The 72,089-nt window shown below is 37.8% G+C and overlaps 3 protein-coding genes across 23 annotated transcripts; 2 read left to right on the top strand and 1 right to left on the bottom strand.

The window, feature by feature from the left end:
• The first annotated feature begins 17,394 nt into the window (after positions 1-17,394).
• LOC127437431 (tropomyosin alpha-1 chain-like) lies at positions 17,395-47,208 on the top strand. 21 transcript variants are annotated; one of them, XM_051692342.1, is made up of 10 exons: positions 17,395-17,678; positions 18,199-18,324; positions 18,482-18,607; positions 25,522-25,655; positions 33,681-33,798; positions 34,051-34,121; positions 35,941-36,016; positions 37,924-37,986; positions 38,091-38,160; positions 39,868-43,671. In XM_051692342.1, the coding sequence occupies exons 1-10, from the start codon at positions 17,565-17,567 to the stop codon at positions 39,948-39,950; spliced, it is 981 nt and encodes a 326-aa protein (XP_051548302.1). In that variant the 5' UTR covers positions 17,395-17,564; the 3' UTR covers positions 39,951-43,671. The 21 variants fall into 21 exon arrangements, with proteins under 21 accessions (XP_051548302.1, XP_051548295.1, XP_051548307.1 ...); XM_051692343.1 differs by lacking the exon at positions 35,941-36,016 and adding an exon at positions 37,327-37,402 and having other exon boundaries at positions 17,409-17,678; XM_051692336.1 differs by lacking the exons at positions 18,482-18,607; positions 35,941-36,016 and adding an exon at positions 37,327-37,402 and having other exon boundaries at positions 17,429-17,678; positions 39,868-39,946; positions 42,760-43,671.
• Positions 47,209-54,225: 7,017 nt separating this feature from the next.
• On the top strand, positions 54,226-61,313 carry LOC127437414 (serine beta-lactamase-like protein LACTB, mitochondrial). The gene is made up of 6 exons (XM_051692301.1): positions 54,226-54,695; positions 55,322-55,395; positions 55,520-55,710; positions 55,947-56,274; positions 57,734-57,899; positions 60,564-61,313. The coding sequence occupies exons 1-6, from the start codon at positions 54,364-54,366 to the stop codon at positions 61,099-61,101; spliced, it is 1,629 nt and encodes a 542-aa protein (XP_051548261.1). The 5' UTR covers positions 54,226-54,363; the 3' UTR covers positions 61,102-61,313.
• Positions 61,314-62,966: 1,653 nt separating this feature from the next.
• On the bottom strand, positions 62,967-69,396 carry LOC127437434 (pro-neuregulin-4, membrane-bound isoform-like). Its single transcript, XM_051692352.1, has 5 exons — positions 69,283-69,396; positions 66,957-67,032; positions 66,612-66,705; positions 65,923-66,075; positions 62,967-64,454 (listed from the first exon to the last, which is right to left on the bottom strand). Exons 2-5 carry the CDS (start codon positions 66,964-66,966, stop codon positions 64,385-64,387), a joined length of 327 nt encoding a protein of 108 aa, XP_051548312.1. The 5' UTR covers positions 66,967-67,032; positions 69,283-69,396; the 3' UTR covers positions 62,967-64,384.
• Between the last annotated feature and the right edge of the window lie 2,693 nt (positions 69,397-72,089).

Here is a 72,089-nt window from a genome sequence, read left to right as displayed (position 1 = left end):
GAAAGCACCTCACAGCTGGCACTGGGCTGAAGAACACTTTCAATCATCCAAGCCCATCCCTCTTTCCACCCCTCCGTCTTCATGACACAACCTTTGCTGAGGGTGGTATGTCAGACTTTCCTCACGTCTCATGTTCGAAGAGTTTCTAGAACAGAATTCTTGCCTTTCAACACCTCACCATCAAAATCCAAACAAACAAGTACAAAAATGAGCACTATGCTGCTGAAAAAACAGTACCAGAGACAAATGCCTTGATTTGCCAATGGTAGACCGTTGTTTCTTCATGTGTGCTAGTCTAGAACAGTGCCATCCAACCTTCAAAATCAGTCTTTGGCGTAATGCAACACCTTGCTGTCTCATTCTCAGAAAGGAAACCTCTCGATCCAGCAGTAAGTGTTTTCACTCTTTTTCTGTCTCACAGCTGTGGCTTTCCCCACCCAGACGGTACTAAAGCTGAATAAACAGCAGTGAACAAGGGCTTGCTGAGTTTCTGGAAATATGCAGAGGAAATAGGTCTCTCTCGTTTCGACAAATGGCCCACTTTTGTGAGGTGTTGAATGAGCCTGAATGAACCGAACAGTAGGATATAGAAAATGTTACTTTTCAGTCCAGGGGCAAATTTGAAATTGTTGCCGTTGAAGCCTAGAATACACTGTATGAACTTTAAAACATTTATTGACACCCTAGAGCTTCAATCCTTCATGTTTTAACAGCAGTTAATTGCTTACTGCATACTATGCCATATACAGTATAGTGTATACACAGCTTACTATTATTAAGTAAAGAAAATGCATTATGCAGTGTTAAGAAACAGTAGTATGTTACATTGTTGTGCTACATGATCTCTGGGGTTGCCAACTTTTCACCACGCAAATAAGGGATGTTTGATTATTTTGACCGCTTTAGCATGAGACGGGGGCCCCCTCATTTCACCAACAGGAGCATTTTCCAGATTTTTGGAAAGGGGTCTTTCCACAAAATTATGGGACGATAGGCATCCCATATGGGATTTGTTAATATCGGCCAAATTACAGGATGCCTGAGGTAATACAGAACACTTGGAAACCCTAGTTACCCCACCAAGTTGCCTGTTTAATTTAGCAGGTGGAATCCATCCTGGAAATAAAAAAAAGGTTATTTTGCATTTCTTTTTTTTACTCTTGACAGCACAACTAAATATTAATGAGATGTAACATTGTGGGATATATAGTATTCCATACTGTGTACTGTATATTGTACATTTTGGCAAATCTAGCAGGTCATCCGGATAATCAAAGGATATGGATAATGTGCACACAGCGATAAGCAGACATGGTATGGTACCACAGTATAGTAGTATGCTATTCTGAACACAGCAAATACAGTTGCATTGGATAAAGGAACCCGCTAAATAGCATACTAGTGACAAGATCGGTGATATTATAGAGGGCAAACACATCAGCCAATCACATAAGCTATGTTGTATGTTTGGAATATACTACTCATACTATTTCAGCAGTATATAAATATTGCCCGAAGCATACTCTATGCAAGTATGTGAACGCAGGCACTTCTAACTACACAAGCTCGATTTTGTGCATCATTGCAATTCGAAATGTGTCAGACCGCAATTTATAATGCAACGCAAGTACACGCTGCATTTTCAGCATCACCCCTAGGGGCACTATAGTGAACATTAGAGTGAACTGACTGCTTCTGTGGTGAGTTGTCTCTTTCAAGTCAACTACTGTCATGGCGGTGCAGTAGTTTGAAGAGAATATTGCTAAGAAAGTAAGTTAAAGTCAATATATTTACTTCAACTTACCTGAATAATAACACATCTGGTTTTATGGCACACATTTTTAAAGGTACGGTAACTCTATCACCCCCCTTGAGTACTTAAGTTTGTTACCAACAAGACGCAAGAGCACACGTTAAGTATGTTGCAAATATGCATAATGCTCTAGCAAATCACAGTTCTCCTTTTGGTGTTTTCTTAAGTACCTTTTTTTTTTCCTCCCCTTTTCTCCCCAGTTTGGAATGCCCAATTCCCAATGCGCTCCAAGTCCTCATGGTGGCGTAGTGACTCGCCTCAGTCCGGGTGGCGGAGGATGAATCTCAGTTGCCTCCGCGTCCGAGACTTTCAATCCACGAATCTTATCACATGGCTTGTTGAACACGTTACCGTGGAGACATAGTGAGGCTTCACGCTATTCTCCGTGGCATCCACACACAACTCACCACGCGCCCCACCAAGAGCGAGAACCACACATTATAGTGACCATGAGGAGGTTACCCCATGTGACTCTACCCTCCCTAGCAACCGGGCCAATTTGGTTGCTTAGGAGACCTGGCTGGAGTCACTCAGCACTCCCTGGATTTGAACTCGCGACTCCAGGGGTGGTAGTCTGCGTCAATACTCGCTGAGCTACCCAGGCCCTCTTAAGTACCTTTTAAAAAAGTGACTCTATTTCATACTGTATGTTTGACTTTCTTATATTCTGTTTTTATTAAATTCAGTTCTTTTATTTTAGAAAAGGGGCTTCTAATGTTACCCATGTTCCTGTCATCTGATTGAAGATCTTTCAAAGAATCTGACCCTTGACGTGCCGAGACTTTTATCAGACAAAGTCTTTGAGCTCTTCAGATCCTGAGCCACGAGAGGTTTCCTCCTCAAAGCTTTGACAAGATATTGGAATCCCCCACTGTTGACTGTAATCTCCCTCCCTCAGAATGCCAGTTTTCATAAAACATCACAAGCAAGGTAACTGACACCATATCAGATTTTATGACTAAGTTTGTTAAAGTTCAGCAGAACGGTTCATTTTAGAGTTTCTCTGACCCAGGCCTCAATTTCATTACCTTCATTGAACCCCACACTGAGACTGACATGAAAACAGTCATAACATCTGCACAAATATGGACCGGGTCAGATGGGGCTGACAGCTTGTCAAGAGGTGTGGGTTCCTTTGGTATGTCTCATTCAAAACAAGCTGCAGTTGTGACGCAGAGTCACAGTTAACACAGTTTGTGTCGATGCATATGTCTCACACAGATAACTCAAAACCACATTGGAATGCAAGGGGCTTGGGGTTCCCACGCAAGCCTCTAAATGTCATAGACAAAGTTAATGGTTTGAGTCTAAAACCTTTTGGCCTCTATCACACTTTGGTACCTTTACATAAATAACAAAAATAAATGTTCAATATATGGAATATTTTCCATCCCACAATAGTACATTAAAGGAAGAGTTCACCATCATCAATCACTCACCTGAAGTCTGCAGCCATATACAGTAACAACATTTTGAGTTACTTTTGCTTGGGGTTCCTACACAAGCCTCAACATCTCAGAAAGTGCCATACAAAGTTTATGGTTTGAAGCTTAAATATTTTTGGCACATATTACCCATGTACTTTTACCGAACCCTCAGAGATCGTTTAAACAGTTGTTTGAAGCAATAAAATAATAACTTAATGAAACTTTAGAGGGTGTAAGAGAAGTGCTCTGAGATTAATATACTGACACACAGTCAGAGAAACTGTGCTATAGGCATCTGTATTAACATGCATGTTTAGGTGTTTTACCAGGGGTAGGAGTATCCCAGGACTGAAACTTGAGAGAGTGTCAAAAAGCTGGTGTGATGTGAACATAGTGAAGTTTAAGCCTTTATGCCTAATGGGAGAACCTGCTTCAGGCCTCTGTCTAAATATGAATGAATGAATGAACGTTACATTTATATAGGGCATTTCTGACACTACACTCAATGCGCTTTACACAATGAACAGGGGATTCTCCTCAACCACCACCAGTGTGCAATATGCATGGTCAGACACTTGAGTGAGGTGTGCAAATATCATGAAACTTTAGGATCACAAAACTTTAGAAAGTGTTAGAGGACTTCTTCCCAACTTCCCAGGAAAGAAAACCCATTGTTGCCATTTTGCAACATTTTCAAAAGTCACCCTAAAACAAAACCATAAGCTTAAACGTCATTTTTTTTTTTTTTTTACCAGTGATTTCCTAAAAACACTCACGAAGTGGAAAAAAGAAAGGGCATATATCATATGTATCAATACTTGGGTCTCTGACGGCTAAATAAACAAAATAAATGTTTTTTTTTTTGTTTGTTTGTTTTTTTTATTTCGAATAATATAAAATTCATTAAATGGACTAAATTACACCAGTTATTACATGCTTTTGCTTTTAAATCACACAGTGCTACAGACAAGCCAACAAAAATTACTTTAAAAAATGATGAAGTGTAAACTGTTCTGTATCCTCATTTAGCCCTATTTGATTAGTCTTGTCTGCAAATGCATATGACATATGCACAGTCAATAATGCATACGAGCACATACCTAGAAGTTTAATAGCACAGTGAAATGGAAACAAAACCATTTAGGAAGCTGTAATCTCAACATAACAGCTCATCACGACAGCTCTCTCAGCATCCAGCTCCATATATGGGAAGATTTGCTCCAAGTGCTACCATGGTTTTCACATACTGACATTCAGGAATGGAAAAACTAGGCAAATATTGATGGAGTCCTGTCAACGTCGAACTACACACACTAACACACATGCTAAACTGCCGAAATATCAAGATATCAATTTCACAAGAGGATCCAGATGAGTGAAACCTCACTGTTTTTCTGTTTCTGTTTCAGGAAAAGACTGTGGTCTGTCTGTGCTGTAGACTGGTTGCATAGTTCATGGTTTTCAAGGATGTGGGCATGTCACACAGCCTTTCCATGATGACATGTGACTAATTTAGTTAGCTTCTATCAAGTGATAAGCTGAATTTGTGCTAAAATACAATGAAGTTTGATTGGGTGCACGGCCTCTGACGTTGACAGCAAATGATATGAGAAGCATTTTTGCCTTTAAAAAAGCATTTTAAAAAAGTTAATAAGCCTAGTTATTTTGCTATCTTGAACATATAATAATATGGTTAGTTGCATTATATTATTTGCATTTGGGTCAATAACATGAAGCTCTCTTTTTTTTTTTTTTTCTGGATCTATTAAAAATCCAATTCACACCAAACAATTAATTTAATAAACCAACATGTAGGTAGCAATTGTGTTGTCATGTGAAAAAAAAAAAGAAAGAAAAAAAGAAAATCCACTAAAACAGAGAAAACCCATTTTGACCCTCATGACTGTGTGTGAAGTTTAATAAAAAATAAAATAAAATTCATGATATTTGTTCAAAAAAATTTTACCTTGAAAAATATGTTTGAAAACTTTAATTATTATTATTATTATTATTATTATTAGTAATGATTTATTTTTTTAATATTTCTCTTTTTTTAAGGAAAATACTATAAATGTTTTAGAAAATGTATGATATCAACATGGACACTTATTTTTATCACCTCAGACAACCTTATTTGTCAATGACCCATTTAACACTGTCTATGACCCAATCAGGACAAACCAGCATCCATGGCTGTATTGCATGGATGGCTGGATGGATGGGAGTAATTTTAAAGGAATATTCCAGGTTCAATGGTTCAAAAACTGATCTTACCTCAGTTTCAGTGAACTTGTTTACATTCAGCTGATCTGTTCGCTGATGAAGTTTGTTAGAGATGGATACTGTTTGATATAGATACACAGAACTCGCTCGGGATTTCCAGAAACAGGAAAAATTCCTGACTTTAAATAAATAAATAATTACATGTGTAGGACATTTGCGTTGTAGGGATGTACATGCATATTTCAGATATAAAATCGGTGATTGAATGACTAATGTTTACTCGCTGAAATGAGGTGATTTCCTATTAAGTCATTAGAGACATTGGGATGTTTGGGCATAGCAACATGGCGGCGCAGTGTCTTCACTGACATGACGTCATGTGCAATCCAGTTTTATATATATATATATATATATATATATATATATATATATATATATATATATTAGTGGTGTAAACATGATTTTAGTGTGATAAAATCGCTTACTAACCTTTTCTGTGTAAAGTTATAGCCAGTTTTACAACTTCGTTGTCATGACGATATAATGTCAACAAACCCTAAAATGACTGTAAAAATTACAATTTAAACAACTTTACAGCTCAAATAATACATTATTTATTTATTATGAATTAATGTAAGTTATTTTATTAAATTATAAGCTTCATTTTAAGCTGCCATTAAACCCTCCAAAAATTGGCCCCATTCACTTCCATTATAAGTGCCTCACTGTATCCACGATCTTTGCTTTTTTTTTTAAAGTCATGTATTATGCTGATTGTATTCATCAACATAATACAACAGTGGTGTCGATTGAGCTTAACCTTTACTGAACCCGGAATATTCCTTTAAGAATAATAATGCACCGAGATATTTTATTTTCTCTGAAGGTGAAGAGAGTTCAGAAGTGGGTTTATCAACAGAACAGCTTGAAGCCTTTGTCTTGTATCAGCAACCTCTCAAATGTGGCCAGTCAGTGCAGAAGAATTCCTGGCCTGCATCTGGCCCTGATGCTGTTAAGGAATCTCTTATCTTGAGGATGTAGAGCATAACACACTGCCGGGAACTGCTTGTTGACTCTTTCCCAAAAGCCTTGCTTCTTACTTCACACCAACCAAACAGAAGTGTTTAACACTAAGGTACTTGAACTTCAAGCATTACTGTGTTGATCAAATAGCTAGAGGGGTTTCTGATTGACATCAACGAGCAACGGTTGTTTTTTTAATCATTATTAGATTGTTTTCCACTCATTTCGAGGTGAAGAAGGGATTTCAGTCCATTTCGTAGAGAATAATCAATGTCATCTATTGCCACATATAAATTCACCCTTTTGGCCCATTTGTGGCGTTTCCTCATATATGGACACGAACCTTCCTGTATGAGATATAGGTCTGCGTTTTCTCCAGCTGTGTCAGTGAAACATGAAAAAAATGCTTCTTAGGGAGAAACTCCCTTTCCAGCCCACAACTCTTCTATTATGGCTGCCACCTGCAGCAAACATACATCAAATGAATCACATTCCTCTGCCAAAGCTGCTTGTTTTTCATATTATCATGAATGGCATGAATTGCAGAGGAGTTTGTCTGCTTACTCTCCTCTCAATTATTTATGATCAAGGAGTTTAACTTCTTATTCTGACAGATAACAACTTGGCCAACAGCTTAAAATGCATGTAGGAGGAATGCAGTTCCTAAAGTGACAGTTTAGTAATTTGTGTGAAAATAATGTCTGGCCACATCACAGTTAAGGCCATGATGAAAGCAATGATAGATGCATTGTGGTCAGAGGGAGGGGAGGACCATTTTGGGGTGTCATCTCATTTTGCATAATCATCTCTTGGCAGCAGATCTGAGACCAGATGTTTAGTTTTTCCCATAATTGTTAAGAAAATCCTTTCATGGTGTTTCTTTGCCCTTTGTAGAGCTCGGCAGACACTATAAACGGTTGTTGATTCATAACTGTGTGAAATTATTCATAATGTGTACAAAACTGTACAAAAATTTTTTGGATGAACTATTCTTTTAAGGTAAGACTTTAGGGAGACTCCTTACAACATTGTTAGCTTACCCAGATAGCACACGTACGTCTCCGAGATGTCTGTTTTAGATCTTTTCATCTGAAAAGCGTCACAATCTAATGAACATCTGCTAAACATCTTAAAAAGATCAGATTTACAAAACATTCTTGATCATATACATCTCGAAGACATCTACTGAATGTCTTATTGACATCCGAGAGGAAATGTCTTTAGACCTATTGCAGATGAGCAAACAACCTAAAAAATATATCTTCCAGATGTATACACGCACATTAAATAGACGCCTAGGTGATGTACATGTGCTATATGGGTAGCATCTAGTTAAGCTAACGTCAGACTCCATTTAAATGAACTATGCAGGGTGTTCACATTACAATTTGCAGCAACAAAATCATTGGAAGTCTTTCATTTTCAACAAGTGTTTGCGATTTGCTAAACCAGCAGGACTTACTAATAACCAGTCAGTACGTTTGCATGCACAGTTATAATCAAGCTACAGTGGGTTTTTGTGCAGTCAAGCTACCCATATAGCACACGTACATCACCTAGACGTCAGTTTGATGTGTGTGTTTACATCTAGAAGATATATTTTTTAGGTTGTTTGCTCATCTGCGATACGTCTAAAAGGCGTTTCCTCTCGGATGTCAATAAGACATTCAGTAGATGTCTTCGAGATTTTTATGATCAAGAATGTTTTGTAAATCTGATCTTTTTAAGATGCTTTCCAGATGAAAAGATCTAAAACAGACATTTTGGAGGCGTACGTGTGCTATTTGGGTACCGTCTTCATCTGTCTGTCCATGTATACATGATACAATGCGTAATCGAATATTTAAAGGATTGACATCAACTGTGGAAGTGACGTAGACATTTCTGGGTGCGTCATATTAGCATGCAAAACCAAACAAAAAAGACTCAGACAGCCAACACAACATGGAAAACTTTACAGCTCTGTACCTTTCTTAGGTTCTTATATTTTGGTACAAATTAGATGTATTTTATCCGTTCTGCCTCACCTTTGTCTTTCGGTGCATGCACACAATGCAGGGGCATTAAAATGTATACCTGCTGGACAAAGTCAAGCTACAATCGTGTTTTTGCGCTAAAATAGCTACAGTAGATGCAACACAACAAATAGAGCAGAACACAGACGTGACATGTTTCGAAACGTGTTTTTAAAAGTTTGTTTTCAATTGACGTGCTCATGCATGATGAAGCATAATGGTCAAAGGCTAGTGCATGTTTACAAAGATAAACAATTGAAAAACATCACAGATGACCTCGTAGAAGGTAGCTGTCTTGAAGATAGCATTTCACTAGGTTTTAAAACAGAGCTTTTATTGCCATAGGACTGGCATTAAATCAGTACCAAATAAAAGAAACAAAGGAATCCTCTCCTAACATCATTATTTCTGCCCTGAGGGGGCTGCGGTCACATAGGCCTTACAGTAGAAATACCCTGGTGTTCAAAAATCTGCCTGTCCCTGTGCTGAGAGACCACCTCCATCAGCCCTGATCTCTCAATGCAAAAAGCTTGCAGCAGTGGAATGCTTCACATCTATGTACTGGGTACCAAATGCCCAATCATGAGACCCCTTATCCCAGGGCATATTAAGTTCACAATCCAGAAGGAAGCTTGATCGCCATTGCAAGGCTAACTTCCTCCAAGTCCATCTGTGTGACTGTTATACCCTCAGTGTGGTTTGAAGGGCCTGTCTGATTTGGTATTGCAAACCTGGAATTTCTGGTTGATGTCTGCTGTGAAGAGTTTGTAAGCGATAATGTCAGACGATCATTATCACAATCTGAAGATGCTTCATAAGATGGATTTTTGTTGTTGTTGTTGTTGTTGTTGTTTTTTGTGATGTGACCGTATGACTGTACAATATACTTAACAGATTATACTTATCATAGAGCTATTTACCAAATAAATAAATAACATGAAATAGTGATTTGAGTTTAAAAAAAATGTATGTGAGAAGAAAGAGGTCACAGAGTGATATGAGAGACATGAAACTAGCACTGCTACGTAAGAAATCGGTTGCCTGGGACAGTGGTCAATTATACAATTTAACGGTCATTATACAAAACTATTTGACCACAGGATATGCCATTTGACCACTCAGAATAAAGTATTCCAGAGAGCCATGTAATAGAACGCAACAGTGCCTGTCCACAGTGTCAGCCATCTTGTTTTTTCCCATACATTTTTTTCAATAGGAATGTCAAAAAACAAAAACAAAAAATTTCTAAGCCATGAACCAAACCAACCAACTTTGAGTTGAAGCAAAAATAGTATTTCAAAATTGGAGAGAGACAAAAAGGTACAAGACTGTTCTTACTTTCTTTAATTTGGTAATGAACTACAATCCCATGAAGCATTGCAAATTATGTAATCAAAATAAAAATAATGTAAAAATATAAAACCATTGATTAAAGTTGTAGATTTAAATAATCAATATACTGTATATTTAATGTATTTAGCAAAGTCTCGCAATATGTAAAAATGGGAGTGGGCAGTCGCTGCTAGGCTCTTTTGCCACGATTCACTTATTGGTGGATCTCTTTTCAGGATCATGGGTAATGTAGTTCTTCACCAGAAATTCTACTACTAAACACGATTTTTTTAGTTTTTAAGTTGAAATAGCACAGACTAATGGCTTCAGAAGGAGCATATACCATCGATTAACAACCTCGAAGCTCACAGAGCAGTATGTCTGTCTTTAAAGGTTTATTAGTTATCGTTAATAATCAGTTCCCAGAAGGAAAAATATTTATGGGATTTTTACTTCTGGAACCAGATCGTTGGGCTCTATAAAAAGGCATAGTTCACCCAAAAATGGAACAACAACAAAAAATTCTTAACCTCTAATTGTTCTCTTTGTTTTCATTTTCATTGGCCAAACTGCTCTTTTCCATGCTAAGAAATAAAATAAAAGAATTAGGGCTGTCAAGCACCAAAAGTGACAAAAAATACCCTTAAGTAGCCTACTTCTTAAGTCTATTCTTGTAAATCTTCTAAAGCCAAAGAAAAAAGATATTCTGCTTTTGTGTTACATGGGAAGGAATATAAAATGGGTTTCTGACCACATGGTTGAGTAGATGTTAGAATCTTTGCTTTTGAATGAACTATCCCTTTAATGTAAGATATATTGTATACAAACTCAACCCATGAAAGCTTACTGTAAGAGATATAACTTATTAATAATTTTATTTATTTATCACACAATATACATATACAGTGAAATTATTTTTTTCACATATCCCAGCTAAGCTAGGGTCAGAGTGCAGGGTCAGCCATGATACAGCGCCCCTGGAGCAGATAAGGTCAAAGGCCTTGCTCAAGGGCCCAACGGTGGCATCTTGGCAGTGGAACCCCCAACCTTCTGATCATTAACCCAGAGCCTTAACTGCTGAGCCACCACTGCCCCCCTATTAAGTTTCTTATTAGCGGCACAGGGGTCTGATCATTCGTTGAGTGATAAATAACAACGGATTTGATTTCACTAACATGTATGACTGGAAGCGAGCAAGCCTGGATACACTATCATAACTTGCAAGTGTACATGTGTGTCATCACCCACTTGATATGTACGTTTTGCAGGTCACAATTTGCAGTGGGGTACAGTTGCACCTCTTCCACACTCTGCCCCACTCTCCATTTGCTGTCCTGAATAAATTTGCTCCAGTATGGTACTGGTTAATCCTCTCTCTATATATACACCACAATGTCCCAGACCTCCTCAGATGGTTTCAAAGGGTGAGCTCTTGAGAGACTTACTTACAAGGTCAAGTTAGTCACTGAGAATGAATTCTCAAGAGTGTTTTGGCTGGTTCCTGCATCAACAGTCTTCAGCCAGGGATGTGTTTTTAACTGTAAAAGACACACTAGGGGTTTGGTTCCCCTGACGTTGGTGATTTGAGGCTGCCATCTTTGATCATGTGTGCTCAGTTCCGGGATCAGCTGTCATGTGACATTTAACTCATCAATGGCAGCTATATTTTAAGAGCCCTTCAAAAAATATCTGTCACTGGAAAAAGATGCACTTAAATGTAATGAAATAATTGCAATTTAAATCTTTTTTGGAAAATTTGTAATTCCCTCAGAATTGTAGGCTTGTCAATGGAGAAACATGTTTTATGCCATCATAGGGTGTAGTTCCAGCATCTACCAGCAGGGGATAATGCAGATATGCTAACCAGCTAATTGTTGAATAATTAATAAAATTTAGAAAATTGCTTACCAATCCCTTTTATGGTGTTTTTTGTTTATTTTCTGAGCTCAACAGCAGCCGTCCGAATTCACTTTCATTGTATGTCAAAGACCAGCGTAAACATTTGCATAACATCTTTCGGGTCCATGAAAGAAAGAAAGTCTTACAGGTTTGGAACAATGTGGAGGTGAGTAAACGATGACAGAATTTTCACTTTGAGGTGAACTATCCCTTTAAATAAGTACTTTAACTGTTTAAATATTACACAGAAGGTTCAAATAAAAAAATAAATGCACTGTTATACATACAGTATGAGAAGATCCAGAAATGGCCTACTTCAGTTTGTATTGAATGCAGTTCTGCATGCACATAAGAAGATGGTCTATGCAGAAAGCTTCTGTGCTTGTCAGCCTTCACTGTTTTTTCTCTGTCTTTCATTCCATAATCCTCTGTAGACATGGGACGTGTGACCTCCCTTCAGAATCTTCCTGAGAGTCATTAGCAGAGCCTCAAGGAGGACCAGATACAGAGGTCTTTGAAGCGTGAATTTGATCAATTTAACTGAAAAACAAGACAAAAATAATATTTATTTATTTTTTTGCAATGTAGAAGAAATGCCATATTATCATTTCTGCTTTTTGTACTGTCATTTTTTCTCTGAAAATATTCTGTTTGTGTTTTAAAGCAATGTTGATACATAGCCAACTGACAAAATTATCCCATTCTCTCTACTGTGTATTTTATCATATGCACTTCCCCCCTGTTTGGGAATGGACAGTGTTGCTGCCCTCCCAAGGGTCCTCAGCCTCAGATAAACATGCATCCAATGCCAGGACAGACTCTTTTTCCATCTCACCATGGATGGTCATGGGATTGGATGTGCCATAAACTAAGTGGGTCTCTTACGTTACAAGATCACCAGAGATAAACCGCCAGTCATCTGGAGAAAAACTTTGCCAAGAGAACAGCAAAACATAAGCAATGTCCTCTTTAGGGAAACAACAGTTTTCCTTATCACCCCCTAGTAATTGTCTGGACCAGATGGGAGAAAGAAAAACAAGCGATTCATGCCCATTAGACTGTTCCATCCATGTGTAGCCTATTTCTTAGAGTGAAATATGAACCGTTTGATTTGTATTAGCTGGACTGGAGACAGCTTTCAAAGTTGAAAATTAAAGGTTCTCAGCTAACATTTTCCCTCTCATCTCTGTGCAGCCTGTCACTGTACATTTGTTATATGGGGGATTGTGGACTAAACCAAAATTACCTTCATATAAACAGTGTTTAATAAAAGTTGAACAAAGAAATATCTTCCAGCCAAGTATCAGCGCACATCCACAGAAATGTATTTTCAAAATACGTATATTTTTGAAAGAGAAAATCCATTTCATTCTGTATTACTATTTCTCACTGAGTTACAAAAACAACCTGATGGTGGGCAACACAGTCTTATATTTTGTTTAGATGACTGGGAGATTATCGAAAACCTGTCAAGAAAATGTCCTGGTCATATTTCACCCCAAATCAGTACAAAAAAATATACAAATTATATTTTGCATGAAGAAAATTAAGGTTATATTTAGAACTTGTTTTCATTGTGACATTATTTTCAGGACACTTAATCACATTTTACCCCCAATTCTCATTACTGTAACACATCCAGACATTTAACTTGTACTATTCCATTGTTTTTAATGGTGATTCTCAACCACAAAACAATCTTTTTTTTTTTTTTTACTGTATTACATCAAACATTTAGTGAAATGAAAGGCTATTATGAATGAATAAATACTTTACAATTTAAAAATATTTTTTAACACTGCGGTAATGAGAAATTTTTATCCCCCAATTTTCTTACCGGCATCCAGATGTTTAACTTTTACTATTTCCATTGTTTTCAATGTTGATTCTCATTACCATAACACCGTACGTCTTTTTTTTTTTATTTTTTTTTTTTTTTACAAAAATAGATGCTGTTGTACAATTAATTTTTTATCTTTTTTTAAAAAATTAAAATCAGCTAAAATGAAAAGCATTACCAAAGGAGTACTACTATGATGGATAAATACTTTACAATAGAAATAGTATATCATTTTTTATTTATTTGTATAAATGTCATGAAAGTAATGTCACAATACAAAAAAAAAAAATAATAATTATTATTATTATTATGCAAAATATTAATTTATTTTATTAATTTATTTCTTTTTATTTAATCATTTAAAATTTATAAGTTTATTTATTTATCTGAGTAAAATAGGACCAGGATATTTTCTTGAATCATGATCTAGTCTTCTCAGATATTTGTTTTTCAAAACACAAACTGTTGTCTGCACCTCTGACACAAGATTTAAAAATGACAAGTTCTTTATTCCCAAATTGTGTTGGTTTCTGGCATCGAAGTTGCAGTCCTTCAAGGTTTTTAAACTATTTATATTTAAATTTCATTTAAAAGTCATTTGGGGACTGTTTATTCCCAGGATGCCACAGTGAATCTAGTAAGTCACCACAAATGGAAAAAGATGGAAGTATGTAGAAGTAAGGTCATATGGATACGCTCTTGCTTTGCAGTGTGAATGGTAACAGGAAATAACCTGCACAGAATGGGGGTCATTCTGTCTTAAACATAAGATAAGAATCTCTTTATAGCTCTTCTGTATATGGATTTTGTGATTCTAGGACATCATTTCCCAAGAATAATTTAGCCATAAATACTATCTGAGCGATATGTTACATAGTCTGGGCCTTCTACTGAGGAATCAAAACATCAAACTGCATCTTACCCTCTGTTACACACATACTTAATGGCAAAACAGCACTTAGTGACACACAAAACATGTTAAGGAAGGAAAACAACTCTGTTGCTGACTTCTTAAATAAAATTATATTTTCCCCACTTAAGTTACAGTTACTTTTGCATACTAAAACAGCATGTTCAAGTAGTCTTGTGTCTATAAAAACAATAGTCCTACTCTTTTATGAAGAACTCCTTCAGAAAAGAAACTGTGAAAAGAGACCAGGGTAGTAGTTTAAGACTTATTTTATGGTATCATCTTATTATGTTTAACCACTTGGCTAAGTACCTTGAAATTTACAGACTGGGGCAGGTGTTTGGGTATTAAGACAGCCCTAAAAATACTCTGAGAAGCATTTGTTGGCTGAAGGATAACAGAAAGAGTGGTCGGTGGGGTCAGTGTCCCAAGGAAACAAAGTGAAGTTTCCACTTCTATATGAAACATATAGAGGCACATTGCTGAGGGCCTTTTGATGACATAATAGAGGATCGGTTGAGGATAGGATAAGTCCATGCAGGGTTCAAAAACTCATATAGTGCAGAAATGTTTAAATAAGGGCACATTTGAGATCAGATAATGCTCAGATCAGGCTGATGGATGTTTAAGAGTTTAAGGACATTCTAAAAGTGAATTATTCTGCTCCTGTTTATCCATGGTGCTTTAAAAACTCATTTCCGATAGGCTACAAGTAGCTATTTAGATTTGTTACAGTTAAAAAGTGTTTCCTTTATAAAAAAACTGTGTAAGACTGTGTAAGAGCGGGTCCCTTCAAAACAAAAATAGTTATGTTTGGGGCAAAACAGGCTATTATGCGCATTTTATCGCGCAGGACGCATTCTTGCGTACAGTCTGCGGTATTTTTCAATTGTTGTTCTATGCAAACGTGTCAGACAGATGTGTTTTTTTGGCCACTGTCATGTCTTGCTGTTTATTTCTGCATCTCGCACCATGAGCCATATAGCACCATAACAATTTCAGACCGAACACGTTCTTGCGCTTAAAATAGCTAGATGTAGCGCAAAAAATGGAATAGAAAGCAGCGGTCTGGAGACACGTTTTTATAACATGAGATTCTTTTTAAGGTCAGAAACATACTTCACATAAATATACGCATTCGCTGACGCGAGCACTTGGCCACCACATCACCAATGTACGGCCCAGTTGAACATACAGAACTTGCGTTCGTGCATTACATTCAAAAGTCTGTGCTGTTAAACTTGGTGTGTTTTTATTCAGATTGCAATAAATATATTGACTATACCTAACTTTCTCAGGAATATTGTCTTCGAACTGTTGCTCCACCCCTGACAGAGAACTCTCAGAAGTGGAGAGTTCATGCTAATGTTAGCTATATCACCCCTTGTGGCAGCGTTGATAATGCAACACGTACTTGCCTTGTGTTATTAATTGTGGTCCGACACATTCTGGAACGCAACAACGCAAAAAAATCGACCTTGTGTAGCTAGAAGCGTCTGTATTCGCGTATTCGAGTATTATTGCTGCGTCCGAATATCAAAAACAGAATGCCAGTTGAGATGCAGCCTATGTCTGAATTATCAGTATACATAAAACAGTAAGCGAAAAATACCCTGATGACCTAGCCTACTATTTCGAGCGAGATTCTGAAGTGCAGATCAACTGGACACTTTACAATCCCATAATCCCTTGGGAGCTAAGGCGATGTCACATTCAAAATACTGAATTTTAAAAGAGCGGCGGTCAATGGTCATTTTCGTGGTTGTTGTTATTACATCCTACACTCACTGAGCACTTTATTAGGAACACCTGTACACCTACTTATTCATGTGATTATCGAAACAGCCAATCATGTGATAGCAGTGCAATACATAAAATCATGCATATACAGGTCAGGAGCTTCAGCTAATGTTCACATCAACCATCAGAATGGGGAATAAATGTGATCTCAGTGATTTGGAGTGTTGCATGATTGTTGGTACCAGATGGGCTGGTTTGAGTATTTCTGTAACTGCTGATCTCCTGGAATTTTCACGCACAACAGTCTCTAGAATTTACTCCGAATGGTGCCAGAAACAAAAAACATCCAGTGAGCGGCAGTTCTGTGGACGAAAACGCTTTGTTGATGAGAAAGGTCAACGGACAATGGCCAGACTGTTTCGAGCTGACAGAAAGGCTACGGTAACTCAGATAACCACTCTGTACAATTGCATTGAGCAGAATAGCATCTCAGAATGCACAACACATCGAACCTTGAGGCGGATGGGATACAACAGCAGAAGACCACGTCGGGCACTTTATTAAGACCATAGTGTTCCTAATAAAGTGCTCAGAGAGTATATATTCGAGTCACGAGTCAATGTCCACGTCCCCGGATGAAGAATGTCCAGAATCTATTCATACTACTCGCTTGCATACCTAAAGAATGTACTGTTTTACCGGCTGAGAAGTGTGTCCGTCATCGAATACAATACATACTCTAACAGTAAGCGATTTTGGACGCAGGGCAAGTTTCGACTTCAACCTGACAGCGTCTAGAAAACGCGGCGCATTAGCTCGAGATGCTGAAAAACAGCGAAACGTGGCGCAACGGTCAAGACATCCATTTATGGCATGTTTACATAGGAAAACGATTGAAAAGCAGCGCACACGGATGTTCTGTGTGAACGCTACCTTAAAATTTTAAATTAAAAACGCGTCTCGAGACCTTGAATTATTATCCATCACAATGCACACTCTCTCGTTGTTCTGAACTAAGAGCGTGCCCTGTATGAACTTCTTGAGAACTTGCCCATCACAGCCCTTACATAGGCATATAAACGGTCAAATGTCAAGCAACAGCAAATTGCCATTCAGATCCATAAAAAAGCCACGGGGCATGGAGAAGCAGCCCAGCGAGGCTGTTTCCAAAAAAGTATTGAATGTCCTGAGGAATTCAGTAACCCCTCCCGTGAAAGTACATATTTGAGAGCGCGCACAGGAGCGAGCGCTCGTACTCCAGCTCTGCGTTCAGTTCGGTTCAGACGCTCAGACGCTCCAGATATTTATCATCACAGTGCAGCCGAAAAAAGCTTAAGTAGCCATGGATGCCATTAAGAAGAAGATGCAGATGCTCAAGCTCGACAAGGAGAACGCCTTGGACAGAGCTGAGCAGGCTGAGGGAGATCAAAAGGCAGCGGAAGACAGGAGCAAACAGGTCTGCAGTTTATTTGAGGAGTTTTAAAGAGTTATCCAGAAAGTGCACGCGCACGTCTCGTGCACTGCATGATAAATGGATTATTACTTCGCTTGAGTGGATTTAGTAACAGAAGTTGGGTCAAAATAAGGAGTGCACATGAGTGACACCAAAAGTCCCTTAATATAATTTGTAATAATAGTGTGTCCTTTAATGAGTTATCCCGTTATAAAAATATGTTGTACTCATATTGACTCTCGTTGTAAATTCCCCGTTACTTTTATTGTCATACATTCCATAGTTAAATGAAGCATGTGATATGCATGCAAAATATTTATTAATTTATTTGTAAAATAAATACTTTGTATAAGTAACCATTTATTTGCTATACACGGCATTAATTCATTAAAAAGTATTTAATGACTGTTTATTTAATAATATATGTAATTTAACGTAAAAGAGGTTAAGTGTTTTAAAAGCATTTGTAATAGAGGTTCACCTCATGTGTTATGAATTATGACTGTCATTTATGCATGTATAGTTAGAGGACGAACTAATTCAGTTGGAAAAGAAGTTGCGCGTAACCGAGGACGAGCGCGACAAAGTGTTTGAGGAGTACCAAGGTGTAGAAGAAAAGCTTCTGACCGCCGAGGAGGTCGCCACCAAGGTATTTTGCTGTCTGAATCTCACTAACTTACTTTCTTTTCTCTGTCTGTTTCTCTGTCGGTCTTTTGCCTGCGCGCTCCTATGCGCGCTCACCACGCACGCACGCACTCTGCTTCCCGCACTTCACTGCTGTCAATCAATCAATTAAACACGTTCAGCTTGAGGATGACCTTGTAGCACTGCAGAAGAAACTGAAGGCAACTGAGGATGAACTGGACAAATATTCTGAGGCTCTTAAAGATGCCCAGGAGAAACTGGAGCTGGCTGAGAAGAAAGCCGCAGATGTGAGTATGGAGCATCACTGCATCCACGCATCTTCTCTCTGACACTTTTGGCATGCCACTTAATACAATGGTCGATTTATGTAGCCTATACAGTATATTATTTATATGAGTCATTTATATATCAGTCTGCAGTCTGTTGTCATACAAGAATGCAGTTGTGGCTATTGCAGACCCATGAGAGAGAGAGAGAGAGAGAGAGAGAGAGAGAGAGAGAGAGAGAGAGAGAGAGAGAGAGAGAGAGAGAGAAGGCAGGATGTTATATTTAGCCTAGAACTTTATATGGTAAAGATGCTGCTCAACTTCTTGGGCTCTGCCCTTGAGTAGCCATCGAGAAAAGCTGAACTTCTTGAGCTCTTTTATTTATGTGGGCCTGTATTTATTAACTTAGATTGAAAACTGACCTGTTTTCTGTTTAAGGCATGACTAGATAAACCAGACTTTTGGGAAAATGTTTATCGTTCAAACTGTGCTATTCAGTTTGTTTGTTTTTTCAATAAAATTGATGCTTAAGTATTCACTTAAGGATTTTACTTAAAGTTAATATACTTATATAGTAATATAAGGACAAAAGATAAATTATTCAACAGACAAGGCCAATTGAATGTATTTTCTTAAATGGGACCCACTAGTGGGCCTCAGAAAACTTCCTAGGGGACTCAAGATGACTCAAAATCAGGCTATTTAAAATAAATGGATTAGCTATATCATAAATAATCAAACTTGCAATAATAAATCTATCAAATGCACACACACACACACAAATCAAATGTATCATTATAATTCAATAACTCCCTTCAACAACTGTTCATTTTGAAGAGCATACGATTCTTAAAGGGATAGTTCACCCAAAAATGAAATTTCACTCATCATTTACTCACCTTCATGTCACCCCAGATGTGTATGACTTTCTTTCTTCTGTTGAACACAAACAAAGATTTTTAGAACAATATCTCAGTTCTGTAGGCCCATACACTGCAAGTGAATGGGGACCAAAATTTTGAAGCTCCAAAAAGGACATAAAGGCATAAAAGTAATCCATACTCCAGTGGTTAAATCTATATCTTCAGAAGCGATATGATAAGTGTGGGTGAGAAACAGTTTCCTGTTTTACTATAAACCTCCACTTTCCCTTTCACAATCTATTCTATTTTTTTTATTTTTTTATTTTTTTTGGCAATTTGTATTCTATGTGCATATCACCACCTACTGGGCAGGGAGGAGAATTTATAGTAAAAAAAATAAAGGACTTAAATATTGATGTGTTTCTCACCCACACCTATCATATAGCTTCTGAAGGCATGGATTTAACCACTGGAGTCATATGGATTACTTTTATGCTGCCTTTATGTGCTTTTTTTTGAGGTCCAAAATGTTGGCGCTCATTTACTTGCATTGTGAGGACCAACAGAGCTGAAATATTCATCTAAAAATCTTTGTTTGTGTTGTGCAGAAGAAAACAAGTCATACACATCTGGGATTTCATGAGGGTAAGTAGATGATGAGAGAATTTTCATTTTTGGGTGAACAATCCCTTTAAACCTTCTGGAATCACAAAATTAATTGTCATTAATTATTTTAATCTCTGGTCATTCCTAATTTCTGCCAATAAAGTTGGAAAACAAGCAGCTTTGTCATCATCATTACAGCAAAAGTACCAGAGATCGAGGGCTTGTCGTAGACAATAAGGGGCCTTGGATTCAAAGAGGTTGAGAACCATTGGCATAAAAGATGGTCATGTGACCATTGTGCAAAGCTTGATAGAAAGATATCGACACGCTCGAGTTGTTTAAAGAAGGCCTAATTAACTGATTCGTTATCAGCTAATTAAAACGCTATTTGTGAGTAGCAAAATACAGAAAACGCCTTGATTCTCAGTTTTGTCCTGTACAAATAACAAAGCCTTTTACAGTGGTTATATATGCGGGTTGGAGGGCCCCCTCGTGTACCATACGAAAACTGCAGGCCCTTTGGATGCAAGTTTCCAACAATAGATTTTAGAATAACTTAAATATCTAAAAGCGTATATTCATATATTTTTAACCTTTATAAAAAATATTATTTATTAATATTATTTTCAATAAAACAATTAACGTCTTACCATTTCAATTCGTTTAGAAAACTTATAATGACGAAAACCACTGTTCAATGCTCTGATATTCTTCTAGAGGGCGTTACAGGACAACGCAGGTTTTGAGCCCCAGTGCAACGCACCCCTTCCCCTGCAAGCCTTTCCGCATATAGCAGCTCAGTTTCAGCATCAGCACCCCAGGCATCGTTTCAGTTAACCATCAGGCTATTGATTAACACGTTCAGGTGTGCCGCAGGTGCTGGACGTAAACATGCCATATCTGAAGGACTTCAGTATAACCTACACAGTTTTAACTATGAGAATAATAATGATTTGGTCATAAAACGTATTAAACATACACTATAATTCACCCCAGTATATCTCACATAAAAATATGGATAACACTAATGAAACTGGGTAGATAAGAGCTGCTTTATGGTAATGACGTCGTTCGAAGCTCGCCTATGAAAACATGGTTACTTCCGGTGTGATCTGTTAACGTTACTCCGCGTCCTCCTACACAGATTGGGAGAGCGTCTCTGCGTGCATCTGCAAGAAACGCACTGAAACACAAAGCTTTAAGTAGTTATTTAGAATAAGAATGGCGGCTACATCGTTGGAGGCAGTGAAACGGAAAATAAAACTGTTACAAGATCAAGCGGACGGTGCTGAAGAGAAAGCGGAGAAACTGCAGAAGGAGTTGGTGCAGGAGAGGAAATCCAGAGAAGCAGTAAGAACGCCAAAATGATACAAAGTATCAATTGCATGTGTTTAAATGTAACTCTCCGCTTTGTTACGTCATGCGTTCTAGCGGGAACGCGCTAATTCTAACAGCCGTGTTTTTAGAGCGGATTTGGTGTATTGTGGGCCGTTCAAACGCAGCGCAAGGGATATAACATGACGCAGGTGTCTCGAGATGCGTTTTTAACAGTTGACGTTCGTTTTAAAGTGACACGGCGTGGAAAAAACGAGGCGCTTCTGTGCAAGACGCTGAATTAAGAGCGAGACGCGGAGTAATGGTCAAAGACGTCGTTTTAGCGCGTGTTTACGTTGAAAAACAATGGAATAAACAGCGTAAAATGTGTGCGATGTGAACGGCCCCTTAATAACGTAGCGTAATTTCGTTGCCGCCCTGCTGCGCGCAGTTTGCTGGCTTGTAAACGGCTGGATTTATAATACATGTCGCTTTATAATTTAACTATTCTGGCATATTACGTGCAGGAGAAGCTAATTAAAATGTTAGGGTGCTGAAATGGGCCATTCAAACTAGAAAGCCATGTTGTTTTTACCCCAAACTTTAAGAATGCTGAGGGCATCCCCACGCAACACTGTCTGCAGTCTCTCTAATGCAGTCAGAATATAGTCGACTTACAATTCAGTTAGTTAAGCAAGTTTAACCGCTGTGAATAGGTCCGTGTTTGATAAATAAGACCATTTCCCCTGTTGAAGTATTGCAAGCTAATAGTCTACAGCAGTTTACTTCCATTCCTGGAGAAACCTGTTAGTGTTCGCTATATTGTAGTAGTTTCATCATAATGGACAAAGTGTTGCTGCCTCAGGCTGTGTGCGGACGTTTCTCTTATGAGGCATTTGAGAGCAGTTTGCCTTATATGGCCAGGCTGCTTTGTCACATGCAGTGGGACTCACCTTGCTCTAGACAAGCAGCATGCACTGTCACACTGCAGGAAACACTGACAGTCAAGGGCGTAGATTTGGCTTGATTTTGGGGGGTGGGGGTGGGCTGGAATCTATGGCCTTGCTGACAGTCCTTTAGTCTGCTGTCAAAGCCAGACATTAATAATTAGTCTCGGTTTTATCTATACGATTGAAACTGAAGGGCGCTTGAAAGCAATATAGAAGTTCAGTGTTGGCTTTTGAGGTTATCTGTGTTGCTTTCTAGTGTTTCATATCTCAGCTGACAACATAAAATGCACTTTTCCCCTATATAGTTCCCTTTAGTGGGAAGGCCTATCACTGGGCTGGGTCTTGAGCAAGGGGTAGTTGTTATGCATGCTTTGAAAATGTCAATGGGTCTTTTTGTTTTCATAGTGTTGCAAGGCTATGCCTTAATAAATTTAGAATAATATAATGAAGTTTTTCTGTAGAACAGTGGTTTTTAACTGGTTTCCTGTCATTACCCAGGTCTCACATTGGGCATAGAGTGGCGACCTTACATTGTATTAAAATAGTTTATCGTACAGAATGTCAATACAAATTTCAAACGTTGAAATATCAATATATTACAATGAAATAAAAAGGTCAAACTATATGCATGGCATATGACTGAATAGGAAGTTCACAATTTTGTAAATGCATAAACCACAGAAGTGTGATTTAAACACATGGAACAACTGTGTTAGGCTGGTAGTATTGTATTAGAATCAGCCATTTTACCAAGTGACTGATGAATTTGCACCGCAGTACCATAGAGTTTGATTGGACACTTGACCTTTTTACGTCAAAAAGAGATTGGAAGCATTTTTCCTGTGTTTAATGTTGATAAGCTTATTTGTTTTTGCTGCTCTAACGATACACAATTATATGGTTACATTTTATTATTTTAGTATTGTTTTTTCTACGACCCATATCGGAACAGACCTACAACCAGTGTCAAATTTTAATATTGCCTTTTTTTTTTATTATTATTATACAGTTTTAAAAACTCTATGGTGGTGGTTGTTTTCAGGGGCATTTTTTACCTTTATCGGGACAGACCTACAACCTGTGTGACCAGTGTGTTACGTTATATTATACAGTTTTAGAAACTCTTTATATTATTAATTATTATTATTATTATAAATATTGAGAGGAAATTGATTTTCATGGGCATTTTTTACCTTTATCCGGGAATATCGGAATAGACCTACAAACATTGTCAGAAAGTGTTAATATTTTTTTATATTATAAAGTTTTAGAAACTTTCTTTATATTAGCATTCTATTAGTATTATTATTATTATAAACCAATGTTAAGAGGAAATTGATTTCTGGAGCATTTTTTACCTTTATCTGTTAATTTATCTAACACACAAAACACAGTGTGTTGTCCGTTTTAGCGCACAGGCCTACTTCAAATGAATCAATTTATTGAAATGGTCAATACAGTGTCTAAACTATAGGTCGACCGATATCTAAGCTGGTTTAAAAAGCAGATAACCAATTAATCAGCCGATAGTTTTTAACAAATTTATTGAATGTAAAAAAAATAAGTCTTTCCTTACAGTGACAGGCACTGACATAGATGCTACAGTAGTCTAAAATTAGTTAAATCCCGGATGCATTTTATTGTGCCTTTTTAAAATTCAAATAATAACAAGGAAAAATATTATTTGGTGCATAACATGGGACTTTTAAAGATGGACAAGCCGGTGAATACACGGCAACTCTTATTTTTAAATGTCTGTGCTCCCAGCTCAAATAAATGCATAAAGGAAACTAAAATATACATTCTTAAAATCATCTACAAAGTATTTAAAAAAACAATGAGTGTTGATTTTTGCAGATAACTATCTGCGCCGATATGTCAGTAAAACCGATATCAGTAAAACAGAGAGATCGGTCAACTTATAGTCTAAACCCAAAACTAGATGGACTTAGACTAGAACATTCTTAAATATAGCATTTGAAGATAGCAGATTAAAAAAAGAGAAATTCACTACATATTTACAATATTTATTTAAAAAATTACACAAATTTTAAAGGACTAGTTCACCCAAAAATTAATATTCTTTCATCATTTTCTCACCCTCATGCCATCCCAGATGTGTGACTTTCTTGCTTCTGCAGAACACAAAGATTTTTAGAAGAATATTTCAGCTCTGTAGGTCCTTACAATGCAAGTGAATGGTGACCAGAACTCAGAAGGTCCAAAAAGGACATAAAGGCAGCATAAAAGTAATCTATTCGACTCCTGTGGTTAAATCCATGTCTTCTGAAGTGATATGATGGGTGTGGGTGAGAAACAGATCAATATTTAAGTCCTTTTTAAATATAAATCTCCACCTTTGACCAGCTCCGACCAGTAGGTGGCTCAATGTGAAATTAAATCTACACTTCCACTTCAACATCCTGATGTGGAAGTGACTTTCAGAGGGAAAAAAAAAATGACTTTAATCTTTCACTTGTATTGTATGGACCTACAGAGCTGAAATATTCTTCTAAAAAATCTTTGTTCTACAGAAGAAAGTAATACCCATCTTTCCATTTTTGTCCTGATCCCTGGTTTGATTCTGACCCCGCTAGCCACCCGAAAATCGTTGAACCACTGCTGTAGAAGACCTTTTGAATTTAAGTTGTATTGATGCACATAAATCAGCATTCAGTTTCATTGCAGTTTGCAAAATTAGGCTTGAAATCAGCCAGCTTTCATTATTTGCTGGGTAACATAAACAGCCTGTAGTTCTGCACTGCATATATATGTGGCCTTTGACAGTGTAATCCATGTAGGTCCATTGTGACTCCCTCCCAGAGCCTATTAATGTTGTCCCAGCGGCTCTGTAATGATCCGAGGGCCTAGTCCTGTCACTTCCATTTTCATTGCTGCCATTACGTGCTATATGTTGTGTGCACGTGCATGCACAGCAGATTCAATTGCTGTGGCTCACTAGGTCTTAATGGAAGTTAGTGAGTATTGAGTAGCATTGCCATTTAGAAACAAATTACAGTGTCATCAAAACATGCACTTGATGGTTACAAGTGCAAGCCTGACAAGTTCCAGTATTTAGGGGTATGTGTATATGTGTCACTGTGTCATGTGTGCGATTGTCTGCTGATTTGTCTATCAGTCATCTGTGTGTTTTATCTTATCTTGCACATTAACACTGACTGAGGTTTCTGTGCTCTTCAAGGCTGAGGGTGATGTAGCTTCCCTGAACAGACGTATCCAGCTAGTTGAGGAGGAGTTGGATCGTGCACAAGAGCGTCTGTCCACGGCCCTGCAGAAGCTGGAGGAGGCTGAGAAGTCTGCTGATGAGAGCGAGAGGTAAATAGTACTCTACAATACTCGCTATAATCATAAAATGTAGTATAGTACAATCTATCTACAGAACAGTATTAGCGGCCGCACGAAGAGTATAAGAGAACGAATATAAGAGAATGTCAAGATGAGCTTTTGAAAGTTGACATTCTTTTTAACATGACACTGCATCTAACAAACACGACACTCCTGCGGGAGACACTGAATTAACAGCACAACTTTCATCTAGTGCATGTTTACATAGAAAAATGGTGTTCAAATGTGAATGCCCCTTTAACGTAGCAGAATTTCTCTACTCATTTTGCTTCACGGGTATACATTAATGGGTCAATGACGTGATTGTCTTTTACTTATTTTATATCCAGATCTATTAAATTACTCAAATACATTACTAAAATTCGCACAAAACAATTACTTGAATACACTTCTAAGATGAACATGTTTTCAATTACTGAGTTCAAAATCAATTTGATATTTTTTTTTCTGGGGCTTAAAGTAAAAAAATGTCATGTGGTGTAACTGTCTGGAGACAGTTAAAAAAGTCAGTCTCATTACTACTGAAATTCTTGAAAAAAAATATTGGCATGAGTAGTGCAGAATAATCTCTAAAAACATAAAATGGAGAGGAACCCTTTAGACCCTCAAGACTGTTTGTGAAGTTAAAATATATATATTTTGTAATGATGATCTGGGGGTGCTTCAGCGAGGCTGGAATCGGGCAGATTCATCTTTGAAGGACGCATTGAATCAAGCCACTTACAAGGTTATCCTGGAACAAAACTTGCTTCCTTCTGCTCTGACAATGTTCCCCAACTCTGAGGATTGGTTTGTCCAACAGGACAGTGCTCCATGCCACACAGCCAGGTCAATCAAGGTGTGGATGAAGGACCAACAGATCAAGACCCTGTCATGGCCAGCCCAATCTCCAGACCTGAACCCCATTGAAAACCTCTGGAATGTGATCAAGAGAACGATGGATGGCCACAAGCCATCAAACAAAGCATAGCTGCTTGAAGTTTTGTGCCAGGAGTGGCATAAAGTCACCCAACAGCAATGTGAAAGACTGGTAGAGAGCATGCTAAGACGCATGAAAGCTGTGATTGAAAATCAGGGTTATTCCACCAAATATTGATTTCTGATCTCTTCCTAAGTTAAAACGTTAGTATTGTGTTGTTCAAAAATTAATATGAACTTGTTTTCTTTGCATTACTCGAGGTCTGAAAACACTGCATCTTTCTTGTTATTTTGACCAGTAATTGATAATTTCTGACAACCTTATTTGTTAATGACACTAACTATTATACAAAATATCAACAAAAATGTCAATCATTCAAATGTATGGGACTATTCAGCGAGGACCAAATATTGTATCAGTATTAGCCAAAAAGAGGATGCTTACAGAGTTGGGGATAAAGTCTTGTACAATCGGGCCAGGAACACACTGAAGGGAATCAGGGTGGCTAAAAGAAGATACTCTGAGAAGCTGAAAAACAAGTTTTCAGCTAACGACCCTGCATCAGTGTGGAGTGGCATGAAACAACTTACGAATTACAGGACTCCTACCCCCAACCCTGTGGTGGACCAACAACTGGCTGATGACCTGAACGTGTTCTACTCTAGATTTGAAAGGCCCAATCTCACACCTCCTACCCACTCTGACCTTCACTTCACACAAACATCAGCACCTCCTGCAACCCCCCTCCTGCTACTCAACCTGTACTTAAGATCTGTGAAGATTATGTGAGCCACATCTTTCGAAAACAAAGGATAAAGAAAGCACAGGGCCCAGATGGCATTTCACCTGCATGTCTTAGATCCTGTGCTAACCAGCTGGCCCCCATCTTCACACAGATCTTCAATAGATCACTGGAGCAGTGTGAAGTCCCATGCTGCTTCAAACGTTCCACTATCATCCCCATCCCAAAGAAACCAAAAATTACAGGACTTAATGACTACAGACCTGTCGCCCTGACGTCTGTGGTCATGAAGTCATTTGAGAGACTGGTGTTGGCCCACCTGAAGGACATCACTGGACCCTTTCTAGATCCCCTTCAATTTGCTTATCGAGCAAACAGGTCTGTGGATTATGCAGTCAACATGGGATTGCATCATATCTTGCAACATCTGGAGAGACCAGGGACATATGCGAGGATCCTTTTTGTGGACTTCAGTTTGGCTTTCAACACCATCATCCCAGCTATTCTCCAGACTAAATTACACCAACTCTCTGTTCCCACATCTATCTGTCAGTGGATTACCAGCTTTCTGACAGACAGGCAGCAGCTTGTGAGACAGGGGAAATTCACTTCCAGCACCTGTACAATCAGCACTGGTGCCCCCCAGGGATGTGTGCTCTCCCCACTACTCTTCTCCCTCTACACCAACGACTGCATCGCCAAGGACCCCTCTGTCAAGCTCCTGAAGTTTGCAGACGACACCACTGTCATCGGCCTCATCCGAGATGACGATGAGTCTGCATACAGAAGGGAGGTTAAACAGCTGGCTGTCTGGTGCAGTCAAAACAACCTTGAGCTGAACACGCTCAAAACGGGGGAAATGATTGTGGACTTGAGGAACCCCCAAAACTGTCCCCTCTCACCGATCTAAACAGCACTGTGGCAGCAGTGGAGTCATTCAGGTTCCTGGGCACTACCATCTTACAGGACCTGAAGTGGGAGACCCACATTGACTCCACTGTGAAAAAGGCCCAGCAGAGGCTGTACTTCCTTCGCCAGTTGAGGAAGTTCAACCTGCCACAGGTGCTGCTGATACAGTTCTACTCGGCGGTCATTGAGTCTGTCCTCTGCACTTCAATAACTGTCTGGTTTGGTTCAGCTACGAAATCGGACATCAGAAGACTTCAAAGGACAGTTCGGACTGCTGAGAGGATTATTGGTTGCACCCCACCCCCCCTCCTTCAAGAACTATACACTTCCAGAGTGAGGAAAAAGGCTGGAAAAATCACTCTGGACCCCACTCACCCAGCCCACTAAATTTTTTAACTGGTGCCTTCTGGCCGACGCTTCAGAGCTCTGAGCACCAGAACCGTCAGGCACAGGAACAGTTTTTCCCCCAGGCTATCCATCTCATTAACAGTTAAAACTGCCCCTTTGAGCAATAATTAATGTGCAATACACAGCTTAGTCTTTTTATATTATCCAACACATCCTACCACTTCTGCCATTACATTCCCTTGCACCGTACATAACCGATTTGTATTTAGATTTGTTGTGTGTGTGTGTGTGTGTGTGTATAATATATATATATATATATATATATATATGTTTATGTGTATGTATGTATATGTCTATTAGTATGTATGTATATGTCTATTGTGTATTCTATATATATTTTTTTCTTTTCAATATTTATCTATTTTTTTTATTCAATTTTAACTATTTTTAAAAAATCTTGTTGCTGTTTTTGTATTGTGTACTGGAAGCTCCTGTCACCAAGACAAATTCCTTGTATGTGTAAGCATACTTGGCAATAAAGCTCATTCTGATTCTGATATGAAGTGATGAATTTACACCAAAATACTGTAGAGATTGATTTTCCAATGACATCAACAAAAGATATACAACGTGTTTTCCCTTTTAAAGTTTGATAAGCCTATTTATTTTGCTCTTGTAATTATGCCCAATTACCTGTATATGGTTAGTTGCATGTTGTTATTTGCAGTTATTAAGGGATAAAATTAGGCACAACGCAAAGCGCAGGTTTTTTTTTTTTTTTTTTTTTTTTTTTTTTTAAACGGTTGCCAAACAACTTTTAGAGTTTTGAATATTGAATTAATGTGCTTCTACAGATGTGCGTAGATCAGTTATTTGACAGCGGCTATGAATATGGCTCGAGTTCGAACTAGCCGTTTCATAATATTCTACTGTTTTGAATCTTAACTCAGAGTTACTTTATACTGTAATATGAAGCTGTATTTGCACTTGCAGTATTAGTTTGTTACTTTTTGTCTGCATCCATCCGGTTTCAATTAAAAAGAAAATAACAAAATGAGATTAAGTACATTTTCATTTGTAAAGTATCTAATTCACTGGATAATCCAAAAATAGGCTTCCCTTCAATGTCCAGAAGAAATAACTATACTGTGATATATACAGTCACCATGATGCTAGATTAGTCATACCGTGATCGAAGATTTCCATACCGCCCACCTTTAGTATACAGTATATACATTTATGCTGTAGTACTGCATAAAGTGAAGTCAAGCATAGTGTTCTGCAGAACTGTAAGCTTGATTCACTAAAACAGAACATGTCAGTTGAACTGGTGCTCCACACCCTGTCCCTCCTCCCTCTCGCAGTAACTTTGGTTACTGTGTGCAGCCTTTGCAGTTGTGCTGTTATTGAAATGACAACATTCTGCCACTTCCTAGCCTACACTGTGCATCTGGTGCCATGCATAAAGACCGTTTGTGAGCATTGATGGAAGTCTGTGTAATTTACTAATCACTTTGACCGCTAGCCTTCATGAGTGTTTCGTAAACATTCTAGATGTATTTATTGGTGGTCACTAAGGCAAGCATCTCTATTGCTATTGATTTATAAAGTACTTGGAGTTGGAGTATCCCAAATTAAGTATCAAACTTTAGCGCTATAACTGTCCCACATTGTTTGTGCTATGGAAATCAAGCTGTGCAGCTTGAGGAGAGATGTCTTATTCATTTTCAAAGCTTGGCGGACAATAAAACATACAGCAACATTTTTTATAGAGGCTAGAATGACACTTGGGAGTGGGTTCTTTTGACTTGAGCCAATTCGCAACCACCTAGCAATGCCATAGCAACCACCCTGAGCACCCTAGCAACTGCATAGCCGTGTAAAAAAACACTGAACACCTTTGCAACTGCATAGCAGCACCCTAGTTGCTACAACACCTTTTGTAGCATTGGTGAGATAATGTTTGCAGAGCACTGACTTTTTTTTTTTTTTTGCCTTGAAAAGGTTGGATTGGACTGATTGGACTTTGAAAGACCTCTACTTACAGCAGATACTCAAGGACGTTACAGAAGGTTGTAGTCATGATTCGTGTGATGCTGTTTTTGGCCTAAACGACTGACGTGAGCTGTTTATGCAGAGCTAGCGGGTTCCTGAATAAACAGTAATTTGTAGGGGCACTAGGCTGCGCTTCCCATTCCTTTGTTTCCCTACACAGAAGCTCTCTGTCTCCAGCCCAGTGTCCCAACAGAGTCACTCTGTACCGAGACCTGCTCTGGCTCTTAAGTGCTAACACACTGCACCCACCCCACCCCCTCCATCTTTTCTGACAGTTGACTGCTCTGACATTAGAAGAAAACTTGCTTTAGAGACTGACAGCTCAAACTTTGCTAAATGGTGTACTTGAGTTCATTGTTAAGGGAACTCCGGCCTCAGATGGTACACCCACTGATATGTTGCACACAAATGGGAGGTGCTGGCTGAAATTGCCAGTTTCCAGTCTGATTGGCTGGCTTTACACAGCTTCTGAGATTGAGATACACATTGTTTTTATCAGTCCGCTTGGAAATAGTCGCATTAAAAAGGTATCCAGCTCTACCACCCCTGGAGTCACGAGTTCGAATCCAGGGCATGCTGAGTGACTCCAGCCAGGTCTCCTAAAGCAACCAAATTGGCCTGGGTTGCTAGGGAGGGTAGAGTCACATGGGGTAACCTCTTCGTGGTCGCTATAATGTGGTTCTCGCTCTCGGTGGCATGTGTGGTGAGTTGGGCGTGGATGCTGCAGAGAATAGCGTGAAGCCTCCACACGCGATATGTCTCGGCGGTAATCAACAAGCCACGTGATAAGATGCACGGATTGACTGTCTCAGATGTGGAGGCAACTGCGATTTATCCTCTGCCACCCGGATTGAGGTGAGTCACTACGCCACCATGAAGACCTAGAGCGCATTGGGAATTGGGCATTTGAAATTGGGGAGGAAAAAAAAAAAAGGTACCCAGCTAATATAATGGTACTTCAGATAGGTTTATCATCAAAAGCGCTCAGTTTTCCAGGGTTTTGACATCAGATTTTTCAAAGACGTTGAAATTTGTTTTGAGCCACTACTGTAGCAAGTAAACAAGATATCCACAATAGAGGTAGACCGATATATCAGTTTTACCGATGAATCTATGCCGATAGTTGCTTTTTGGAATTATCATTAATCAGTAAAAATAAATATTCTAAATCTGTTTTTTCTCTCCGTGTTCCTCTGTGGCAAGCACTAGAGGATTCTACAGTTAAAACGATTTGGTTCTACAGTATAACAGTGGCCTCTAGAGCTGGCATTAAATAATTACTGATTATTTAATCGTGTTTTAAATTGAAGCGAGGGCATGCAAAGAAAAATGTGACCATATGGAAACATGTTCCGTCAGCACATACGTCGCGTCTCCAACTTCAAATCTTGTGAATAATTATAAACCTTATTCCAAATTACACCTCATCTGGTGAAATTATATATTTATAAAAACCCTTCATCCAGTGAATATACACTCACCGAGCCCTTTATTAGGTACACCTGTACACCTACCAGTACTTATTCATGTGATTATCTAATCAGCCAATCGTGTGGCTGCAGTGCATAAAATCATGCAGATATGGGTCAGGAGCTTCAGTTAATGTTCACATCAACCATCAGAATGGGGGAAAAAATGTGATCTCAGTTATTTCGACTGTGGCAGGAATGTTGGTGCCAGACGGACTGGTTTGAGTATTTCTGTAACTGCTGATCTCCAAGTTATTGGATAAACAAGGATGTGTGTATGTGTGTGTGTGAGAGAGAGAGAGACTGATCATGTGTGATCACCTGTTGCCACACCCAAGCAGAGATGCTGTCAGTTTTCTGAAGATCCACTTTCTCAGTGGGAAAAATAGCTGTCCAAGCAGGGGTTTTTCTCCCTATTTCGCAGTAGCCGGTGCACAGAAGTCTTTCACTATAGAAACCGCAATGGCCATTTTAAACAGTACATCCTCTCCAATGTGGAAAATCAGGTAAGAGGTAAGCGCCTTGAGTAGTGTAATTAATCGATCTGTTTTGTCTCTCAGCTGTGATGAGCCGTAATGCTGAAGTTGTTAGTTTAAAGCCATTTGGAGCTATTTCCTAGCTTAAGTAGTGTAGTAGTGATACAAGCGATCATGGAGCGCTGTTGTATGTAAACACTTGTTGATGCTGATTCACATCACCTAACTGGATCATATTACACACAAAAATGATCTTTTGCCACCACCTGCTGGCTACAATATGTAATGTCAAAAAATAAATAAAAGTACAGTAGCTCTTAACACATGCACTACTCTTACACTTTAGTTTAGAACGGCATGAATGCAAGCAGAGTGATACACACAGTGAAGTGTCCGAGTGCTGATGGTGTGAGACCATCAGTACTCATGGGACTTCTTTCATCCAATCAGATTCGAGGACCGGAACTAACTGGTGTGTGTGTGTGTGTGTGTGTGTGTATATGTGTATATATATATATTGTATGTATGTATATTTGTTTATTGGTGCAACCATTTGCAGAGACTTCCACATCATTATTTAAATTCGTTTTTTGAAATGGAGGTTTATTTTTGTGCTATGGTCCATTTCAAACCCTAAATGGCTTGTAAAAATACAACACTTTGGTTGGTCATTGAACATGTCAATCAGATAGTCTTCTCCTGTCTTAGTGGCCAGTTCTTTTTCCTTAAACATGATTTCAATCAAAATCTGGCCACACTAGACTAGAATTTAGCTGCAGACAGATTGGCGTCTTTAAATGCAATTTGTGGCAGTGGTGACGTAGTGGGCTAAAGCACATAACTGGTAATCAGAAGGTTGCTGGTTCGATCCCCACAGCCACCACCTTGATCCTTAAGCAAGGCACTTAACTCCAGGTTGCTCCTGGGGGGGATTGTCCCTGTAATAAGTGCACTGTAAGTTGCTTTGGATAAAAGCGTCTGCCAAATGCATAAATGTAAATGGAGTCTTCATTGTTCTCATGTCTCTTTCTCTTTTTTTTTTTTTTTTTTACTTCATTCCTTTCTTCCTCTTCCCAGAGGCATGAAGGTAATTGAGAACAGGGCTATGAAAGATGAGGAGAAGATGGAACTGCAGGAGATCCAGCTCAAGGAAGCCAAACACATCGCTGAGGAGGCCGACCGCAAATATGAGGAGGCAGGTTTCCTCCGCCACCAAACCATACACACGCACAAGAAAAACACAAATGGCATCCTGCCCAACCAAAATCATGTGACCTTTCACACTTGAAGTGTGAGCTAGCGTGAAAGTTAACACAGATGTGTTGTGTTTTGCTAATGAGTATTTTTTTTTTGAATGCATTGAAAACTTGCTTGTTTCACTTGATTATTGCACAATTCAGTGGCAGTACAAGTGTGTGTAATTGTGCTGTCTGGCCTGTGTGTGCAGGTGGCCCGTAAGCTTGTGATTGTTGAGGGTGAGCTGGAGCGTACAGAAGAGCGTGCCGAGCTGTCTGAGGGGTACGAGAAATTTCTGCTGCCTCTTGCATGTCGGCACAAACATATACACACTCATGCATGTGAATCTTCTTAAATGCACACAACCTTGCAGAGTTTTTATAAGGTGGTATACACACAGGATGTGTTCTTGCATTCAAAAACCGTTGACGGAGCACAGCAGAATAGACCAGAATGCTAAATATGGTGGCTGTAGTAATGGAAGTCCCGTCTTACAGCTAAAAGAGCAAATCAACTGTTTGATTGTGACATTGCCTGTGTTAACTCAAGAACTGCTTGCACATTAACTTAAAAAAAATTATGTTACCACTGTTGTCATGATTTTATTGCCAATTTGAAATCTTTTGATTGTAATCTTGACCAACAGTTTTGGAGATGTTCAGTTCCTCATTCAAGTAGATAGGAGCTATATTTGCATGACAGAAAATAGCTGCCTGGAGGCATTACAAACATGGCCGCCAAGTGACCTGAATGGTCTTAATGGGATTTTGGTTGAACGCAGGGGTCTCAAGATGAGTTAACGCCTTGACTTTTTGGCCTAATACAACTCTATATTTACTGTAAGATGGATGTAAGCTAGCTTACTGTTATTTAGCAAGCAAGTTTGGTTTCTGAGGTAAATATACATTTCTCGCTAGAGATTCTCAGTAAAAGAGATTTCTCTCTTTTAAAAACAACAAAAACAAAACAAGTTGAGGTAGTTTCTTAAAGGTGCACTCAGGAATTTTTGTGTCATCTTGGACGTACAGTGACACCTAGTGATGCGGATGCAGCATAATTCAAATGTAGTAGTTTTCAGTTACCGATGCCAATGTGGAAATTCACTATTCACAATCAGCCATGATGAATTTAATTCACAAGTGTAAGTGTCCAATAACAGGGCAGTTACTAATATTTAGCAAGTAGTATTCGGCTTGTCATGTGATCCTATCATGGCAACCCTCATGAGGGGACCCTCTCCCTGTAGAACAAAACAGCTTTTATAAGGTTACTGATGTGACTGTCACTGGAGTCTCAATCTCATGTGAGTGCTTATGATTTTATTCATGTTTATCAAAATTACTGTTCTTTAGGAGTAAAACTTTTTTGATGAGGGGAAAAATTACCTTTTAATGTCGTACAATTCACCACCAGGATAAAAGCCTGTGGATTGTAGTTGACAAATGTTATACAGTCAGTGCTACTATAAACAATCAATACATTTGAGATGCTTTTCCCGCCGCCACCTTCTTCTGATTGGTCCATTGTTTTAAAACTGCCAACAGAATTTTCACAATGTCTTAACTTAATGGTGCGAGATCAAGGGAAATAACTTCTGGGTGGGCCTCTAAAAATGGATGGGCCAATTTTTTTCCCCCAAATTTACCTTGGCAACAAAGGCGGCACATTCAAACAGTTCTTTCACACTTTCAGAAAGCAGAATTTATGCATATTTTATAAATGTATATATTTGTCAAACAATAATCTCTAATATTCTGGGTGGGCCTTGGTCTAATTTGGGTGGGCCCAGGCCTACCCCGGCCCACCCTTGGCTACACAACTGTGCGAGATGCTGAAAAAACAGCAAGACGCAAAGGCTGCAGATGTCCGTTGGACATGTACATAGACCAACAAGCAGTAGCGCAGAGGCAAAAATGCATCCTGTTTGTGGAACCCCTAAGAATTTGACTCCCATATTGCTAATACTGTACCTAATACATGCTTCCAATACCTTTTTTGTTTCTTTGTTTTGGTTCTTTTTTTTTTTTTTGGTTTGCATGTTCTGTTAACTTGCATGCCACCCGCGGTTGGAATGGCCTTGCACCCCTGCACACACTAACAGACGCGTTCGAAGATTACAGGACGAGCTTCGAGTGTTGGACCAAACCTATAAGTCATTAAAGGCATCAGAAAATCAGGTACTAAATGAATCGCGTGAATGACGTCATTTCCTGCCTGGCCTCATGTACCCTGTAGTAGGAAAATGCACCGTTTCTCCTGCTTGCTACCCGTGCAGCCTTATTTGGTCACTCTTTTCTTTTTTTGTGCGAGTTTCGTGTTTCTTCACACATTAACACCTTTCGGTGTTGTTGGCTTCACACCCTTGTAACTTGGCAGGAATGCTGCAACTTGAATGCTTCTAGTTTAAGATGGTGGGTCTCGTGCACTAAGCATGCTTGTATTTATGCTTCAAACCTGATTCGAAATCATGATTCATAAGTAAATTTGCACTTATATTTTTTTTAATAAATTTTGTATATGATTTAGAATCTGCTCAAATCACATGTATGCAAAATTACAAACTTCTGTTGGTCTAAGAAACATGGAATGTGTTAAGGCCCAAAATATACTTGCCCATGTACGTGAATGCAGATTCTTCTAGCTATCGTGGGCTGTTGCCTTCTGAAATGTGTCAGACGCCAATTTTTATCAGTGCAAGTATGCATTGCATTCTCAGCATTGCCACAAGGGGTGTTATAGTGGAAATTAGTGTGAACTGTTTGCTTCTACGCTATAGCTGGGTTTAAGATTATCTGATCTAGGATGGGTTTTACAAAAAACTGCAGCCAGTCACGTGTAGTCTAGGCCTATATAACAGGCATGTTTTAAATGGTTTCAACAATCACACACTTTACTCAAAGATATTGCTGCACGTGCTCTCAGACAATAGCACATCTTCAGAGAGCGTAAGAATAAGTTTGTAGAGAGTGACGAATGGCTGTGCAGGGGAGGTTGTGTGGAAAGCCCTTAAATGGAGATGGTTTGTGCATTTATTATGGTAATTACCAACCGCAGGCACACACCCCCTAATTTAGAATAATCCGGTTTCATCAAAATTGTTTTGAACAAGTTTGTGCATACACACCTGTTGTGAATACTGCAAATATTTTGTGACAACGTTTTCTTGTCTGCGCATGTAAGAAAGAGCGCTTGTACACAATTATAAGTGAATGAGACCCATTATTCTTAAAGACAGGCATATTACGTAGACTTTGTTTCTTCACTGTAGCACATTCCTGCTGTGTTGATGGGGGCTTTGTGCTCCCCAATTCCTACCCCTGTTTTTTGATTGATTTCTAGGTTTTTGTGTCTCTCTTGTTCTCCTTTGCTCTCTTACTGATGTACCGCCATTCAACCTGCCTCTGGTTCTCCTTTCCTCTTCCTCCTTTTCCTCCTCCTCCTCTTCATCTGCCTCCTTTCCTCTGCGTTCTGTTTTGTAAAACACCAGCAAATGCGCTGAGCTTGAGGAAGAGTTGAAAACTGTGACCAACAACCTGAAGTCCTTGGAAGCCCAGGCTGAGAAGGTAGGTGTGCTGCCAGCCCCAGGCACACTGTCCACCCCTCATTCTGACTAAACCGGGATAACCAGTGTTTCTTAATGTTAAACGATCCATCTTTGCCTGTGAAACGAGTCATCTGATGTCAATTTCAGGGACGTGGTAAACTGTGTACTTGAGGTCACATCCTTGCTAAAAAGACCAAATAAGACCCGTCCATGCTGGTTTATGGTGAAGCTGGTTGACCAACATGACTTTTTGGAAGCTGGTTACTAATTCTTGCTGGTCAATCTTGATATATGTTATTAATAACATTATCTTTTGGGGACACAATGGGGTATTCATCAAGCAGGCCCATTCAAATCTAAGGCCTTTTTTTTGTCGTATTAGTGTACAAATGTCTTGCTAATCAGAAGTCTTGTTAATTTATTGGTCAAAAGGTGTGGGAACTCTTTAATAACTGTATTGTTCCTCTTGAGTTAAGTGTTGCATGTTGTCAGGTGTGCTGCTTTTGTTTTTGACCTCTGTCCTTCACATGATGCTTGCAGTACTCACAAAAGGAAGACAAATACGAGGAGGAGATCAAGGTTCTCACAGACAAACTGAAGGAGGTGAGCTTTGCAAATCTTTATGCAGGAACTTATAGTATGTGTGTTTTGATATCTTTTCCTATACTTGCCAGCAAACCATTCTAAGAATGTTTCTCTTGCCGTAGGCTGAGACCCGTGCTGAGTTCTCTGAGAGATCAGTTGCCAAGCTTGAGAAGAGCATTGATGACCTTGAAGGTATGACTTTCATTTACTCCCTTCTCATTTTCACAATTCAATTTCTTTATAGGCTCATTCATACTTGTGATTGTGAAACATTCAGGGAGAAAAGTGCTTTGCTCCAGGTCATGTGGTTTAAACTTTCAAACTTTTATTTCTCTACTGTCATGCTGTTCCTCAAACCTTCTACTCTACTGGCCTTCTTTTAACTACCTTATTTGTTGAGTCACTGAATTATCATTACCTCTTTTTGAAGAGACCAATGATTGGTCAGATCCTCAGACAGGCTTTACATTGTTTTGTAAGATGACACCAGAGCTTTTATGGAGGTCCAGTTACATGCAGTATTTATACTTGATTTGTTTTTTATGGGATGGTGTTAAATAGTATTCTTCAAGTTGATTTTCATAATTGTATCAAGATATCAGTGAAGGGAATGTTTGCACTTTTGTTAATGTATTGGTGATAATGCATGGTACGTGGCTAGATAGCCTTCAGTGGGAAAGACACTTTAAAGGAAAAGTTCTCAGAAATGAAGTTCTGACATCATTTGCCCACCCTAATGTTGTTCCAAACCTGTATAATAAGACTTATTGGAACAGCTATGAAGATGAGATGTCCAGAGTGCTCCATTTCCATAATGAAGACTTAGGCTTTCAAACTCCCAAAATGACAAAAAATAAAAGCACCATAAACCATAAAGTACCTTAAAGTATTCAATTTGACTTGTGCGCTATATTCTATGACTTCTGAATCCAAGTGATAGCTTTATGGGATGAACAAACAGCAAAACAATGTAGTGACAATCTTTGCCATGGGCGGGTCCCATGACTTCTGATGCCCCCCTGGACCAGCGCCAAAACACAAACAATGGGGACCAACCCAAGCGAAATTATCAAGTAGAAGAACCCCTTGGTCTGATAAAGAGATAAACGGTTGCCCAGCTTAAAGATCAAAATGACCCTCCCAAAGATCATATCCTAGTACCGCCCCTGTTCACCATAGCTCTTATTCAGTTCAAATATGGCCCACCTATTGCACCAGGTGTGACATCATTGAAAAGACGCACAAGAATCAATGATAGTTTAAATCATTGATTTTAAAACTGGAATGATATCTTAACGTGTCAGGTTTTACATTTAACGAGAGTGCATATGAGATTTGAGGACTAGGTCGGAGGAGAACATTTTAAGGATTTGTAAAGAGTCATGGACTTCTTTTATGGTGCTTTTAGTTTCATTTTTGCAGACGACAGCCTCATTATGAAAAACACTCTGACCATAGTTAATATCTTCCTTAGTGTTCCACGAAAGAAAGTCAAAAGTGTTTTAAGCAACATGAGGGAGAGTAAATGATGACAGAAGTTTTTGGGTGAACTATCCCTTAATCTCATTAAGATTCAATTGAACACTGTGTGGTGTCAGTCCAATAGATGATCTGTGAAGGACTTGGTCGCTCCGTTGTTTAGTATTTCTCCCTGGCTCTGAAGAATTTGTCATGGTCTGTGCCTGGAATTCCTTTCCATTCCTCAATAACTTTATTTTCTGTTTCCTCTCCCTACTCTCTCCTCACATCACTCACTCTCGCTGTATGTCACTCCATTCACTGGGGTCATCTTGCCACTGGATTGGATGCTTCACTCCTGCACCTATTTTTATTCCCCCATCCACCTTTCCCTCCATCCCCTTCCTCCTCTCCACCAAACCCCATCCCAACCTCCAATAGATGAGTTGTATTCCCAGAAACTCAAGTACAAAGCCATCAGTGAAGAGCTGGACCACGCTCTCAACGACATGACTTCAATGTAATTAATCTGCTGTCTGTGTCTGTGCCCCTCCCCATTACCCATAATCCCCCGTCTATCTCTCCCTCTGTAAATAAGTTCTTGTGACTTTAATTCACACACTGTGACCTCTTTCTCCGTTTAAAAATCGCTGCTATCTCTGTAACACAAGACCCATGGTTCCTTGTACTGTTCCTTGAGGTCTGAAGTGTCAAGTGATTTGGTCATTGCAAATTTATGCCTGGGTATTAAAATGTTGAACAGCGGAGCCATGGCTTGTAGAGGCAGTGTATAGGAGTTCTGTTCTTTCTAAAGTTTTGGATTTATAACCCTGTATTTTAATCGTTGTCTAATATTGTGGAAAAACCACAAAAAAAAAAGAAAAAGACTCCCTTTGGTTAAAATGGTCGGTACATGTTTAGTACGAGGACTGGGCTGTAAACATTACAGCAAATTTATTTGACAATATTCAATATATATTTATTAGGGCTGTTGATTTAACATTTTAATTAAGTGCGATTTAATTATGTGGAAAATAACATGTTAAAATTAACACTAATTGATATGCCCCCTGACCTGAACATAAATTCTGTACTAAGTATTGACCTTGCTTCATGATTTCAAGTACTGCTATGATGATTTTGCATGTCAGCAGGGGGCAGTCAGCTGACTTAATTGCAAGATTGGTGTGGACTATAGGCCAATTTTAGACTTATGTTTGGAGATATGGAAATTAAACAAACAATATATTGATTTGTAAAGCCACTTTTTGTATAGTCTTCCACAATAATGTTAAGTATTTTAATTATTATATATATTATACGTTATATAATATAACATAATTTTATAATCATAATAAATGAGGCATTTAAAATATATTTTTATTTGGGAGCATTTCTCTGCAAATATTGAGGTGTGATTTATTGTGATTTAATTCGATTAATTAATCGGCACGGCACATCATATAATTGATTCAAGTTTAAAATTAATTGATTGACAGCACATTTATATTTGCTCTGATCCATAATGATTTAGAAAGCTGTTGTTGCCAAGTAGATTCAAAATGTGTAAAGCAAAAAGTAAAAAACAGTGAAAACCTAGTTTAAAATAACCAAGGCATGATTTCTGTGGTTTAAAATATATATTTATTATATGCTCCAATGTAACAATTAGGGATGCACTGATACCACTTTTTCTCTTCCGATTCCAATATTGGAAATCTCAGTATTGTCCAATGCCGATACCAGTGTTGTTTTTGTGTGGAACTAATTGGGAGTACTCTTTAATATGTAAAACGCAAACCTCTAACTACACATTTTTGCAATATAAATGTATAGCTTATTAATAAACACTTTATTATTAACTAGTATACTTGATAATGTAGCAGCAAAATTAACAGTAATTCCAGTCTTCAAGTCTTCAATAGAAAATAAACCAGTGTTTTATTTTTGCCACTAAATGCATATTATAAGTGAACCGAACTATTGAGAATCTACATCTGAGATGTTGTTCATGAGTAGCGCTCAAATATTGCGCACTGTGTGAAGGCTAAAAATAGCCGCGAGTGAATCACCCAGGGCTGCGTGTGCTTATGTGTGTCAACAGAGGTGCTAGCACTGCGCATGCATACTATATTACTATAAAATATAAAATACTATTTACTTATTAAACACAGCCTATTGCGATTCACAGAGCTATCGCACGTCTTCAAGTGGCTTTGAATAAAATGCATGAGTCATCTGAACAACTTTAATGGTTCTTTTATGTCATTTTTGGAGCTTGACAGTAACAAACATGACTAACACACAGTATTGGATTTGGATCGGGCTTGTCGGACTGATACCCGATCCATTTAAAAACGTCAATATCGGAACTGATACCGATCCAGGTATCGGATCGGTGCATCCCTAGTAACCGTACACGATAATAAACAGCAATCTTTTACCTGTCTATAATATACATACATTTTTAAAATATGCCACAAGGACATCTGTGAAAATTAAGTGGTGAGTCATGCAAACAACGTTTTGTCGTTTTGTATGGATTCAGAGAAATGGACAGTTTGAGAGAACTTATTCGTGGAAATCAATCAAACTTCCCAACTCTATATCACCATTTTTGCTACTGAAGTTTTAAATGAGACTCCATTAAAAAAAAATTATTTCTTGACCTTCCCATACTCTCATTGTGATGCAAATTATGGGTGCGAATCTAGTCTTCTGGCACAAACTTTACAAAACCTGTTGGCCAAGTAAAATGCAAATTAAATCATCACAATATTTAAAAAGTTCGTTTATTTTATCTCAAATATATTGCCCAGCCCTACTCTCAGTACTGTGACATCTTAACCCCAAAGCATGTGAAGAATATTCAGAAATGCACCACTATTTTACGGCATTTCATTTAATGTCTTGTACCTTTATGAAAAGTTGAATTCCGCTGCTACTAACAAGGTCTTCTTCTGTTCAGAAGAGAGGCCCAAAGCCTGTCATTAACTGTTTCTAAACCGTCAACATCACATTTGATGTTGCATAGTAGATTTTAGGACAGAAGTGTGAGCTGTTTGGTAAGTCAGCCATGTGATTGTTTGACACTTCTCAGTGGAGACTCTGAATTCATCAGGTACATAGCGATTAGCATCAAAGCTAGAAGCATTTTCTGATACCTAACACTATCAGAGATTTGTGTGTGACTCTTTATAATAATTAACCACAAGTAAACAGCATTGTGGCTCCTGAGTGCAGTGGTTTCTTACCTTTCCTGTTTGGAGGTAAATTGCCTCTCCTAAATCTAGCCCTTCCATCACCACTGTTGTACTTCTCCCCCCTGTGCAGATAAATTGTTCACACCACGACGCCTCCTGCTGGCTGAACGACATCATTCTGCTTTTTCCAGCCTTTCGTTTTCCCTCATCCCTCTAAACCTGCCTGTAGCTCCCTCTACATTGTGTTTCCTCTCTATCTCTTGTACAGAACCTTTCATTCTTTTTGCTTTATGTAAAAATAAACATTCTTCTTTCTATGTAAAACCATACTTTCTCTCTTTTTTGTCATTAGTTTTTGTTCTTTATTCTTTTCTATATGCTTGATTGTTTTGGCTCTAATGAAGTCAAGAAGTCATGGATTATATTGTTACTATATTAGCTCATTCAGTAAATGTTATAAAAATTCTGAACAGAGGAGAGACAGTGAGGTCAATTGTTCAAGTGTTTGACACAGCTGATGTCTTTATGTGGGGAACATTGGAAGAACTCGACACGTTGGTTTACCCACATTTACATATTAGGCAAATTAATTCTCTCGCATTCAAATTTCAATGGGTTTATAATCTAGGCTTCTCATGAGAGTACTTCTAGTCTAAAATGACTTCTGTTTCTTAAAGGGATAGTTCACCAAAAATGAAAATTCTCTCATTTACTCACCCTCATGCCATCCCAGATGTGTATGACTTTCTTTCATCTGCTGAACGCAAACAAATATTTGTAGAATAATTTCTCAGCTGTAAAGATCCATACACTGCAAGTGAATGGGTGCCAAAATTTTTAAGCTCTAAAATCCACATAAGGGCAACATAAAAGTACCCCAGATGACTCTGGTAATTAAATCCATCTCTTCTGAAGTGATATGATAGGTGTGGGTGAGACACAGATCAATATTTAAGTCCTTTGTTTTTTACTGAAAATCTACACTTTCACTTCCACATTCTGATGTAGAGGAGTCTTTTTTTTTTTTTTTTTTACTATAAATTCTCCCTGCTCAGTCAATCTTTACTTTCACTTTCACATTCTTGTGTTTTTGGTGATTCACATTCTTCATACACATCTGGGATTCTAGGAGGGTGAGTAAATCATTTTTGTGTGAACTATCCCTTTAAACCACATTGACTACTGATAGCTGTTACTCTAGAAACCTTGCTTGAACTGAACTGCAGTAATATGTAAATACTGCACCCAGAATTTACTTACTACAACCCAAATTCACTTCTCGATAATGATGTTCCATCAACAGAGTGGTGTCTAGTGGAGGTAAATGTTAATTTGTGGTGTTTGCAAAGGTGAGCTAGTTCTATTTCAGTTGCATTAAACCATAATTTTCTCTTTTTAGTCTGACTATCAGACCTAGATAATGCAATTGTAGCTCAGATTCATCCAGCATGTAAACACTTTTATCGGCCTTGCTGTTGTGCGCATACTTTGAAAGACAGGTGACAAGCGACGTGGTTTTAACACTTAGGAAAAATGAAAATTCTCTTATCATTTTCTCACCATCATGCCATCCCAGATGTGAATGACTTTCTTCCTCTGCAGAACACAAATTATAATTTTTAGAAGAATATTTTAGCCCTATTGGTCCAGTGAATGGTGACCAGAACTTTGAAGCTCCAAAAGCTCAAAGGCAGCATAAAAGTAATCCACTGTATTGATCTATATCTTCAGAAGTGATATGATGGGTGTGTTTGAGAAACAGATCGGTATTTAAGTCCTTTTTTGCTTGAAATTCTTCTCCCTGCCCAGTAGGGGGTGATATGCATGAAGAATGTGAATCACTAAAACACAAGAAGAAGAATGTGAAAGTTAAAGTGGAGATTGACTGGGCAGGGAGGAGAATTTATAATTAAAAAGGACTTTAATATTGATCTGTTTCTTACCCACCTATCATATCTCTTCTGAAGACATGGATTAAACCACTGGAGTTTTATGGATTACTTTTACGCTGACTTATGTGATTTTTGGAGCTTCAAAATTTTGTCACCCATTCTATGGACCTACAGAGCTGAGAAATCCTTCTAAAAATCTTAATTTGTGTTCAGCAGTTGAAAAAGTCATACACATCTGGGATGGCATAAGCGTGAGTAACTGATGAGAGAATTTTAATTTTTGGGTGAACTATTCCTTTAACTGACATCTGTCCATCAACTATTTGATTGCGCAGTGTTTTATGTATACTTGGACAGACAGATGGAGACTGTATCTCGACTATGCAAAAACCAGCTGTGGCTAGATGATAACTGTGCATAGAAATGTGCATAGAAACTGCATAGCAGTGTGCTAACAAACATGTATTACATGGTATTTTTTTTTTATTTTTTATAAATATTTAATAAAAGTGGTTTAATTTAGCCCCTAGTAGGATTCCACAGCTTAGTGTAATGTATACCACATTGTTTTTGTGTAGAGGTTTAGTGAGTTTCTAAACTTCAAAAAGAACGTGTATGGTCACCAGTCAGGAGAGATTTCTTCACTTTGGGTGACTTTTGTTTCTTGCTTCCTCAAAGCCAACTGTTAAGCTCTTAATCTGCTGTTTAAATATGTTATACGCATTTGAGTCAAAGCTCAAAAAGGTGAATAATTTCACCCCATCCTAGTGGATCCATTAACCCTTAGAATCACCCATCAATTCCCTGCTGTCTGATCTGATAAAACCATCCCATCAGAAACACCTTCAACACTTGTCAAGGCTGTTCTTCAGGTTGGTTTCTCTCTGTGATGCTTGTGCTCTTCTCTTTAACGTAGAAAAATGTTAACTAACCCTTCTGCTTCCTTCAGCTTTTCTGATGTGTGTCTGTTCACTCTGTTCTTACTCTGTTTCTCTCTTTTCTTAACCTGCTGCCTCGACCGCTCCTGTAGATCACCTCTACCAGCAGCTCGAGAAAAACCGTCTTCTCTCTAACGAGCTAAGAATGGCATTGAATGAGGATTAAAACTAATGTGGCCTTTTTATAATCACCAAATGGTGTTTAAAACAAATGCATCTGTTGTGATTGAAAGTTCAAAGAACATGTTGTGTATGGAGGTTATTCTTTTGCTGCCTTCAAGTCAAATCGGAATGATTGTATTTACAAGATGAGTACACATGAACACCACCATGTTGTAATTACCGGTGGGAAACTTGACCCATGTTCCTTTTAAATGTTGAGTGTTTCAGAATGATTGTGCATTGACAAGCTTGCAAAACAAAACTACATTTCACATCATTCTCTGTGGCAGCATAAAAGTGATACGAAAAAGCAACACTTAATGTGCCTCCCTTTGTGCTAAAAAGCTTCCTCTCTTTGTCGAGAAGTACGGAAAAATATTACATTTCCCAATGCATTTATTTTTGTTGAATCTCATTGCAATTATTACTTCTGAACTTGCAGGGAAGAACTCTGCAGATGGACTTGAAGGCAGCATTTGTATAATCGATGACTACCAAATGAATCAGGATAAAATCCAATGCCTTTTGCTTTACTCAAGAGACAGCACTATTTATCTGTGATAACTGTTATACAAATATATACTTATTCATTTAAAGCATGCATTGAGTGTGGAAAGTACATTTATTACGACTGACCAGTCTTGAATGATGTCCGACAGGGATTCAGTGTAGTTGTGACTGCTGTGTTTTCACCAACGAATGTTTTTTGAATGAACGTAATTGAGTAACCAAGTGCATGTGATGTCATGGTTTGCATTAATACTCATGTTTTTTCACTTGATGTTCTAACAGAAAAGCTTTCACATGCTAAAGAAGAGAACCTCGATATGAATCAGAAGTTGGAACAGACTCTGTTGGAGTTGAATAACATGTGAAAAGCCTGGTCTCACAATGATTTTGTCTGCATTTTGTAATCGAGTGTTTGTTTCCTCCTGACAATTATCAGATTGAATAACATGTGCCATTTGTTACAAAGCTTTAGTTTTTCCATGTATTTTTTTTTGTTTTTTTTTTACGGTAATATTATGGTACGTGTTTATTTTATTCTGGTTGTGCACAAACAAAACAAAGTTAGCAACAATTGCACTTAATTATCAATATATGCACATAATTGTTATCGTGGACATGGAGTTGGAAGCCAAGTTTAAATAAAATTGAAAGGTTTTCTGTTAAAGTGTACATTGGATTAGGTTGTCCTATGTATACTGGTGCTACTGTGAAGGCAGATGTCTAGCAGTGTGTAGCTTTTAGGTTTATGATTTAACCATATACACTTTTCCAATTTAGATTAAAATTCTTTGTGCCAATGTTTAGCCCTGGCTTTAAAGGGACTTATTTACACTTTTTTTTTCAATTACTACCTTCAAAATGTCAGGCAACATTATTTGCAATTATGCAATAATTATGCATTATTGGGTTTGGTTACATCAAAACCCACAAGGTTCAAAATGTCTTCATTTTGAATTTGAAAAATATTAAGTTATATTTGGTTGTGCTTTGTTCATTTTAGTCATTTTAAATGTAGGTGTATTAAATGTATGTCATATATAAAATGTACAAAGCTAAAATAAATATAAATTAAACCACTCCGTTTGACATTTTCTAAGACTGTGGTCTGTTTTTGAGCTTCTGGTGTACTTCAAATGAAAAGCCAACCTTTGCATGCTCCACTCCAAAAGCTAAATTTTGTTCTTTGTTAACCTTCACAACAGATTCTCTTTATTTCCCCTCACTGGCAGTGGATGTTGCCTAACAACACATGCTAATCAGCCCATTTGCTTCCTGTATTACATTTCATATTTGCTTCTGATGGCTGTGAGCGTCCTTGGAAAATATATATCACAAGTTAACTCCTGGATGACTTGTTTTCAGGAAGTGAAGGCCCTAAAAGACTGAGATTTCAAAGTTGTGCTGCACAAACTGAAATGCAATTAATGAATGCAGATCTGTCTTCAATATTATATTTGTAGTCCAGGTTTGTGGGAAATATATTTTAATTGAATCATCATGGAACTGCATTTAGATGGTTGCAGACTGATTTTAGTAAAATCCGTAACAGTAGGTTGACTTTTCTTTAGAAAAAAATAGGTCTGTGCTTACCGAAATTGGAAACACTGCCATCAGTAGCCAAAGCGGCAAGTGTTGGGCGTATGGGCACATGGGAGCTCAGTTTTCTGGGTGAAATGTCCACAAAGGGGCACCAAGAGCGAGTTGTTTCCAGATATACAGGCTGTAATACAGTGAAGCCGAATGCATATTTTATATACTGAACCCTCCCAGTCTAAACCTAACCATCAGTGGAGTAAAAATGTGACATTGGAAGGAAAAATGCAACCTCTGAATCGCACTTGTCATGGATTATGCAAACGCGACTACATCCTGGTTCCATTGCGGGATATGAACCTGGGTCTTTCATGCATCTGACACGATGTGCATTCTGTTGTGCCACAGGGTAATGTAAACATGCTGGAGTCAATGCAAAAATGTCTAATAGGAGATGGTGCTTCTAGTGAATCTGCACAATGTGGCCAATTCTAGGGTGCCGGCGGTATTGGAAACAACATGCCAACTTCCCCTACGATGTTGTTGATGGTATATGGGTAGTTGATGAATAGCATGCCAGTTAACTTTACCATTAACCTATTGTTTAACAAAAATTTTAAGTTAAAATTCATAAGGAAAAGAATGTTTTAGGTGACATTTTTTAAAATGCGCTGGTTTCAGAATTTACATTTAAGGTATGAATGTGTAATTTATGTTTCAGAACAAATAGTATCTTCAAGCAAAGTTTATCACAGACTTTGTTTAACTCTTAAATTGAAAAGAAAAAAAAAACTCAAAACCTATAAGAACCCTTGGCGAATTGGCTTTCCTGGTGTGCCGACACATTGACGTCATGGCTGAATGACTATGTATCAAGGGCATTAGTCTGCGCTTGAGTTAATAGAAACTGTTTAGAAGAACCACACTTTTACAATTAAGCCATATATATATATATATATATATATATATATATATTCCCCAAAAAATGGCTTTTATTTACGTTTTTTTACGTGTCATCTGGTCACCCGATAAGTATGCCAGGTTTATTCTGTAATTTATTTATAAATCATACGGTCTGGTATGATAGCACAAAACAAAAAGTTTAATTGTTCTTAACAATAACTCAAACATTACATTCTTAATGATGGCCACAGACTGCAAGGTGTTGTTTTCATGTCAACTACCCATACTGTATGTGTTCTGACTTTTGAAACCACATAATTTCAAAACCAGCCCATTGTGTGCAATCCAAAATGATTCTTACTCTCAAAACTATACAGTTTAAACTGATGCAACATTTGTACTCATGGCAATGGTGCAAGATGTGGTTAGGCATGATGTTTTAAGGCTTATCAGTGGTTTGACTTTGATGCTTTGATGGCAGGTATATCACTTATAGAGCCTAAAGCATTTAAAATTAAATGTGTAGTTATAGTTGACTGTCACCTATGTTGCCTGTAACCAGCTGATTTTAGTTTTGTTGAAAAGGGCTATTCATTGTCCATTTGATCTCAGAGGTCTGAAATACTTTAAAACACTGTGCCTCATCCTTCATTGTGAACACAGCCATGCATATCCACAGTAATATTCTTTTTTTAAAAAAAGGGTCTCCTGGCAAGGTGAGGTGCCTTGGTTAAAGTATCACATTCAGCAACTATTTAATTGATTTTATTTGCCTCAATTGATTGTAATGATAATTTTAATAAATAATTTAGAACTATAAAGTATGAGGTAAGTCATGCAAAACAAATTAATTTGTGTAAACAAAATTAATTGGATTTGACATCAAGCGTCTCACAAACATTGACTTATCACACTGCAAAGAATACATGAGCTTGTGGCTTTCACCAGTCGTTTGTAATGCAATAAAATATGTTGTGTTCTTTCCAGTGAATTAACCTAGAACAATGAGCTATAGTTCACTAACTGCCACTAGGATTTGTTATGTGACATATACAGGTGCATCTCAATAAATTAGAATGTTGTGGAAAAGTTCATTTATTTCAGTAATTCAACTCAAATTATGAAACTCGTGTATTAAATAAATTCAATGCACACAGACTGAAGTAGTTTAAGTCTTTGGTTCTTTTAATTGTGATGATTTTGGCTCATATTTAACAAAAACCCACCAATTCACTATCTCAAAAAATTAGAATATGGTGACATGACAATCAGCTAATCAACTCAAAACACCTGCAAAGGTTTCCTGAGCCTTCAAAATGGTCTCTCAGTTTGGTTCACTAGGCTACACAATCATGGGGAAGACTGACATTTGTCCAGAAGACAATCATCGACACCCTTCACAAGGAGGGTAAGCCACAAACGTTAATTGCCAAAGAAGCTGGCTGTTCACAGAGTGCTGTATCCAAGCATGTTAACAGAAAAAGATGCACAACCAACCGAGAGAACCACAGCGTTATGAGGATTGTCAAGCAAAATCGATTCGAGAATTTGGGTGAACTTCACAAGGAATGGACTGAGCCTGGGGTCAAGGCATCAAGAGCCACCACACACAGACGTGTCAAGGAATTTGGCTACAGTTGTCGTATTCCTCTTGTTAAGCCACTCCTGAACCACAGACAACGTCAGAGGCGTCTTACCTGGGCTAAGGAGAAGAAGAACTGGACTGTTGCCCAGTGGTCCAAAGTCCTCTTTTCAGATGAGAACAAGTTTTGTATTTCATTTGGAAACCAAGGTCCTAGAGTCTGGAGGAAGGGTGGAGAAGCTCATAGCCCAAGTTGCTTGAAGTCCAGTGTTAAGTTTCCACAGTCTGTGATGATTTGGGGTGCAATGTCATCTGCTGGTGTTGGTCCATTGTGTTTTTTGAAAACCAAAGTCACTGCACCCGTTTACCAAGAAATTTTGGAGCACTTCATGCTTCCTTCTGCTGACCAGCTTTTTAAAGATGCTGATTTCATTTTCCAGCAGGATTTGGCACCTGCCCACACTGCCAAAAGCACCAAAAGTTGGTTAAATGACCATGGTGTTGGTGTGCTTGACTGGCCAGCAAACTCACCAGACCTGAACCCCATAGAGAATCTATGGGGTATTGTCAAGAGGAAAATGAGAAACAAGAGACCAAAAAATGCAGATGAGCTGAAGGCCACTGTCAAAGAAACCTGGGCTTCCATACCACCTCAGCAGTGCCACAAACTGATCACCTTCATGCCATGCCGAATTGAGGCAGTAATTAAAGCAAAAGGAGCCCCTACCAAGTATTGAGTACATATACAGTAAATGAACATACTTCCCAGAAGGCCAACAATTCACTAAAACTTTTTTTTTTTTTTTTTATTGGTCTTATGGTGTATTCTAATTTGTTGAGATAGTGAATTGGTGGGTTTTTGTTAAATGTGAGCCAAAATCATCACAATTAAAAGAACCAAAGACTTAAACTACTTCAGTCTGTGTGCATTGAATTTATTTAATACACGAGTTTCACAATTTGAGTTGAATTACTGAAATAAATGAACTTTTCCACGACATTCTAATTTATTGAGATGCACCTGTATATACTAACATATTCCATATAACTCCACAGAGCTCACTCTCAGTAGCAGCTGCTTTTGCATTATATAGCAGAGAACAGTAGCGTTAAGGCGGGGCCTACTTTCATGAACGGAATCCGGACATTTGATTGGTCCTCGTCATAGTCACAGCTGACTCGTGAGCCAATGAGCTACTAGTTTTGATAGTTCTACATTTTTCATAATAAAAGCCAGAGTCAACAAAGCTTTATTGGCACGATTGTCCGATTTTACAATATTCCCAAAACGTATACTGTACTCTAATAGACAATAAAATGTACAAACATTTATGGCAAATTTAAAAGAAATATTCCGGTTTCAATACAAGTTAAGCTCTTTTGATAGCATTTGTGGTGTAATGTTGATTACCACAAAAATGAATTTCGCCCCTACTTTTCTTGCCAAATTCTGGGTTACAGTCACTGATATGTATGTGTGTGTGTATATATATATATATATATATATATATATATATACCCACCTTTTTCCTGAACGCGGGAGTGTTCCACGATTCGACCAGTCTCCAGTGTTTTAACTCAAGGTATTGCATTTGTAAAAATTGTCAGAAAACACGCCGATACTTCACAGAGTCGAGATGACCGTCTTTTTATAGACAGTGCCTCACTATAGTGTATAGATGACGATGATCTGAGGTGAGTTACTTTGATATCATTAATTATTCAGAGTTGTTATGACAGCCAACAATGGCATAAGCTGAGCCTGAAATTCATTCTTACTTCAAGTTGTAACACTTAAATGGTTGTTTTTCTCATCGCTCATTTTGGCAGTTTTACTTTGCATCTCAAGACCAGAAATACAAAACAGGCAATGACAGGCATCATGGCGCAGCCCAGTGGTTGCTCAGGAAAACTGTGGATATAACTGGATCACTGACGCAATGTTAAACTGCCAGCAGGAGGTAAAGCCACCGCATATGCTAGAGCAGCCATCTTGGTATGCCCAAACTGTCATAGAGCGTCAATGACTGACAGGCGAAAACACCCCCGTTTCACCGTCTCCGATCTGCGGATTCGACAGTTGCGTTTCGCCCTCTAGTGACAATCATGTTTAATGTTTGATTAGCTTGTTATGGATAATATTCCTTACGAGGGAGAAGATGTACACGGATCACGATGTCGGAGCATTCACCTGCCCCTATCAGTCTATCAGTGCAGCACAACAATCACCAAAGGAAGCAGCAAAACTGTCCACAAGTTGTCAAGGAAGTAGGAAAAGCTGTAATATTTGCTTGTTTTGGGGTGACAACATGTCTATTTGCCTCGGAGGGTCCTTAAAAAAGTCAAACTGGGATTTTTAATTCACCTAAAATGCCTGGGATTTGCTTGTTTTCACATTGAAGTGCTCTCTGTAGTCAGTTTAATTCATTGTCCTCCAGTCTAACCCGTATTAGTTTAATTTAAACCAGTTTTGCTTTGCGTGTCTCCCTCAATCTCAGCACCTGCTCCACGAGAGCTCTTATTCAAGTGACCGTGAGAAAAACTTAAAACAAGTAACTCTGGGGGGCCTGGGTAGCTCAGCGAGCATTGACGCTGACTACCACCCCTGGAGTCATGAGTTCGAATCCAGGGTGTGCTGAGTGACTCCAGCCAGGTCTCCTAAGCAAACAGATTGGTCCGGTTGCTAGGGAGGGTAGAGCCTCATGGGGTAACCTCACTGTGGTCGTGGTTAGTGGTTCTCGCTCTCAATGGGGCACATGGTAAGTTGTGCGTGGATCATGGAGAATAGCATGAGCCTCCTTATGCTGGGTGTCTCCGTGGTGTTATGCATGACAAGCCATGTGATAAGATGCATGGATTGACTGTCTCAGAAGCTCTGGCAACTGAATCAACTGGGACTTGTCCTCCACCACCTAGATTGAGGTGAGTAACTGTGCCACCACGAGGACCTAGTAAGCAGTGGGAATTGGGCATTCCAAACTGAAAAATAAATAAATAAATAAATAAAGTAACTGAATAAACACTTTGATGATCACAATAAATAAGTCTGAAAATGTCTGTTTGTATCTTACCTCAGTTTCAGTGAACTTGTTTAAATTCAGATCATCTGTTCGCCAGTGAAGTTTGTTAGAGGTGTTTGATATACTGTGGATATACATAACTCGCTCGGGCTTTCAAGAAACAGGAAAAATTCCTGACTTTAAATAAGTAATTAATTACATGTGTAGAGGTTGACTGTTTGATATAGATACACATACGAAATATGGCGGCACAGTGGCTTCACTGATATGACATCATGAGCAATCCAGTTCTATATTATATATCAGTGGGTACAGTGAGTCACTTACAATGGAAGTGAAGGGGGCTAGTCTTCACTTAAATACTAACTGTTACAAGATGTAAACAATATGCATGTTAAAATTATTTTAGTGTGATAAAATAGCTTATTAACCTTTTCTGTGGAAGATATATTTAATTCTACAACTACATTGCCATGCCGCTATAGCGCTGTAAACCATAAAACCCTAAAATCACTGTAAATATACAGATTTAAACAACTTTACAGCTCAAATATTACAGGAGTTTTTGTGTGCTTTTATAAAAATGATTTGCTTCACATTTCTGCATTTTAAACCCTCCAAAATTGGCCCCATTCACTTCCATTGTAAGTGCCTTTCTGTAACCTTGATTTTAATTTAATTTTATTTTATTTTTATTTTATTTATTTATTTATTTTTTAGAAAAGGTGGGACGAGTCAAAATTATTTTTTGTGGTAATCAATATTATGCCACAAATACTGTTGATTGAACTTAACTTGAATTGAACCTGGAAAATTACTTTGTATTTTTTTGTACCTATGCTATTAACATAAAAACTACTTGCTCCAACTAAAATGTTATTGATAAAACAAAATATGTACTTTTCAAATATAATAAAATATTTGTTTAAATATTTTAAATTGCCCATGAGACAATATCATAATTTTATATATTAGTAACATGCGACTTTTATTCTGAAAATAGACCGGTTGTTGTGTGTGTGTGTGTGTGTGTGTGTGTGTGTGTGTGTGTGTGTGTGTGTGTGTGTGTGTGTGTCCGCCCGCTTTTATTGACTTCAGACGGGAACTGTACGCTGTACACCATTAACTAACTCTTTTAACCCGTTTTTTTTTTTTTTTATCACATGTGGTATTATTATTAGTCGCAAAACTGCCATGTCTCGGTTACTGTGTTTATCACAGGGTCTCATTTACACAAAATGTAGATACAGTGCGCAGAAATCCGAGCCCTTCGTGTCTTTGTTGACATACAGAGATAATCTGATGAGAAGATTCATTTCAACACAGAGAAGAACTGTCTTCACATTTTATAAGAACAGATCTCTATGGATATTCGGCATTGGGACGGGCTTTGTTTTGGCTGTGGGGTTGAAATATCGTGATTCTGTGTCTAAACACTGTGAATGTGATGTACAGAAAACAGACAGCGCTGAAACTCTCTCAAAGTACAGAACTGCTATAGAGATCAGCAGAGACCTGCTACAGCGGTATCGAGAAACTGTTTATTAAAGTACTATTTATACTTTATTCTTATATACTGTATGTATATATATATATATATACACATACACATAGTCAAGTTCTGCTGAATGCTCTGTTGTATATTTAAATATTATAAAACACCAAAATAAAATAAAAATAATTCTAAAATCATATTTAGTATAAACAATATTAAGTCAAAATATCAGGAAAAGTAAGAAATTTTAATTTCTTAAAAGACATGATTTTTTTTATTATTATTTTAATTTGTGTTAATAAATTAAATGTATGCTGATTTTTAAAAGAAAATAAATAATTTGTCCTGACAGGATAATAATGTTGTTAACTGAATTACAGTAAGAATGAGATTTTGGGGGGATTCATTAATAAGAATTTGTGGGCAAATCTGCTTAATTATTATGAAAATAATATCACACTGCAAAAAAAAAAAAAAAAAAAGAGAAATAATTTCTTTTATGAGAAATATGTCTTTTGTTGTCAGTGGTTGTGTTTAAACCAACCACCCATTTTCATTTGGTGAAATACGACCCAGACATTTCTTAAAAAGATTCACTAGATGCCTCTTACTAAAGCAAAGAATGGACTACAAATATACAAATATATCATTTTTCAGGAATCAGGATGAAGTTGGGGCACCAGGAATGGTTATTGGAGTCTCGGTGGATGGCAACCAAGTTTGGTGTGAAGGTACCTAGATCCTGACATCCAGTGCACATTTACACCTAACTCATTTCCTTTGCAAACTGCCTCAGAACAAAGATTATACTAGTGGATCTGACAGTGAATACCGGCTATGGATGCTGTCTCTCAGGGGTTGGTTATGCAGATCTGGAGAACAGAGTGCCTTGCAGCCCCGACACAGTGATGAGAATCGCCAGCATCAGTAAACCTCTGACCACAGCGGCCGTCATTCGACTCTGGGAGGAGGGCAAGATAGATCTAGATGCCGCTGTGCAAAAATACGTCCCTGAGTTCCCAGAGAAGCAATTTGAGGGAGAAAATGTGAGTAAAAACAAAAAGACATTTTGAATGATTAAATAACTGACACAAATTAAACACTGGTCTTAGAATATTGCCTAACGCATAATGCAGTGTCTTAATTAACAAGGCTGCATTTGTATTAATTAATACAGTTTCCCATGAAAAGGACTTAATTACTTTTTGATAAGGTTTAATGAAATGTAATGAATCTAAGTTAAACTCATGACCAAGTCTTCTTTGTTTTGTCCTTAAACTAGGTAACAATAACACCTCGAATGCTCCTGTCTCACTTGAGTGGCATCCGTCACTATGAAAAAGATGCCAAGAAAGTGAGAGAGGACAAAGAGAAAGCAAAGCGCCTTCTGAAGCCCCCGGAGAAGAAAGAGGAGAGGAAAGAGGAAAAGGGCTCAGTTGATAGCAAAGAGAAGCCTAGAGCAGAGGACAAAAGTGCTAAATGCAAAGAGGCCAAAGCAGGCCAGAGGAAAAAAGAGTTTGAGCAGGAGGAGTACTACCTCAAATACAGCTTTGAGAATGTCATCCAGGCTTTGGACTTATTCAAAGATGATCCTCTGATTTTTAAGCCCGGTATGCTTTCACACGGCACAGAACTAAGCATTGTTAATTAACTGCATTTCTCAAAGTGAAATTCACCTCCACTATGTTTGGAAGAGATTGAAACAACGTCCGCCCATCTCAGTCGTCTTGGTTCAAGAAGTATTTTTCTGATTGGTAGATTATTTTCCTTCAGGATCATGAGTAGTGTAGTTTTTCTCCAGAAATCCCAATATTAAACGTTTTTTTTTTTATGAAGTTAAAATAACAGAAGCATATACCATTGATTAACAACCTCATAGCTTACAATAGGTCTGTCTATAAAGGTTTATACACTAATATCTTCTATGGAGAAAAAACAGGATTTCTACTTCTGGAACCAGGCTGTTTTTCTCTGTTGAATACTAGCTTACTGCTTGCTGAAAAATGCACAGTAGACAATGTATCCTGCTTATAAGGTTTTTCTTTTTTTTTTTTTCTTTGTAAGTGAAAATGCGGGCATTATTCAGTGATAAAAGATACAAAGGCTAAGTTCAGAATAGCATTCTGCCATATTCTACTCTTAAGTATTTCTGCTGTATGTATAGATAATGTAAAGTACAGTCAAGCACATTCCATTGTGTAATACCGTAGTCCACGTATTAAGCTCTGTATACTGCACATTCTGTGAAATGTTGGCACATTATGCTAATTTTATTAATTTGTTTTAGGGTGAACTATTTCTTAAAGAGATAGTTCACCCAAAAATGAAAATTCTCTCTTCATTTACTCACCCTTCATGCCATCCCTGATGTGTATGACTTTCTTTCTTCAGCAGAACACAAATGAAAATTTTTAGAAGAATATTTCAGCTCTATAGGTCCATACAATGCAAGTGAATGGTGACCAGAACTCAGAAGGTCCAAAAAGGACATAAAGACAGCGTAAAAGTAATCCCTATGATTCTAGTGATTAAATCCATATCTTCTGAAGTGATATGATGGGTGTGGGTGAGAAACAGATCAACATTTAAGTCCTTTTTTTACTATCAATCTCCACTTTTGACCAGCTCCGACCAGTACGTGGCTGAATGTAAAAGTGAAAGTCACTTCTACATCAGAATGTGGAAGTGAAAGTGTAGATTTTCAGTAAAAAAATATTGATCTGTTTCTCACCCACACCTATCATATCACTTCAGAAGATATGGTTTAAACCACTGAAGTCGTATGTATTACTTTTATGTCCCTTTTGGACCTTCAAAGTTCTGGTCACCATTCACTTGCACTGTGAGGACCAACAGAGCTGAAATATTCTTCGAAAAGTCTTTGTGTTTTGCAGAAGAATGAAAGTTATACACATTTGGGATGGCATGAGGGTGAGTAAATGATGACAGAATTTTCATTTTTGGGTGAATTATCCCTTTAAAGTTTGCATTTTGAGTAGGAGACGCTTGCCTGTGATTGCTGTAAATTCACAGCTTTACATGACTATGCTGTTGATCACTGTCTGGTAGGTTCTACGTTCCTGTATTCCACACATGCCTTCACGCTGCTTAGTGCTGTGGTGGAGAGAGCAGCAGGTCATCGCTTCCTCGACCACATGATGAAGATGTTTCGTGATCTGGGCATGTTCAACACAGTGCCGGATAAGAACGACCCAATCATTTACAACCGCTCAAGGTACTGGGGCAACGGAATTGAACAGAAGCCACATTCAGGGGCTCATTCATTTTTAGACACTGTTGCTAATATACACTCAATACACTTGTCCATGTGTGAATATGTTTATCTCACTCCCACATTCATCCGGTTGGTCCATTGTTTTAAAACGGACATTGATTTGTTGAGCTGTGTTTCAAAAGTTAACGATTCTAAGTTCAGTCATGAAACTCTACATGGTGCAAACTGAAAGGTTTTTTGACATGCAATCTGTATGCCAGTCGGCTTGCGTACTCTATGGCCCAAGCTGGTTCACTGACAAGTAATCTTTTAGCCAATCAACTTGCATATTCTCTCTTTGACTAGCATTTAAACTGCCTGAGTTGTTTGCACATAAACCGGTTTAACTGCAGCGCCCTACAAGAGTTTTCTCTCTTAAACCCTCCTCCACCCCAGCACCACTTGTCTTGTAATTGTGTGTATGTCTAATTGTGCAGCAGCAGCATGCTCTACATGCTTGATGCATAATGTCTTACATACAGTTGTGCTCAAAAGTTTGCATACCCTTGGAGAACTGGTAATATATGTACCATTTTTAAAGAAAACATAAGTGAGCAGGCAAAACACATTTCTTTATTTCTTATGGGATTCATATTCAACTGTAGGTTATAACAGAATGGCACAATCATAAAACAAAACATGGCAACAAAGAAAAAAATGTAATGACCCCTGTTCAAAAGTCTTCATACCCTTAGTTCTTAATACTGTGTATTGCCCTCTTTAGCATTAATGACAGCATGCAGTCTTTTGTAATAGTTGTCTACGAGGCCCCAAATTCTTGCAGGTGGTATAGCTGCCCATTCGTTTTGGCAAAATGCCTCCAGGTCATGCAAAGTTTTTGGTCGTCTTGCATGAACCGCACGTTTGAGATCTCCCCAGAGTGGCTCGATGATATTAAGGTCAGGAGACTGTGATGGCCACTCTAGAACCTTCACCTTTTTCTGCTGTAACCACTGGAGGATCAACTTGCCCCTGTGCTTAGGGTCATTATCATGCTGGAAAGTCCAAGAGCGTCCCATGCGCAGCTTTCGTGCAGAAAAATGCAAATTGTCTGCCAGTATTTTCTGTTAACATGCTGCATTCATCTTGCCATCAATTTTCACAAGATTCCCCGTGCCTTTAGAGCTCACACACCCCCAAGACATCAGTGAGCCACCACCATGTTTCACAGTAGGGGTGGTATTCTTTTCTCTATAGGCCTTGATGACCCCTCTCCAAACATAGCGCTTATGGTTGTGATGGTTGTGATTTTGGTCTCGTCACTCCAAATTACAGTGTGCCAGAAGCTGTGAGGCGTGTCAAGGTGTTGTCATTTGTGGCATTGGCACAGTAAAGGCTTCTTTCTGGCAACTCGACCATGCAGCTCATTTTTGTTGAAGTATCGTCGTATTGTGCTCCTTGAAACAACCACACCATCTTTTTCCAGAGCAGCCTGTATTTCTCCTGAGGTTACCTGTGGGTTTTTCTTTGTATCCTGAACAATTATTGTGGCAGTTGTGGCTGAAATCTTTCTTGGTCCACCTGACCTTGGCTTGGTATCAAGAGATCCCTGAATTTTTCACTTCTTAATAAGTGATTGAACAGTACTGACTGGCATTTTCAATCCTGACTGGATATATTTTTATATCCTTTTCCATCTTTATAAAGTTCCATTACCTTGTTACGCAGGTGTTTTGACAGTTCTTTTCTGCTCCTCATGGCCCAGTATCTAGCCTGCTCAGTGCATCCATGTGAGAGCTAACAAACTCATTGACTGTTTATACACAGACACTAATTGCAATTTAAAAAGCCACAGGTGTGGGAAATTAACCTTTAATTGCCATTTAAACCTGTGTGTGTCACCTTGTGTGTCTGTAACAAGGCCAAACGTTTTGGGTGATTTCTGTTATCATTATGATTTAAAAAGGAACCAAACAACTATGTGATGATAAATGGCTTCATATGATCACTAACCTTAAATAAAAGACAGTTTTTTTGCATGATCAGTCATATTTTCAAAATCAATGCCAAAATTTCACAATTTCTGCCAGGGTATGCAAACTTTTGAGCACAATTGTATGTCTAATTGTGCAGCAGCTACAGCATGTCTTTCATGCTCAACACAGCATGTCTTTGTATTCTAGAAGTAGCAAGACATCGTTCTTACTCTGCAGCAGCAGCAGCATAAGCAGATCTAGTCTGCCAAGACCAAACCGACCAACTTGTCATATCCATTATAACACCTTAAACATTTTTTCAGAGGGTTGTCATGACTGATATACTGTATACAGTATTTACCTTTATACAGCATCTTAAAAAATATGTTTATGGTGTGAGATGTTGAAAAAACAAGATATGCGGTAACGGCCAAAAACGTCCGTTTAGCACATTTATACTACAACTAAAAAATAGCAAATAGCATCTTCTTACATAATGAAATATTTTCAGCTAAAATCAAAATTGCATATCCATTTATTTATTTGCTAAGTATCCGTGTAATAAGCAGGATAACGTACAGTCAGTAATTATGGCAAAATCACCCATTCAGGGTAATCCACGACCTGTCTGGATTTATTTTAAAATTGTATTTTTTAGAGCTCATTGTAGATTTTAAAGATGAATGCTACAACATCTTCCCCTCTCTAGATTCTACCACTTCAATAAAAAGGGCCGTATTGTGAACTGCCCCTATGTCGACAATTCATACAAATGGGCTGGCGGGGGATTTCTGTCCACTGTTGGGGACCTTCTCGTCTTTGGGAACGCTCTGCTCTACAGCTTTCAAATGGCGAAACTGAAGAACACAGACGGGCTTCTCCCCGGCTTCCTCAAACCCCACACGGCCAAAGCCATGTGGGCGCCGGTGGACAAAACCGAAGCATCATGGGACAAAGACGGAATGTACGGCCAGGGCTGGCTGGTTGTGGAGAAACAGCAGAAATACGGTCAGTGCCACAATCGCAGGCATTACGTCTCACACACGGGGGGCGCTGTGGGAGCTAGTAGCGTGCTACTGGTGTTACCTAGAGAGAGCAAACAGGTCACGGATGAGAAGCTGACCCCTCCACAGGGTGTAGTGGTGACCATCATTACTAACATGCAGTCGGTGGGACTGAATGCCACTGCGCTGAAGATCGCCCAAGAATTTGACAAAGCCAGGGATGAATACATTGAATTTTATTGATGGCTGATAAGCACATGCACTGCAGTATTCCTTTTTAGCCATTTCAGGAGTTTTCTGTGTCAAACATCAGGTGTTTGAAACAAACTTAGGTCTGACCTGCCATACCACGCCTTGGTTTTCATTGCACTGTTATGCCAAAAAATCATTTTGATAACTTTTATACATGTATGATCTGTCTAAAAAGTTGAATGAATAAAAATATATAATGGAAACATGAATGACAACCTCCTTTATTGAGCTTTTCATTTTCATCCTACTTAATATGATCAATTTATAAAAGGGTAGTTGGCCTGACTCTTGGCCTGTGTTCTGTTGGTGACCAATTACAGCATCTTAAATATACCCTTTTCCTTAAATGTTCATATACATTTTAAACCTAAAATATTGATGTTGAATAAAAAACAAATCTCATAATTTACTGACCTTCATGTCATTCCAAACCCATATGACTCTTTTATTATTATTATTATTATTATTATTATTTCTTATGTGGAACACAAAAGATGTATTAATGAATATTGAGGTCCATCTTTCAATACATTGGAAGTTGATTGCCACTCTCTTTAAAGCTTAAAAAAGACCCAAAAGTATAGTTAAAATATTCTATGCGACTCATATTCCAAGTCTTCTGAATGAATACGTTTTTGGTGAGAACCAGCACAAAATTTACGTCATTTTCATTCGAAATCTTAATGTCCGTTGCTTGTTCATGAGTGCATGAGAAAAGCTTGTTCACAATGGTTTGTGTTTTTATGCGAGTACAGATTTCACATGTTGTATTATGTTTAAAGTGATAATGATTATGCTGATCTTTTATGTGTGCTACATTTTTTAATTATTCAATTTGTATATATTTTTCAAAATGTATAAATATTTGCTTAAATTTTCATCTGTTGCAGTTTGACAAAAAAACTTTTTTGTCATTTTGCACATTATCATCAGCTAAAATTGTATTTTAGTGAATTAAATGACATGCCATTTTAGTCCATTTTAGTAAAATGGACTAAAATTAATAAGTTTTGCATGCCAAAATATTGACTAAATTTGAAGTAAATTTTCATCAAAAATTATCAACATCTGAAAAACTCCTACAGAAGACTTGGAATGTGACTTTTATGATACTTTTTGGTCCTAATAAAATCGTGATGGAATCCAACTGGAATTCTATCAGAATTTATCTAAATCTTTCTATGTAAAGAATTCTAATTGTCATTTTCTTCAAGATTCAAACAAATTAGATCTTTTAGAACACAGTTTATCCAGTAGGATAACATTTGAGCCCATTAAGATCCTTTCGGAATTGTTCCAAATTATGATAGAAATTCCAATAGGAATCCTGTACACATTCCTTTAGGAGTTTTAGACATTGGATCTGCAGCCAATATGCTAGCGCTTGTCTGATATAGAAGTTATCACTAGATGGCAGCTTTGCAATGCATCATACTTTAATTATTTGTCAAGACAAAGAGCAGAGCATTTAAATGAAGTACAGATGTGTTTTCCAAACAAGTAATCAGAGGAACAGCATGTTATTTTTTATTTTTATTTTTAATAAGTTGTATAGTTATTTCAGTGGTGTGTGTGTGTGTGTGTGTGTGTGTGTAAAAACAACAAGCGTCAATGTATAACACTTATTCCTTAATTATTATTTTTGTCAAATGCACATTGTTGCTAATTATATAATAAAATGCAAACTTATTCACTCATATTAACTCCCAATATCTAAAATTAGCAACGGACTACTCTTAACGTCATAGACAGGTTAAATTCATCACACACGGTTAATTACACAGTTACTCTTTAAAGTTACAATAAAGTGACGTTAACTTCAATGGAATTCTACAAATGCTGGATAATTAAAATACTTGAAATTCCGTCATACCAACTGAGTCATGCGTCAAATAAAGTTTAACTTTGAAGTAAAACACACGTCTTGTTCCTCACAATGTGTGGGTGTGTGTCAGGTAGGCCTAAATTTAACCACAGACTTTGTTCAGATTTTTAATGACTTTGTTTTGATTGTTAATGAGAATGACAACGTGGCTGTGAGGGATAGACTTACAGTCTCTTCAATGGTACGAACGTTATAAAGCTGTATAAAGCTCCTAGATCATATCTGATTTTCCACAGCTCATGTTGTCTGGAGTTCTTTGTATACTGAATGTTCTTGGACAGATATTTTATCAATGTTTTGTCCGTGGAATGATCCAAAAACACTTTAAACTGCAGTACAGCCCATTGAAGAGACTGTAAGTCTATCCCTCACAGCCTCATTGTTATTCTCATGAAAAATCAAAGATGGCGCTAGCGTGAACAAGGTCTATAGTTAAATTTAGGCCTACCTGACTTATTAACACACCCCCACACATTGTGAGGAACAAGACGTGTGTTTTACTTCAAAGTTAAACTTTATTTGAAACATGACTCAGTTGGTATGATGTAATATCAAGTATTTTAATTATCCAGCGTTTGTGGAATTCCACTGAAGTTAACCTCACTTTATTGTCAGATTTGTGTTCACATTAGTAGAAGGAATAATGGTGTAATTAACCGTGTGTGATGAATTTAACCTGTCTATGACGTTAAGAGTAGTCCGATGCTAATTTTAGATATTGGGAGTTAATATGAGTGAATAAGTTTGCATTTTATTATATAAGAGATAAGAGATTATTATAAAATTAGATAAGAGGATATTGCATCCCTATGTTATCAAAGTTTTAGCCAATAAAAAAAAAAAAAAAAAAAAAGGCACACTGCAAAAATCCACACACAAAATGGCAGGTGTTAACCACATACTTGTTTGCTTCTGAATATCATGAAGCAACCAACCCCCTCACCCCACCCTCCCTTAAATAGATTTAATGAAATTTATTATATACAGTATGTGAGGATGCTATTTTGAAATGTTTTTTTGTTAAATAGCTGATGTCTGGTCTAATGTTAATTTCTGCAGAATCTGCATCGTTTTGTGACATATTTAAATCAATACGCTTTAATCTATTAAACTATTTATAAAGTAAAAAAAATAAAAATAAGATAGATGGTTTGTTGGTAGCTGGCACTCGGAGCAACAAAACCAAAGTATTGTGTTTTAACACACATTCACTGTCCAAGACCTCCACAAGGGGGTGATGTCACAAGATAACGGCCACATGTACGTGTTCCACAATCATAGCAGCGTTGTACATAAACATCAAGGCCTCTTTTAACTGCGAATGTCGAGTCCACATGCCACATTTCCTAGTGAGTTCCAAAAGTCGAATCCACACAGCCTCAGTAAATCTCATACTCTTGATTTGACCCTCCAGTACTCTTCTGCAGGTTTTGGTTGACTTTGGGCAGCTTTCTTCATTCTGAGAATAATGAATAGATAGTAAAGAGAGTTTATTATCCACAGTATTTAGAACTGTTGTTTTCATGCTAGTTTAAAAACTGCTGTTTTTCACTCTAAAGTTGCGGTCACATTTACCCTAGCACAGTGCAGTTTCACTGGCGAAGAAGGCGTGGGTGGATGTTAAGCGCATGTGAAACCAGCAAAAACGAATTGGCAAGCAGCCTCTTTTTAATGCTGCACTTTATACTCTGTGAGACTGAAGTTAAAAACAAACTTGAACTCCACACGAAATCCGTGAGGGGAAATTCTTCGCCACCGGAAGTCACGATCACGTGGATTTCCATTGATGTGACTGTATTTTGCCCATAGAATTTGCCATGCGAAAGTAAATGCGACCGTGCCTTCAGGGGGTATTCAGACCGAACATGTTCTTGAGCTCTAAAAATCTAGACGCAGCGCAACAAATAAAACAGAATGCAGGTGTTTTGAGACGCATTTTAAAAGTTGATGTTCTTGTTAACTTTACACGGCATCTAAAAAAAATCGCAGTGCTCCTGCGCAAGTTGCTGAAAAAACTTTGAAACACAGCACAAAGACATCCATCTAGAAACTGTTTATATAGGAAAAACAACTGAAAAACAGCACAGACTGACACAAAAACGCATCCGGTGAAATCGGACCCTAAAACCGCTTGATCAGTTTTGCCGTCAATACTTGGACGTAATATGCGAAGCTTATATTATTGTTAAACTACTTAAAATTTGAGCTGTAAAGTTGTCTAAATCATACTTTAGTAGGCAGATAAACTTTTGTTTATGCGTTTTTAGTGAAGTTTCTGTGGGCGGAGTTTCTTCCATGTATCATGCAGAAATTTCTGTTTACCGACTTTACATGGTCATAACTAGAGTTGAAAGACTGGATGTAACTTTGCACAGACAAGGTTAGCGGTAGCAACTTTATTACACTTGTCTCATGTGAATATAATGTTTAAGTCTTGTGGCTATACTTTTGAAACAGCGTGTAATGTTTATTCCAGTGCCAAGCCTTGCCCCTTAAACATCCATTGTAAGTGTAATCAAGATGCTGTCCATAGAGCTTAACTTGTACTGAACATGAAACATTACTTTAAGAATGTCAAAGGTTACTCGTGCAACTTGCTAAAAGTAGCACTACAGGGAAAGGTAAACACATTTGGATTGATGCAAAAATGTCTAATGGTGAACGGTGATGGTCAGTCACTCCACAGAATGGGGTTGATTTCAGGGTACATGAACATTCGGAAGCAACATGTCAGTTTCCTGTGATCATGTTGCACAATGTTAGGGGAAAATGATTTTAGTGCAACATTGTTTGTATATGCCCTTTAAACTAGATTTCTAAGGGTAAAAACGTATAAAGACATTATGAAAAACTGGACATTTGTACGTTCCCACAACCATAATGTAACAATTGGAAAGCATTTCAAGGACATAGATTTGTTAGCTCACTTGCAGCTGTAATAGATGACCACGCCAAGCACCACTATAATGACGAGGAGGATGATGATCACACCGGCGATCATACCCTTCTCCTCAGTGCTGTGTGAGAAACTGAGCAGCTGAAACTGCTCGCATCTGCTGCCCTCGTAGTTCGCACTGCATCTACAGGATGGCAAATGACACGGGGTTAAGAGTCTGATCATTAGATTAATATATGTGACAAATGTACATATGTACAAATGTACAGTGGCCCCAAAAAGCATTTAGACATTTAAGCCAGATTTTAACATTTATACATTTCAATGCATTTCATCACAAGATAACAAACCAAGTGGCATTTAATTTAAGAAGAAAGATTCCACATGCAGACTTTTCAAGGGAAATTATTTCACAAAAAAAGTTGCTAAAAGTATTTGGATAATTACTGGTGGTCAAACATTAGTGGAACTTGTTCATTGGTTATGTGACAGTCTACACCTCTGGTCACTCTGCTTGAACTTATGGGTAAAGTACTCAATAAATCCTCTAAAAATGTCCATGGGTTAACAGTCATTGAAAAAATTGCTCAGAAATGATTGGTCTTGCATCATTTGCTTGCCTATAGTTTATATCTAGTCAAAGTAATAGCTACCATTCAGATTATAACAGGAACATGGCACATACTGTACATAGAATACATACAAACATGAGACACTCACACACAGGTGGGTGTAGACACAGAGGGAATTTTAAAACATGTTCCTCCATTCATACAATAGTTGGATTCTGATCCAGTGCAAGGATCACCGTGTTCTAGACGAGAAAAAACAAAACAAACAAAAGTAGATGAATAGAGCAGAAGATACACTGTTTATCTAGCTCACATTTTTTCATAGAGGCAGTCTATTTTATTTAGTTTTTGTATTAAATTTGTGTTGCCACACCATAGAAATATAATGTCATGTTTTAAGTTAAAAGTTTACTTTTACTTTTGGTATAAGAAAGAAAAGACAATGATGGTATTTTTATGTAGGCCTATATGTTTTGTATTGTTTTTATATTACCTGCCATCATGGGACTTTTTTGAGAGAACTTCTCCACTTTTCAGGATTATGACTGGGAGCAGTCAATTATGATCACCTGAGAATAAATGACATGTTATAATCAAAGAATACGTTGATCAAAGTACACAGTAAGTTTACAGTATATTCTAATATTTGAATTTATCATTGGCCTTTATCAAGAGATCTCTAAATTCAGACAGAATTAATTACATTTAGTAATTGTGTAGGCAACAGACAACATATATAAATAAATACGTTTTCAATGGCAGCAAATTTAGGTGCTTCTATTTCGCCATGTGGCGCCGTTTTGTTTGGGCCAAACTATTTACTTATTATATCGCAAATACCAACATTTGCTGAAGAGAGGCCCACAAATAAAGATTTTCAATATAAATAATACATAATAATTCAAATAATTTTACAAATAATACATATAATATTGTAAATATATTGCATTATTGTGGTAGACGAGTAAAGCACTTATTATACAATACAAAAAATGTGAAATAGAATTCAATATGTTGTTAATTCCTATGTATTTGAACATAAGCGTTCCATCTGCGTTATTTTTATTTGTTTGGTCTATGTACATGTACAACAGATGGATGCTTTAAGAGCTGTTGTGCTTCGCCCAGCCTTCAAGAACGCGTCCTGTGTGACCGGCTCTTATTCTGTGGCTGCGCTGCTTGTGAGGTTTGCTGAGGCACACTGACTGCCCTCTGCTGATGAGCAGTATCCTTGTTGAATTTAGTTACTTAAAATGAGCTAATGTAACACAACTCTTGAATTTTTATTCACAACTTATTTTCGTTGTGTGCAATCAATGGAAATTTGTCAAATGGAAGTTCACTTAATCCATTTACATTAGGACTGCTTAAATAATTTCCATTAGCCACAACCAGATGTAAATGTGATGTCAGGTTCCCAGCATGCACCTCGGCATGAGTAAAAACTGTGAATTAATATTTGCTTTTTGTTGCAGTATTTGCACTTTTGGTGTTGTGTCTGTTGTCCCTTTGGGTTTTGTGTCATGTGAGTGTATCTACTTCCAAAAATATAATTGTTTTTTTTTTTTTTATTCTCCCCTTTTCTCCCCAATTTGGAATGCACAATTCCCAATGCGCTCTAAGTCCTCGTGGTGGCGTCGTAACTTGCCTCAATCCGAGTGGTGGAGGACGAATCTCAGTTGCCTCCGTGTCTGAGACCGTCAATCCACGCATCTTATCACGTGGCTTGTTGAGCGCATTACTGCAGAGACCTAATGCGTGTGGAGGCTTCACGCTATTCTCCGCGGCATCCACGCACAACTTGCCACACGCCCCACCGAGAGCTAGAACCACATTATAGCGACCACGAGGAGGTTACCCCATATGACTCTACCCTGCCTAGCAACCGGGCCAATTTGGTTGCTTAGGAGACCTGGCTGGAATCACAAAAATATGATTGTTGAGTGTTACCGTCATTGTGTGTAGGATGTGAAGGACCCCGGATGCCTGATTAGAAAGTTTAATTTGAAACTTATGGGCAAGATTTCATCCTTTATCCATACAACAAGCTCACAGGTCATTACACTTACAACAACAAATTTTTGACAAAAAAAAAAAAAAAATGAAAAAACGGAAGTGAGATAAATGAAGTTGCCTCAATGTAATTAAAATGATGACTTTGACAAATTTTTATCTAGTAGATGTGACAAAACTAATTTAAGTTTGTATAACAAGACTTGATCAAATTCATTAGTTTTTGATTAACTAAATTATTTTATCGCATTGAAAAGTTTTCCTTAATCTGATTAAGAAATGTATGGTTCTTTTCACATTATATTTAGAAAAAATTGAAAAATGTTTCAAATAGTTTCGATGAAGAAAAGCCTACAGCCATACTGTAGGACACTGCTGTCTGTCACTGATTGATATGTCATGTTAACTACCCAGTTATATTAAGTCTAAGAGTGACAATATCTCTATTTTGAATCCTCAACAATGTTGGCTCTGTAGTTTAAAGATATTTTCAGTATATTGTATTTACATCACAACATTTAGGCAGATTTATCTATGCAGGTAGCTTTATTTTGACAGATTTAGAACTCAGTACAAATGCAAAGGAAAATAGCATTGTTCTGCCATGATTTATCTGTCTAAAGACTTGCCCGTTTACAGGTTTAGGAATTTAACTTCCATTTATGTTGCATCTAAAAAGTAAACTTTTTTGGAACTCTCATAATTTATATTTTAGTTTTGGAAAGTGCCATTTCATGCTAAAACGTACCTGAAAAAAACCTGCATGCTGTGTTTCAGGGAAATGTCAGTGTATGAGAAAGACTTACCTTCCAGGTAAAATCCAGCACAGGCAAGTCTCCTTGTCTTCCTCAAATAAGTTTTGAGCTCGGCGTCACTGGAGCTCAGAGCCACATAAGCGTGGTGGGTGGATCCCTTTGCACACAGAAATGTTGTGATTGCTGTTTTTCCACATTTGTGAATGGAACAATTCTCATCAGCTCAGACATGCGTTAGTAGAACACAATGACCAGGGTTCATTTACAGGGAATTGCCTAAGATTTTGCATCATAAACTTGCAACAAAATTAGGACATCAGAAGTTCCCACAAAGCAGAAAGTATTTCTAAAGAAACACATCGCCATATTTGTCTTAATTGTTCAATTTTGGCTAGTTGAATTGGTGTCTAAAGTTGCATCATAAAGGCTTCAGTAATAATACAGCTTTTTTCTTCAGAAGTTTTTTTTTTTTTGCTTTGTTTTTTGGAAACTGTTTGGGGGTGTTATTGTTACTTTAAGTAGCATTATGAGCAGGTGTGGTCCAGAAATCTCCTTTCTCATTGAGACTGCTTTCCTGTCTTGTGTTGGCTGGCTGGGTTTGGTGTCAGACTCAGGTATGTCAGGTATGCTAATGGAGAAGTTTGGTGCGAGTCGCAAGGTATGTGTGGAATCGTGGGAACTTTGTAGACTTTAATCTAATTGTTTACATCCTTTGTTTAAAGGGCACATGAGGGACAAAAGGCAATGTCATGTTGAGTCACCAAAAACCGTTAGAACATGATGGGTTTGGAGTTGAGGCCAAATAGGTACAACTTAAGGGTCGTTTGCCATGTGGAAACAGCAACTTCGATAAATTATGCATTGAAAGAGACACATTTTATTATAATGTGCCACTAACAGATGATTATATTATAATGGAGTCTATTATACTATAATAAAAACATAAAACTGTATACTTTAGAGCACATCTTAAAAACAGTGTTGAGTGTAATCTGATTTCAAAGTAATTAGTTACTGTAATCAAGTTACTTTTAGTCACAAACGTAATGTGACGTGTTACATTTTTACATCAGTTCTTGTAATCAGATTACAGTTACTGATATTCAATTACGTTAATTACTTTTAAGTACATTACTTTGGTTACACGTATTCCTAAAATAATATTATGTATGTGAAATGTGTTCAAAACAGGTTACCACTTTTAACAGTGTATGACACGTATTATGCCCAGTTGTATGAAGTTTGCATACTACACAAAATTATGTAATATAATGCCCTGTAGTACAGTGATGCTAGGATGAAAGTAGTTTAATGACAGTAATAGAATGACAGCATTATAGTGATAAAATAGTAGTATGATGACACTCATAGTATGATATACAGTATATAACATTATTCCAATATTATTATGACACGAATAGTATAATATAGAGTAATATCAGGGTTTTCACGGTCATGGAAAACCTGGAAATATCAGGGACATTTAAAAGGGTGTTTTCCAGGTGTGGAAAAGTCATGGAAATGAATAAAACCTCAAAAGTTGTGGAACATTTCTGGCTTTTCTCTGCTTTAAAATATTTACTCAACTAGATATGCTCGAGTACTGTAAAACTGGCTTGCAAGCCATAGTGTTGTCCGATTTATCAGTGAATCACACTTTTGGTTTTGAGTTAGTTGAAACGGTTCACAAAAATAATAGAAGTGTGTAAATGATTCATTAGCAAATCAGTCTGATCAAAATGACTTTTAAAAATCTGTATCCTTCCTCCAATTTCCTTCACAATTTCCATCACAAATTCCTGGAAAAGTCATGAAAATTCATTGGACAAAAAGGGTTGAAACCTATTATTATAATATATGATATACACTAGAAGTAGACTTTAAAAAGTGGTAATTCTACTTGATCTTAGATTTGTCGATGTAAGTATTCAAGTTGACAAGTTGAAGATTTTAAGTAACCTAAAAATAAAGTGTGTTTCATGTGGTAACATCTAAATTTACTGTTTTTATTCAAGAAATGTTTTTATTTTTAACTGACTTAACCTGACAAATGAAGTTACACCAACAAAACTCATTTTTTATGGGTTAGATTAAAGGAATAGTTCACCCAAAAACATTCTCTCATCATTTACTCACCATCAAGCCATCCCAGATGTGTATGACGTAAAGTTGTGGTACTTGAATTCGGACTCGGACTCGAGCCTTTCGGACTTGGTATTTTTTTTCAGAGTCCGGCTGATTCCATGGCATTTGTGATGCAATGAATAACAAACAAACATACAAATAAAAAAATAACGTAACATAGGGTGACCATACGTCCTCTTTTCCCCAGACATGTCCTCTATTTCAGACCTGAAAAAAGCGTCTGGCTGGGACTTCAAAATTGCCTCTAAATGTCCGGGATTTGGCTTTGTCTTCATAATGATGTGCTCTCTGCAGTTAGTACTATCATACATTCTGTGTATTTGATACTGCGCATCAGTTTTCACGTGTATATGTCCTTACGTGTGATTATTCTGGCTGAGAGCAGCAGCACATACTCTTACAAAGTACTTTTTTAACACTCTCGCCCGCACGCCCATGCTGTATGTGTGTACGGGAAAGAGATCGCCATTCACCAGACGTGCTCTGCCGCTCTCATCCAGAAATATTAATAACGTAAGTACACTTTAAAAAGTACGTTCCCCAACTCTGCAAATTATTAATAGAACATGTTTTATCAGACTTATCAGGCTTACTACGCAAAGTCATTTCTAACTGAAAATGCTGACTATATCGAGACAAAATCAAATTTACTACATATCAGGGACATTTAAACTAATATGATGGATGAAATAAACCATGATGGAAATTGTACA

Source organism: Myxocyprinus asiaticus, chromosome 48 (genome assembly GCF_019703515.2).
Source record: "Myxocyprinus asiaticus isolate MX2 ecotype Aquarium Trade chromosome 48, UBuf_Myxa_2, whole genome shotgun sequence".
Classification (NCBI taxonomy): domain Eukaryota; kingdom Metazoa; phylum Chordata; class Actinopteri; order Cypriniformes; family Catostomidae; genus Myxocyprinus; species Myxocyprinus asiaticus.
The sequence above is the reverse complement of the archived record's forward strand: the minus strand, read 5'-3'. Positions and strand labels throughout refer to the sequence as shown.

Coding starts and splice junctions, on each gene's coding strand:
- LOC127437431 (XM_051692341.1), top strand. CDS start 17,565: ATGGATGCCATTAAGAAGAAGATGCAGATGCTCAAGCTCGACAAGGAG. Junction 17,679..18,198: donor CGGAAGACAGGAGCAAACAG/GTCTGCAGTTTA, acceptor ATGCATGTATAG/TTAGAGGACGAACTAATTCA. Junction 37,987..38,090: donor TCACAGACAAACTGAAGGAG/GTGAGCTTTGCA, acceptor CTCTTGCCGTAG/GCTGAGACCCGTGCTGAGTT.
- LOC127437414 (XM_051692301.1), top strand. CDS start 54,364: ATGTCTCGGTTACTGTGTTTATCACAGGGTCTCATTTACACAAAATGT. Junction 56,275..57,733: donor TCCTCTGATTTTTAAGCCCG/GTATGCTTTCAC, acceptor ACTGTCTGGTAG/GTTCTACGTTCCTGTATTCC. Junction 57,900..60,563: donor ATCATTTACAACCGCTCAAG/GTACTGGGGCAA, acceptor TCCCCTCTCTAG/ATTCTACCACTTCAATAAAA.
- LOC127437434 (XM_051692352.1), bottom strand. Junction 66,076..66,611: donor GTGTCTACACCCACCTGTGT/GTGAGTGTCTCA, acceptor GCCATCCTGTAG/ATGCAGTGCGAACTACGAGG. Junction 64,455..65,922: donor GTCATCTATTACAGCTGCAA/GTGAGCTAACAA, acceptor CATTATTCTCAG/AATGAAGAAAGCTGCCCAAA.